This window comes from Leopardus geoffroyi, chromosome D2 (genome assembly GCF_018350155.1).
Source record: "Leopardus geoffroyi isolate Oge1 chromosome D2, O.geoffroyi_Oge1_pat1.0, whole genome shotgun sequence".
Lineage (NCBI taxonomy): Eukaryota > Metazoa > Chordata > Mammalia > Carnivora > Felidae > Leopardus > Leopardus geoffroyi.
In genome coordinates, this window is record NC_059334.1 from 1,525,485 (window position 1) to 1,597,160 (window position 71,676).

Sequence of the window (71,676 nt, forward strand, 5' to 3'; positions counted from 1 at the left end):
TCTCAAGAAGCCACTTCTTGGCTCATCCGTAGGAAGCAACTTGTCCGTTCGAGTTCAGGTTTTATCATGAGATGCAGACGTTCAGTCCCACCTTCAGCCTCCACTTCTGAGTCCAGTTCTCTTGCTGTTTCCCCACCACATCTGCAGTGACTTCCTCCCCTGAGGTCTTGACACCCTCACAGTCCTCCATGAGGGTTGGAATCAACCTCTTCCAGACTCCTGGTCATGTTGATGACCACCTCTCCCCATGAATCATGAATGTTCTTATGGACATCTGGAATTATGAGGCCATTCCAGAAGGTTTTGTGTTTTCTTTACCCAGATCCATCGGAGGAATCACTATCTATGGCAACTAGAGCCTTATGAAGTGTATTTCTTAAATGATAAGACTTGGGTTGAAAGGACTCCTGATCCATGGGCTACAGGACGGATGCTGTGTTAGCAGGCATGAAAACAGCATTAATCTCATTGTACATTCTCATCAGAGCTTGTAGGTGATCAGGTGCATTGTCAGTGAGCAGCTGTATTTGAACTGAGCATCAGGTCTCAACAGAGGGCTCTGAACACTCAGTCAACCATGTTGTGAACAGATGTGCTGTCATCCAGGCTTTGCTGCTCCGTCGATAGAGCCCAGGCAGAGGGGATTTAGCAGGATCCTTAGGGGCTCTAGGATTTCTGGACTGGTACATGAGCACTGGCTTCAACTTCACATCGCCAGCTGCATCGGCCCCTAATGAGAGCATCAGCCTGTCCCTTGAAGCCTTGAAGCCAGGCACAGACTTCTCCTCTCCAGCTATGACAGTCCTGGATGGCATCTTCTCCCAACAGGAGGCTGTTTCATCTACACTGAAAGTCTTGTTCAGTGTGGCCACCTTCACTCACTCTCTCAGCTGGATCTTCTGGATGACTTCCTACAGCTTCTACATCAGCACCCGCGGCTTTGCCTGGGGCCTTTATGTCATGGAGGCGGCTTCCCTCCTTAAAGGTCACGAACCAACCTCTGCTTGCTTCAGACTTCTCCTCTGCGGTCTCCTCACCTCTCAGCCTGCACAGAAGTGAAGAGGCAGGGCCTTGCTCCGGGTTAGGCTTTGCCTGAAGGAACGTCGGGGCCGGTTCGATATAAGTCCAGACCACACAACCTTTCTCCATATCAGCAGTAGGCTGTGTGGCTTTCTTGCCATTCGTGCACTCACTGGAGAAGCACCTGTCCTTTGCTTCAGGAGCTTGTCCTCTGGGTCCTCCACTTGGCTGATGTTTGGTGCATCCCTTGGCCTCGCTCTCAGCCTGTCTCAGCTTTGGACACACCTTCCTCTCTGAGCTGACTCCTTCCTGGTTTGTGATTCGTGACAGACCCGTGACTCTTTCTGTCACTTGAACACCGAGGGGCCGTTACTGTAGGAGCATTAACTGTCCTGATTTCAGTATTGTTGTGTCTCAGGGAATCAAGAGGCCTGAGGAGAGGGAGGCGGGGGAACGGCTGGTCAGGGGGGCAGTCAGAACCCACACACATTTGTCAAGTAAGTCGCCATCTCATATGGGCATGTTTTGTGGCGTCGGAAAACAATTACAATAGTAACTTCAAAGATCACTGATCACAGATCATATCAGCAGAATAAATAATAGGAAAAATTTGAAATATTGCAAGAATTCCCCAAACACGTCACAGAAACATGGACTGATAGACTTGCTCAACACGCGTTGGCACAAATCTTCAATTTGTGCGACACGCGTTGGCACGATCTTCAAGCACTGTCTGTGAAGCACAACAAAGTGGAATGTGATAAAACGAGGTGTGCCTGTTTACATCAAGATAGAGAACAGGCCTTGGAGTCACAACGGGGTGTGAGAATCAAGCTCACCAACTGTTAGTTTTGTACCTTGGAAACCTTTGCTTCTCAAAGCCTCAATTGTCTCAGTTGTTCTGGACTGAGCCATATTCAAATATGGGATAAGACGTCCCGTGTGGGCACTGCCCGGTCAGAACCAACAGGACCTGCAGTTCTAGAGACCCCAGGCCATGTGAGGCTCTGTGTCAGGACTTGCTCAGTGCTGCTTGGGGGCTGGGGACTGGGGTTGGGGGGTCAGGGGCATCCAGAGAATCTGGGGAGGTTCCTGCTGCGGCTGGGACACAACACACTCTTGCCACAACAGAGGAATTCTGTTTTTAACAACCAACACTGCTGTCCTGGTGCAAGTCAGATGAACATCAGAGATGGACAAGCATTCCTTCTTTTCCTTCTTTTTTTTTGGCTTTGAAGAGCCCAGTTTGTTGATTAAAGTTTCAGTGCCTCTGTGGATTTAATGTTCCAGGTTGGATGATACAGCTCTGGAAAGTGTGGGGACGGGGGAGCTTGTAGCTGCAGGGCTCCTACACACACGTGTACTCCTCCCTGCCCCCCTGCGTTCTGGGCACCTAAGGGACTGAATGGGGGGCCAGGGGGAGGGCACGGGCACTCTCTCCCCCTGCCCTGTGCCTGCTTCCTGCTCCTCTCTCCAAGATAGGTGCTCCTGCTGGGGGACATGGTTCCCTGCAGTCCTCCCCTTGGGCAGGGTCACTATGGAGCTGATTTAAGTCGCACACGTCTTCCGTGCCATCAGAAAGGGCACTGTTGCCCCCCCCCCCCACAAATGCGGAGCTCACCCACTGCCTCTGCCTGCACACCGCCCCTCAGAGGCAGCAGCCTCACACCTGCCACACGCCCACCTCGCACCTGTCAGAGGCCAGCCTGGAACCTGGCACACCAGCCTCCCACCAGTTGGGCACACCAGCCTTTTACCTGTAACACACCGGCCTGTAGGCACTGGGCCTGCAAAGGACCTGTCAGCCTCTCCAGACGGTTCTCTGGAGCCCTCTCAGAACGTCCACTCAAACCTGAACCCCGAGGCAAAGTCCACATTCTACGTTGTGTTTTTTGAGTAAGAGAAGGGAATACTGTTTTCTCCGGCTTCTTCCTCAGACTCAGGGGAAAGCTCTCCTCTCTGAACTCACCCTCCTCAAGTCTACCCCCACCTCCACCCCCCCCCATCTGATCTGTCACGACCTCCCAACTCCAAAGTCAAGTCCCTACCGCTTGGACCGCTTGGACCACCTTTGTGGAGATTGGGAGAGGGAAGCCGGTGCAAGGAAGTGGCTCCTGGTCTTGCTACAATGTCAAGAAGGTAACCAGGTCACCCTGGCTGCCGTGCTGCCATTTCCAGGGTTCATCGCCCCCCCCCCCCTCGCTCTCTGTCTTCAGCTGATGTGTAGCTCCCTCCGGTCCAGTGGTCCAGGTCTGAGCGCGTCCTCAGGCTGACCCCACCTGCCTCCTTTTCTTCTGCTTTACCCCTTCTGCGACCACCACACCCGAAACGGCCAAAAGCGACAGTGTGTTCAGCAGCAGATACCATCTTTCAACTTTTCTTCAGGCAGGTGGTTTCTTTCCCCTCTTAATTTTATTACCCATTCATATTCAAGCAACTACGTATGTTCTACTCATAATGGTAAAAATTGAGAATCTCAATGTACAATAATAAAGACCTCCGAAATATACTACAGGTGATATATGTAAAAATAACATATAACACTGATGAATAAATTACGATGGGTTACAAAATGATCTGTACAGTATGCGAAGACCTTCCATCTGATTGATAATGGAAAATGAATCTTCAATTTTAAAAACTTGGGAAAGGGGCGCCTGGGTGGCGCAGTCGGTTAAGCGTCCGACTTCAGCCAGGTCACGATCTCGCGGTCCGTGAGCTCGAGCCCCGCGTCGGGCTCTGGGCTGATGGCTCAGAGCCTGGAGCCTGTTTCCGATTCTGTGTCTCCCTCTCTCTCTGCCCCTCCCCTGTTCATGCTCTGTCTCTCTCTGTCCCAGGAATAGATGAACGTTGAAAAAAAAAATAAAAAAAAACAACAACAACAACAAAAAAAAAAAACTTGGGAAAACAGTTACACTTAACCATAAAATAGAAAGGAAAAAGGAAAAGGAAGATTCAGAAAACAAACCCCATGAATAAAAATGCTGAAAAACTCTACATCATCTTACTCTCTAACCTTTGTTTCCAATATTTATCTTTTCACAAAGCAACTGATGATCACCAAAAAAGACAAAAACAAACTTATAACACACAAACAAGTTATGTTTGCGTGCCACAGCCACGCAAGCCCAGACCCCACAAACCTCTTTTCAAGCTCAGTGTAAAGAGAAGGTAGCTAAAATTCCTATCTGTGTGAAATGTTTATTTGCACACATAGAAAGAAGGGGGAGACGGAAGACTGAAAGTTCCGAGCTCTTGACGGCCCCTCTCACTTCCAAAGGCAACGAAACGAGTACAGACGTACGGTCTTCCCTTTAGTAGGGGCACTAATGAGGCTCTGAACGTGCAAATACGAGTCCTGAGCTTAGCAACACGGAGGATATACACTGTCTGCAGAGAAGGGGAGTCCGTTTTGGAGAAGACACCAAAATCAGTGAAGTCAGAAACAAAGTAAACATGTTGGCAGATATTAAGAGGCGAGTGGGTGTCTAACCATATGATGCATACATATCCTGCGTTGCTGTAATTAGTTATTAAAATCTGTGGTTATGCAGGAATTTGTCTGTGTAAAACCAGAGCTAGGAAGGAGAGTAAAGGGTAAAAAGGACTTATGGCTGGAACACAGTTTGGTTTCGTTTTGATTATGGGGAAAAATCAAGGAAATAAATAGGCTGAATTCAACGTTTAAACCGTCTCAGCAGAAGAAAGTGAATAATCGTAACAATTGTAAGATGAAGAGCCAGGCTTCCAGAATTTATGAACACAAATAACGGTAGGAATGAAGCCCACGAAGATGCTCACAGCCCCTTGCCTATAGCCTCAGAAAGAATTATTCCCATTTTAGAGGTAAGAGCCAGAGAGGTCGAGTGATTCGGGTATGGGAACTCAGCTAAGTCACCCCTGAAATCTAGAACAGCTGGATTTGTTTTTTGGTCTTTAATTTCTATTTTGTTTTCAGCGTATGGCTTATTTGGTGTTATTTTTCCCACTCCATGGTGTATTCAGAGGTGTCAACCCCACCTGGGAGCTTTGCAGAATAGTTATGTCCTGGATGAACACTTACAACAGACGCGTTAATCACATCATTTTTGTAGTGTGCTTCCTTCTTTCTCAAAGGAATAAAGGTGGTAACTTTTCACCATATCTGAGGGGCACCGTCAGCTATTTTTTTTTTTTTTCAACGTTTATTCATTTTTGGGACAGAGAGAGACAGAGCATGAACGGGGGAGGGGCAGAGAGAGAGGGAGACACAGAATCAGAAACAGGCTCCAGGCTCCGAGCCATCAGCCCAGAGCCCGACGCAGGGCTCGAACCCACGGACCGCGAGATCGTGACCTGGCCGAAGTCGGACGCTTAACCGACTGCGCCACCCAGGCGCCCCAAGTCAGCTATTAATTAGTAATAAATTTCTCAAACGTAGAGAATCTTTCCCCTTCCCACATACAATACTGTTTGTATTTGACAAAGTTTATAGTGATAGAATTTCTAGAGATACCAAGGGAAATATCATTAAAGTAACACAATAATTGGGAAATTTTTAATGAGTGGAGAGTTTTTTAATGCACCTTTATTCATTTAAAAATTTTAATACTGGAAATAAGTACCTTTGTATACCTTAATTTAAAAAATACTGATAGCCATATATTTAGAACTGACAAAAATACCGGTAAATTGCTACTTTTAAAATGGCACGGTACACTGTGACATTGAAATAGTGAAAGCCTTTATTGCAATCACCAAGATTTTAAACATTTTCACTTCCTCGGAAACCAAAAAACTGTCCAAATCATGTTGGTTTTGGAAATCGTGTCCTTTGCGATACAAAGAGATATTGGAAACGGCCAGGAGAGACTGAGTTTCATCATTTAATGCACCTTATTTAATGCAAATGTAAAGTTACCTGAAGATTTGTGACTTTTCCCCCCATTATCATGTTTAAACAGAAAAAAAGTTTCACAGGGATCGGCAATCTCTGTGGAAATACTGCAATATTGGACAGTAGATGGCTATGAATGAAATGGGGGAAATCCCCGAATTAGGCTTCCCCAAGCCCCTAGCTTTCATGCCTGTGGGACACAGCAATCCCTCGGTGAATCTCCGTGGCTACTGAGCGGTAAAAACCAAATCAGCCCAGCACTCAGCTTAATCTGCGAAGGGAAACATAACTCTTGTTGAAATGAAAGGAAAATATTTATATGAAGAGAAATTTTCTCCCTTGAAAATTAGAGGGAAAGCAACAGGGACAATCTAAACATGATTAGAAGTGCAACAGATCCATAAACATGAGTTTGAGAACTGAAAATAATCCCTTTAGCTTTCAGGCTTTTGTCCCCGTGTTTTGGTTCATGACTGTCAGAGAACAAAGCGTAAGAGGCTGGACGGTCAGATCATGATTAGAAAAGATTCAAAAGGCTTTCGTGGGCATTTGCTCCTAGCGAGACATCCTTCCTTATGGAGGTCTCGCAGTTTGGTTGATGGTCTGTGTCCAAATGGCATGGATGCTGAGTTTTGATAGAATGACAGACTAAAACAGGGAACAGAACAGGGTGCAAGTGACAATCTATGCATCTGGAACTAGCAAAGCAAGGTAAGAATTGCCTTATGATTCTCAATTTACATGCTACACATGGCGCTTCCTCTGAAATGAGAAGTCGTGTGTTGATCTGAAAACTCCAGCAAAGCCCGGCCGTAGCTGACTCTAAACTGTTGCCAACTCTCAACACCACAGTTCATGGGCAAGTAGTAGTAATAGCTTTATGAGTTCAAGGGTAAGGCTCGGAAGGGTGTTTCTTTTTTCTGTTTTTCTAAAAAATTTTTAATGTTTATTGATTTTTGAGAGAGAGAGAGAGACAGAGACAGAGACAGAACGCGAGTGGGTCAGGGGCAGAGAGAGAGGGAGACACAGAATCAGAAGCAGGCCCCAGGCTCTGAGCCGTCAGCGCAGAGCCGGATGCGTGTCCTGAACTCACAGACCACAAGATCATGACCTGAGCTGAAGTCGGACGCTTAACGGACTGAGCCACCCGGCGCCCTGGGGAAGGTTATTTCTTAATTGCTGTTTTAGTGAAACCAAAATTCGAGTTTGAAGTTTATTGAGCAAGTCGACATTAAAAAGTGAATGATGGGGCTGGGGCGCCTGGGTGGCGCAGTCGGTTAAGCGTCCGACTTCAGCCAGGTCACGATCTCGCGGTCCGTGAGTTCGAGCCCCGCGTCGGGCTCTGGGCTGATGGCTCAGAGCCTGGAGCCTGTTTCTGATTCTGTGTCTCCCTCTCTCTCTGCCCCTCCCCCGTTCATGCTCTGTCTCTCTCTGTCCCAAAAATAAATAAACGTTGAAAAAAAAAAATTAAAAAAAAAAAAAGTGAATGATGGGAAACCACGAGAGGTAAAGACTGTAAATCGTGCTGAACATTTATGCAGCTGGGAGAGAGAGAGTTCCCTGGAACACATGTCTAATCCATGTGGTATACACTGAAGCATTTACTGAGAGCATTTACACGACAGGCTGTTCCTAAGAGTTCCTGCAGCCATTCATGTTCTGACTGTGCAAATATGGCTCTCAAAGGAGGCTTATGGAAGTGAGAGCTCATGATAATATTATCCTCTGTGCCAGACACACATCAGGATACCTTCCAAAAATCATTTAGCTTAGTTTTTCACAAGAAAGCTGCTCATCACTATCCCTATTTAATAAATGAGGAAATCAAATTCTTGATTTTACTTAAATTGTCCAAGGTCACAAATCTCCCAGATAGTTAAATTAAGATTGAATCCCAATCTCTTAGTACAAAGACCACGTTCTTTGCATTTTGCTATGAACTGTGCTATTAGAGACCTGGTTTTCAGCACCTCAGGGAACAACTAATCTCCTCTGATGAAATATCTTTAATCATCTGAAATGTATAGAAAATATAGTTGAAGGTATAAAATGATGAATAAGCTAGTTGTTGGAGCGCTGTAACTGACAGGTAATTAACATAGGCCCTCTCCACCCTCTCAGTGTCTGAAGCTATCAGTAAACAAAGTTTTTAAAGTTCTAGAAACCACAAATACAAGGCATCTGTGTTTTGGAGGGAAACCACTACTAATGCAAGTACGTAGAACGGGACAGGAACAAAGGAGCAAAGCAACTTCAAATCCACTTTAAACCTTTTACTGAGAACCAGGGAGGGCTTAAGATGCTGATGCCTGGAGGGAAGACAGTCTTCCACAAAGCCTGGTTTCATGGCCCAAACCCCTCAGGTGGGTGCAGGTAACTCCACTGAGCGCAGGTAAGGGAAAGAGCAGACTTTGGTGTTGCACGAATTTTTTCCAGATTTAGTTTTGCAACTTACTAGCTCTGTGGGCTTGGTTAAGTTACTCGGGTTATGCTTTCTTGAGCTTCTGCGTCCTTTCTATTAGTTTGGAATAATAAAAGTGCAGAGAGCTTCTGGGTGGCAGTTAAGTGAGAGCGTATTTATTACTTTGAAAATTCGAGTTTAGAGCTTTCGGATTAATAAATGTGAACTTCATCCATCCGGCACAAGGTTTCCACAGGTGCCAGGTGTGGTCCATTTTCTTTTCCAAATCTCAAAATATGCACCTTGGTTTAGAATTTGCTGTTGCTTTTTTCAAAACACTAAGATGATTGGGTCATGAAATTTTCAGACAGGGTAGGTTTTTTTTTTTTTTTTTTACATTTTTATGAAGGAGAAAAGTACCTAGTATGTCTTGACTTTGTCAATATATATTGGTGTCCTGTTACTGAAGTATTCAATCTTCATGCCTACCTTCTTTTTTTTTTTTTTTTTCCATTTTTTAAATGTTTATTTTTTTTGAGAGAGAGACAGACAGAGTGTGAGCAGAGGAGGAGCAGAGAGAGAGGGAGACACAGTATCTGAAGCAAGCTCCAGGCTCTGAGCTGTCAGGACAGAGCCTGATGCGGTGCTTGAACTCATGAACTGCGAGATCACGACCTGAGCCGAAGTCAGATGCTCAACCGACTGAGCCACCCAGGTGCCCCCATGCCTACTTTCTTTTAAACAAGTTGAGTAAGTGTGTCAAGTTCTTTGACTTGAATATAAAATTCTTTCCAGAAGTCTAACTGGTCCAACCCTGTTTGTGTTTAAGATATTTATCTGGAGAAACAAGAGTTTACTGGCCTGGAATTTGGTGTCACCAGCTCCAGGACACCTGGTAACAGTTGATCCCGTGTCTCTTGAGTAAGGGGACTAAGTCTTCTCTAAAAATTACTGGCAGCCAAGCTTTGAAATGTCACACAGTGGTACCAACAAGGTAAAAAAGCAAGCAAGCAAGCAAACAAGCAAACAAACCCCCCCCCAAAACAAACAAAAATAAAAAACAAAAACAAAAGAAAAACCAGGCAAATGGAAACCAGACCACATATCTTCCAGCCTAATTCAGTGCAATCCATAATATTCCCCACCAGGCCTTTTGGGAGAAATAGATCAGCCACCGCATATCTAGGAACGCAAAGGATCTAGAATAGCCAAGTCGTTTCTGGAAATGAAGAAAAAGCTACAAGACATATACTTCCCAATTTCTAAATGGATTAGGAAGGTGCAGTAGTCCGAACAATGTGGTGCCACTGTAAGAATAAGAAAGTTGATCAATGAAACAGAATCGACAGTTCGGGAAACACAATGTATTATGGCCAATTGATTTTTAGCAAAAGGTGCCAGGACAATTACATGCCGAAAGAATAGTTGTTTTGACAAGCGGTGGTATAATACCTGGGGCGTCCGTATTCACACAGAAGAATTTAGACTCGTACCACACACCGTTCACAAAAATTAACTCAAAATGAGTCATAAATGTAAATGCAAGGATTGAAACTAAAAGTCTTTGAGAAGAAAACAGAAAAAAAAACATTTTATAACTTCTGGTAGCCTAAGTATTCTTAACAGTTTAAAAGACACGGTTAAGAAAATGAAAGACAAGCCACAGGCTGGGAAAAAGATATTTTCAAATCATATACCTGATAGAAAAGACTTCTATGTAGGATAGAAATAACTCTTACAGCTCAACATTAACTAAACAAGTAACCATTTTTTTTAAATGAGCAGAACATTTGAAAAGATATTTTACCCAAGAAGGTATGCAAATGGATAATAAAGATATGAAAAGATGGTCATCCTCATTAGTCTTTACAGGAAAATGCACATTAAAACCACAAGATACCACTTTACACCCCCTAGATGGTTATATTCGCAACTACTGGGCACACCTCCATTACTAGGGATCTACTCAAGAGCAATATACACCTGTTTGCGTAAAAACTTTTTAGGGAATTTTCAGAGCAGCGTTATTCATAAATGTCAATAACTAGAAACAATCCGATTTCCAATTTCACTGGTGAACAGACAATCTGCATGTGGTATGTCTATACACTGGAATACATTCATCAGTAAAAAGGGACAAATTCCCGATGCATGCTACAATATGGAGCACCCTTACAACATTGTGCTAAGGCAAAGAAGCCAGATGCAAGCAAACTCTACATATACTATGATTCTGGACTCTCCAAGAAAGGCAAGTCTCTATAGAGACAAAAAAAATACATCACTGCTGGTCTGGGACTCTGGGCAGGAGCAGGGATTCAGTGCAAACAGGCAAAACAGATCTCGTAGGGGCGAAGGAAATGACAAAACTGATTGTACAATCCTGTAAATATAATAACATCATTGAATTTTACATTTTAATTAATAATTCATACTTCAATAAAGCTATTTTAAAAATTAAGTAAGCCAATTGGAAGTCCTTATTCCTAGAGCAAAAGTGAAGACACACACACACACACACACACGCACACAACACACACTTCAAATATTATTGGTTGATAATATTTATTGGTTTATTGGTTGATAAACACAAAAGATTTCCTCAAGACTTTCAGCCGCTATGAACACCTTTAGAATAACTGTATTCTGCCATATGATTAGCTTACTACGTAGATGTTCCCATCAGATATACAATTTGCCTTAATGCATTAAAACACCTGCACACCAAAGGAATATTTATCAAATTTTTAAATTAATTTTTCACTATGTATTTCATAATAGTAGCTATTGAAAAAAACCCTATAAGTTACTATTACCAAAATAACTTTAAAAAATTCAGCAAGCTAAATTATGCAAGTTCTGAGGTCCTACTTGGAGAATATTTGAGACATAGAAAAAAATCCATCAGCTTATGGTCTAAAATGATATAAACATAGAAATATTCCTATGTTTAGGCATATAGGAAAGAGGAAACACTCTTGACAGTTATATCACCCATAATGAGTAAAATTTAATACATATTTAGGGATTTTTTGAAAATATCCTGGTGCTTTATTTATCTAAATCACTATTATTGCAGCCTCTGAATTAATGCAAATCACAATGGAATTACATTTTAGTAATCTGTGTGTGATATGTGATGTGGAAAGCAAAAAAGTCAGTGATTCTGTAGAGAAAAGGGTCTAGTGTTAAAATTATAGAAGAAAATTTAAGAGATTTTAAAATATTACTTTTCAGCTAATGTTTATGGTGTAAGATACACAAACACACATATGAAGATATGTGTGAAGATAGAGATAGATCGATCAAAAGGTAGATAGATAGAGAGATAGATAGGTAATGTATATATGAATATACAGACCTATTTATATATAATGTTTTATTCATTGGATTTCCCATGACTCACTTAGAGGAACTTGCCACAGGACAAAGTCTGGAAATACAACTTCAAGTCCTAAAACAATGCTGGGAGAGCTGGACGTACCAACCAGAAGTTTCTGTGCAATGGGAAATCAGCCTCTAAAATATGATATATTGTATTTAATGTTTTATAAAGTACTAGAGGCATTTTTCTGTAGACAATTGCAAAGATCTGTCTTATGACATTACTTATATTTACTTAATGCTCTATGAATTTCAGATGAATCTGCCCCATAATCACTTCATGCATCCCAATAAAACAGTTGATGTTCCATTTGAATGCTAACATAAGTACTATTTTCAAAACCATTTCACATGCACTACGTAAAAGCTTCAACATGAGTGAGGATATTTTGTTTCCAGGAACATATGCTTTATTTTTTATCTTCCATTTGTTCAGTGACTGAATAGATGTTACCATCCTAATAATGAAAAGATAATGCCCATATCAATTACATGGGAAGGGAATTCACTTCACTTCCTTCCTAGTTGTGCTATTATTCTCTGCAACAGAGGAAGAGTGAAACAAAATTTCTGTATATAATTTATGGAGGGCATCAGAGTTTGATTAGCTGCAAACAAGCACTCTTTAAACCTATAAACACAGTTGGTGTATTTGCAACTTCTTTGCTGCAAATGTGACGTTTTCTAAACTATGGAATTATTTTAACCTGTTGGTTATGTTGAAATTAATGTAAATGTAAACTTTGTGCACTTAAAATACAGGATATTCATATCTAATGTACCTAAAAGTTTCTTTGAACCATTACTGTCCAATTGAACTTTCTACCAATGGAAAGATTATAAAATTTGTATTGTCTGGTATGGAAACCATTAGGCATACATTGCCACTGAGCGTTGAAATGTGGCTAATGTCATTTAGAAACTAAATTTTTAATTTTATTTAGTTTACCCTAACAATATTTAAATTTAGACCTAAAGTGGGGTCATTTACTATATTTGGGGAAAAAATGATTCGAAAGTCAGTATTTCCACGGAAAACTTTTTTACATGGTCATTTATTTATTTTGAGAGAGAGGGAGAGAACGATTTGGGGAAGGGGAAGAGGGAGGTGGAGAGAAAGAATCCCAAGCAGGCTCCGTGCTCATTGCTTAGCACAGAGCCTGATGTGGGGCTCGATCTCACGACTGTGAGATCATGACCTGAGCCAAAATTAAGAGTTGGATTCTCAACCGACTGAGCCACCTGGCCCCCCAGGAAGATTCCTTACTGCTAGCACAGGGAAAGCATTTCTCATTAGACTAGAAGTATGTACAAAACACAAATCACAGTGGAGCTTTATTAAAACCTCAGTGCAAAACTACCGATTTGAGAGTTGGCACGAATGCATCCCAATGCATTCCGCCAAAATTTTTCGGAGAACTTTCCGTAGTACATACCTCCATTTCTTGGCTTTAATGCTTCTACGTAATCTGCTTTGTATTCACTCTATATAATCTGGCTTCTAGGTTCTTACCGCTTTATCAAGCATTTCTCTCAATAAATACTAACAATCACCCTGCTGTTAAATCCAGCTGGTAACTTCCACCCCATCTTACTCGACCTCTCAGTATTTCTCTTTTTTGGAAACCATCTTTTCCCTTGACTAACAGCACACCACACTTGATTGCATTTTCTTTTACCACTCTAGACTTTTCTCTTTCATTAAAAACCATCTTTTGGGGCGCCTGGGTGGCGCAGTCGGTTGAGCGTCCGACTTCAGCCAGGTCACGATCTCGCGGTCCGTGAGTTCGAGCCCCGCGTCGGGCTCTGGGCGGATGGCTCAGAGCCTGGAGCCTGTTTCCAATTCTGTGTCTCCCTCTCTCTCTGCCCCTCCCCCGTTCATGCTCTCTCTCTGTCCCAAAAATAAATAAACGTTGAAAAAAAATAAATAAATAAAAACCATCTTTTCTCCATAAATCCATAAGCTACCAGGGTTGCTCAACTATACTGGTTCCAGCCATCTGTTCCTTTCCACTATATATTGTCAACCTAGAGAATGGCATCCATTTCCATGGTTTCAAGTTCCTGTATATTTACAACTATGAAACATATATTTCCTGTTCTGACCTTCTTCCACATCCTAAGCTTACTTGTCCATGTGCCTTAAAAATACCTATTTGGTGAGCCAAAATTCCTAGAAGGTCAACAGGAACAAGTCAAGGATCTTTCCCTGTCATTCCCCACGCAGGACTCTCTTCTTGTTAGAACCATTATCTAAGAAATTATAACATAATTCATCCTGTCGCAGAGTCAGAAATTTAAGCTCACACTTGATACACAGTTTAGCAATTTCAGTGCATCCAGATCCACTCAATCATAACATGTATGGATTATTCCACTTGAACACATCAAGTTATTCCCACCTCCACTGCCCCTGCACCAGACAGAGTCATCCTCCACAAATGTTCTCATCTTTTCTAAAACTAATGGAATGGTATCATCTCCCAGTCTTTTCTTTCTTTCTTCCTTTTCTTTTTCTTTTTTTTACCCAGAATTCAGGTTTAAATTTACTATACTGAAATCTGACTTGCCATCTAATAACCAAGAAACCTTCAATAGCTTTTAATTCCTCTTATGATAAAACCAGCATCCTTAAAACAGCCTACTAAGACCTGGCATAAACTACCTCTCTTATAACGTGCATGTAACAAATTATTAATTGCTTACCATTGGTTATGAGCAAACATATATCCATCTCACACCCTCAGTGAGCTTGCTGATTAGGAAAGGAGAAAGATATCAATCAAATAATTCTATAATTCAGGGTGCCTTGTTGGCTCAGTGGGTTAAGCATCCAACTTCGGCTCAGGTCATGATCTCGCAGTTGGTGCGTTTGAGCCCCACGATGGGCTCTGTGCTGACAGCTCAGAGCCAGGAGCCTGCTTCAGATTCTGTCTCCCTTTCTCTCTGCCCCTCCCCCGCTCAAGCTCTGTCTCTCTGTCTCTCAAAAATGAATAAATGTTAAAAAAATTTTCAAATAATTCTGTAATGAAATGTAACAATTAACTGTAGTCAGTATTAAAAAGTCCACAGAGTTTTGTGAACCTATGATAAAGAGGCTTCATCTAGGCTCATAGGTAAAGGATTTTGAGCAGAAATCTAAAGAAAGTTTAAGAGTTAACTTTAATTAAAAAAAATAAAAAACAGTTGCTCTGTCTTTAGAGCACATCATTTTTAAAACATAGAGGAAATTATTTAGATCCTTTACAGAAATAAAACACACTTTGCATGGTTCTACTCATTTATAAGATGCATTTTATGACCAATAGTACGGACTTGTTTGACCATGTGATGTGCACTGGGGAAGAATGGATATTCTCCTGTTGGGGGTAGTATGCTATCAAATATTGTAAATGGCTTACTGACATCCTAACTGTGACTATAGATTTATTAAACCTCAGTCATTTCTCCTTGCCAATCAGCTAGGTTTGATTCATATGTTTTGACGGTTTCTTATTAGGTGTGCATAAACTTTTATGATTATTAAATTCAAATGATGAGCTGACCACTTTATCACTATGAAATTACCTTTTTTATTTCTGGTAGTATGTTTTGTTTTGAGTATATGTATATATATACTAAAATAACCACCCTAACATTCTTTTCATTAGCATTAGCACGGTAAAGTGTTCCCACCCTTTTACTTGTATTTGTCTTTATATTTAGTGCATTTCTTAATGTAATTGTTTTGTTTTTGGATCCAATCTGATCATCTCTGCCTTTTGTGTATTTAAGGCACTTACAGTTAACGTAACTATTCATATAATTAGCCTTAAAGTCTATCGTCTTGCTATTTGTTTTCTGTTTCCCTCATCTTTTCCTCCTTTCCTTTTTCTGCCTTCTTTCAAATGTGGTATTATTGAGATTCAAATTTATCTTTTTTGGGGGGTTATTAGCTGTGACTCTTTACTTTCATATTTTAGGAGTTGCTTATATTAGTTTTCTATTGCTGTACAACAAATCACCACAATTTAGCATCTTGAAACAACACTATGTCACGTCTCAGTGTCTGTAGGTCAGGATTTCAGGCAGTTTCTCTGGGACAGGATTTTTACATTCTTCTCGGGGGACTCTAAGGTTGCAATCAAGATGTTAACCCAGCAGTGTTCTTCTCGGGAGGCTCAGTTAGGGAAGAATCGGCTTCCAAGCTTATCTAGACTGTTGGCAGAGTTCAGCCTCTTGCGGTTGTGTGACGGAGGGCCCCATCTTACCAGCTACCCACTAGGACCTCTTCTCCAGCCCTGGATCCCACATGATCCTCGCCGCTGGCCTTTGCAACCCGCCTGTTTGCTTCCCTGAGGCCTGCAGGAGAGCTCTCTCCTTTGGTTTGCTGGGGAACATTATACAATGAGAGGGCATCACACGAGTGTGTGAGTTGCTTAATGCAGCCTGATCAACAGATTGATACCCTATCACCAGTACTATATTCTGTTGTTTAGAAACAAGTCACACGTTTCACCTTCACTCAAACAGATTATACTAGGGAGTGACTCACTAGTGGCCTCCCTGGGGCGGGTCACACCGCTTCTTAAGGAGATCACGGTCCACAGCTTTATCTTTAGCCCAGACTACTTTCACCTCACACACAACTTTAAATAAACAACAAAGATGTGTAGTTTACTTGTGTTTCTTTTCTCCCCACACTTTTTTTGGGGCTACATTTTACTTGTGCATATAATTCCCCCGATTGCTATTTTTATTAATAGTTTATTTAAACTTTTAAAAAAAGATTTAGTGGTAAAAAAAAAGACATTTTTATTCATGTAGTTGCCATTTCTGGCACTGTCCGTTTCTTTGTATACATTCAGGTTTCAATCTAATGTCTTTTCGTTCTAAGTTAAAAGATGTCTCGCCCATTTCTTGTAGCATGGATCTGCTAATGACAAATTCCTTCAGCTTTTGTATGTCTGAAGTGTCTTTACTTAACCTTTGTTTTTGGAAGGTATGTTTCCCGTAACTTTCTAGCAGTGCTTTGAAGATGCTGCTAGTGTCATGTTTTTTCCATGGTTGCAATAAGAAAGTTACTGCAATCCTTATTGTTGTTCCTTTGTATATAACATATCCTCCCACACAAAGCTGCTTTCAAGGTTTTCTCCTATGGGTGATTTCAAGCTGTGCAATCATGGTATGTCTTGGGATAGTTTTTTAATGTTTTAATGTTTATTTGTTTAGAGAGAGAGAAAGTACCGGGGTGGGGGGGGGGGTGCTCTGTCAGCAGGGTGTGCCGCTCCAACCCAAGAATCCTGAGGTTGTGACCCTAGCGGAAATTATGGGTCTGATACTTACCAGATGGAGCCACCCAGGCGCCCCTTGAATAGCTTTTATTTACAATTATGTAACCTTCTCCACATTTACCTCCTAAAAGAAACCCCATGTCCTCCTGCAGTTGCTCTCGGCAGGCAACCAATGCCCATCTCCCCACCCTCCTGCTCCCCTGCCCCCACCCCAACCCTGGATGACCACTAGTGGGCTTTCTGATTCTCTACAAGTGCCTAATCTGGGTATTTCATGTAGATGGAATCATACAACATGTACTCTTTTGTGACTGGTTTCTGCCGCTTACCACAATGTTTTCCACGTTCATCCATGCTTCAGTAAGTATATCTCATTCTTTTATTTCTGAAAATACCCCGCTGAGTGGATGCAGATTTGTTTTCCAGTTCACCAGCTGATGGACATTTGGATTGTTTCTACTGTTTGACTTCTGTAAATCATGCTGCTGTGGGCACATGTGTGTAAGTTTTCGTGAACACAGTTTCATTCCTCTCAGATCTATCCCTACAAGAGGGACTGTGGTCCATATGGTCACTCATGTTTAACACTTTGAGGAACTATACTGTTTCCCCAGGCAGATGAATCATTTAAAAAAAACTTTTTTTAAACGTTTTACTTTTCAGAGACAGAGAGAGACAGAATGCAAGCAGGGGAGGAGCAGAGACAGAGGGAGACACAGAATCCAAAACAGGCTCCTGGCTCCGAATTGTCAGCACACAACCCCATGGGGGCTTAAACCCAGAAACCATGAGATCATGACCTGATCCGAAGTCCTACCCTTAACCGACTGAGCCCCCCAGGTGCCCCCTAGGTGATCATTGTAAGTTTTTTTTAAGGGTTTTGTCTTTTTTTGAAAGTGAGTGGGGGAGGGGCAGAGAGAGAGAGAGACAGAATTCAAAGCAGAGTGGGGGAGGGGGGACCCAAACACACCAACTGTGAGATCATGACCTGACCTGAAATCAAGAGTGGGACACAACAACCTGAACCACCCAGGCGCCCCCAGATGCATCATTTCATATTCCCACCAGCAACGTGAACATTCCGCTTTCCGCACGTCCTCACCTTTTATCATCTTTTTCATTATCTCTTATTTTTTGAACATAACTGTTTTTAATATTCTTGCCTGTTTGATTCTATTTGCTCTGATCAGTGATTTTTTTTTTTTTTTTTTTTTTTTTTTTTTTACTTCTCATTATGGATTTTCTTTACCTCCTTTTTTGCAAACTTGGTAGTTTTTATTTGGCTGCTGGACACTGTAAATTGTGTGATGCTGGCAGCTGGCCATTTTTGTTTCTATAAATATTACTTTGCTCTGGCCTGCCACTTACTTGGTGATGTGCTAGCAGTCCAGCGCTACCTGCTCCCTGCCGCGAAGGCACACCGGTCTGAGCTCTCAGCGCAGGGCCCGCGGCCGCTGAGACTCCCATCCTGATGGGAGGAAACCGCCCCGGCTGTTTATTCCACGTTCCCTGAGCCAGTTCCGGGAGGGCCCGGGGGGCGGACCCCGGCCGACTGGTGGGCGGACCCCCACCTCCTGGGCAGCCCCCGGCCCTCGCCCGAAGACCGCTGCGCTTCCGGGATACGTGTTCTTCCCGACTAAGGCCAAGCATCTGGGGAGGTAGACCCAGTGCTTTCCTTCACCCCAACATAGTTTAAGCCAACTGGATGCCAAGTGTCTCCCCAGAGCCCAAACTCAAACTTGGCCCTCGGTCTCCCGCTGGACGAAAACCAGCTCAACTGCGCTGCCCGGCCCACGCCACGCCCCAGGCTCCAGCACCGCCTACGGGCATCGCGCGCAGGCGCAGAGCGCCGGCGCGCCGGCCACGCCCAGCCAAGACCGCGCCGGCGCCAAACAGCCGTCACTCCAACGGCTCGTCGGCGCCTGCCAATCAGAGTGCACGCTGACCCTCGCTTCCCGCCCACTGGCCCGGTAGCCAATCGCCTGTCCCGGTGCTCACAGCGGCGAATTCAAAGCTCACTGAGGGCTGGACGCGGAAGAGCGGGAGCGCGCCGTCGGCAGGATGGAGGTGGCGGAAGACGGGGTGCGGGGCCCCGCGCTAGAGTGAGTGTGTGCCGCCGGATGGCCGTCGGGGGCGGGCTGGGAGGACCTTGCGGGACCTCGCGTACTCCCGGCGTCCCTGGACCTCGCCGCGGGACGTGCGGGCAGGCACCCCCCTCTCCCTGCACGCACCCCGGCTGGGTCCCGGGGGCCGCTTCATCCCTGCGGACCCCGAGTCCGTGGACTTGGCCGCGGGGCGTGCAGGCAGGCATCTCCCCCCTCCCTGCACGCCACCCAGCTGGGTCCTGGAGGCCGCTCCATCCCTGAGGACCCCGCGTCCCCTAGCGGGTAACACCGTCCAGGCATCAGATGTCTGGGAGGGTCTCTTAATTTTGGTCTGGCCTGTGTCAGCGCGCACTCTTCGGGAGACTGTTCTACCCGCACCCCTGCCTGCTGGTGAGGCGGCTCGCAGAGCCTAGAGCAGGCACCCAGCTCTCTGTCCGATCCCCGCCCCCAAGTGTCCCCTGCCCGAGACCCCCTGCTGCCCATCGGAGCGTTGCCCCTTTCCTTCCCTGTCCCGTATTCCCTGATGGCCTTCAGACCTCCCACCCAGTGGTTCCTCTTCCGTGAGACCTTTTCTGCCTAAGATCCTAGCCCCTTATCCTGACTCCCCCTGCTCTGCTTGTTTTTACTCTTCCTTCCATCCCCAGACAGCACTGCAGACCTTCCTGTAGATTCTGGTTAGGGCAAGACCCAGCGTTGTTGCGCACCTGCGAATGCGTCTGTGCACACAGGTCGGCCAGGACTAGCGCCCCAGGAGTGTCCAATTTTCCCCTCTTTCTTGCCCCGGCAGGGCCCTGGGCAAGCTGGCACACGTCCTGGAGCCTACAGGCCTGCAAGAGGAGGCAGAGCTGCCGGCCCAGCTCCTGGCGGAGTTTGTGATGGTATGGGCAAGCCTGGGAGCTAGGGAAGCTCCGGGGTCCCCTCGTGGGGGTCCCCTCGTGGGGGTACTCGGCAGACGTCCCTCTTCTGCCCTCTCTCTGAACAGGACTCCCGGAAGAAAGACAAGCTGCTGTGCAGCCAGCTGCAGGTGGTAGACTTCCTGCAGAACTTCCTGGCTCGGGAGGACACTGCCCAGGGACCAGAGCCCTTGGCTTCTGAGGACGCCAGCCGTGAGCGGGAAGGGGGTTGGGGTGGAGGTGTGTCAGGCCAGCAGTTTGGCTGATGGGAGGACGGAGGCCCCAGTGTGGCAGGCAGACAGGCAGGCCAGTCTCATCTTTGTTCTTGTCTTCGGTGGCTCCTTTCAGGGCAGAAGGCAATTGCTGCCAAGGAGCAGTGGAAAGAGCTGAAGGCCACCTACCAAGAGCATGTGGAGGCCATCACCAGGGCCCTGAGCCTGGCCTTGCCCAGGATGGAGGAGGCCCAGAGGAAGCGGGCGCAGCTCCAGGAAGCCCTTGAACAGCTCAAGGCCAAGGTGGGGCCAGGAGGAGGGAGAGGAGGGCAGGCACGCTGGGGTGGACCCCTGGCCGCCTCCCAAATCCAACCAGAGAAACACTCTTCCTTCTCTGTTCCCCTTCTTTGCAGAAGCAAGCGGCCATGGAGAAGCTGAGAACAGCCCAGGAGCAGTGGCGGCTGCGCCAGGTGGGTCCAGGCCCCTCGGGGAGTGTCCCTTCTGCACCCCTGCGCGGCACTGGCCACGTCCTCTGCCCTGGAAACCTCCATTCCCTTCTCTGTGAGGCCTCCCCCCACGGGCCAGGTCCTCTTCCCACATCCTCTGCCCGGAAAACCTTCACCCCCTTCTCTGTGAGGCCTCGCTGCTCGGGCACCAGCAGGGAGTTAAATCGTAGCCTCGCCACTGACAGTGTTAGGACCTTGGGTGTCCCCTGACTTCCTGTGCTCTTTCTTTGTCTACTCCATAAGTCAGGTGGATGACGTCATCAGTATAGCAAGTGCTTAAAACAGTACTTGGCACATCACAGACTAACGTTCGCTTGTGTGCCCCCTTCCTCCGAACACTTTGCACTAGAATAGCTCGTTCTGACCCCTAGACCTCTCTAGGCCCCTGTTTCCCCTAAAGTGAGTAGAGTTCCTCTTTCCCTCTGTGGGTCTGCACCCCAAGTCGTGCCTGGGCTGGGGATTAAGAGCGTGGCTGAAGGACCTCCACACCTGCTGAGGCGTTTTTGCTCTCACTCCGGTAGGAGAAGCGTCTGCAGCAGCTGGCAGAAGCTTCTGCGGAGGTGAGGCTGCGGCAGACGGGGGCCCAGCAGGAGCTCCGGCGTCTGCATCAGGAGCTTGGAGCCCTACGGCAGCAGGCGGGGCAGGAACGGGACAGGCTACAGAGGTGAGGCTGGGAGAGTGGGCTGCACACCCCCGTGTGGCCCAGTTTTCCTCCCTCACCAGCCGCCTCTTCTCTGCAGGCACCAGACCTTCCTCCAGCTGCTGCACACCCTGCAGGGTCAGCTGCCGTGTCCCGAGGCCGAGACGGAGCCCCCACGGAAGCTGGACCCTGCTGAGGATGAGCCCCAGCAGCGGAACGCCGGGGATGCCGTGGGGAGAGACGGGGCTGGGCCGTCCGAGGTGAGTGAGAGGTGGGCCGGGGGCAGGGAGGTGGACAGAGGAGCTGGGAGCCAGGCCTGACCCATCACCCGCACCGTGTGTCCCCAAGGCTGACGGCCCACCACCTGCTGTGGACGCAGGCTCGCCTTGCCTCCCTGAGGGGCAGCGCCACGGGAAAGGAAGCTAGAGCTGCACGGCGTCCCTGGACTGCAGGTATGGAGGGAGGGGCGGCCTCAGTCCACCTCCTCTCTGTGTCTGAGCTGTTGTCCCTTGGGGGCTGGAAGTGGGAAGGAGCAAGGATTCATCTGTGGCTGAAGCCTGGCACCTTGCTCTGTGCCCAGCCTGCCCTGGGCAAACCCCTGTCTGTCTTCTCACCGTCCCCCGCCCCCATCCTTGTTGCGGGATGCTCGGGGCTCTGGAGTGCAGCCTGGTTTCTGACCGGGACCTGGGTGGGGTGGGCTCCCGAGCCTGGAGCTCTGTCTGTTCCCCCTTTCGTGTCCATGGTCACATGTCGGTGGGCAGAGCCACACGTGGAGCTAGCAGTACAGCAGGTGCCGGGACCAGTGTGGACAGAGAGCGAGTGGGTGGGGAGGGGCCTGGCTCGCAGCCCTGACGCTGCTTGTCCAAATCCACGGGAATCCAGCTCGCCGAGCGTATTCACTGGAGGAGGATGCTTCGTGCGAGGCGGTTGGATGTGGCGCAGTGACGGAAGTGGTGATGGCGTCCCTGCCTCAGGCTGGCCCCTTGCTGCGAGCCGGGGTCCGGCAGCCGCGGTCTGGCTAGGCCGCGCACACCTGCCCGCACAGTGTGGTCCGCACAGAACGACCGGGATGAAGAGCAGCCCTGAGAGCCGAGAGAAGCCCTGTGTCTGCCTGAGCTCCTACTTCTGTCCGTATTTGCGTGTGTGTTTCCGTGTTCACTGTCTCCGTTGCTCTTGAGTGTGTGGCTGGTGTGGGGACACTGGGGGCACTGCTCTCTGGGGGACAGCGCGTCCCTGTCGGGAGTGTGAGGACTGCCGTGTGAGAGACACCAGCGACCACCCCAGCGGAAGACCCGTCGTCCATGTGAGGACGGGACCTTCCTGAGTGAGCGGGACCCGGGACCCCAGCGGCTCTGGGAAGAGCCTCGGGGCTGTGTTTTCAGACGCCTTCCGGCACGTGGAGATGGATGGAGGTCTTTGAGTCCTGCTCTTGGCTCTACTTCTCTGAGGGCCCGAGTTCCCTAGTGTTCTTTCAGATGTGTTGGCCCCGTTGTTTAGGTGTGAGATAGGTCTGATCTCAGAGGTGTTTGAACACCCCCTCAGGGCTGAGTGAGGGGTCAGGATTGAGGACGCTTCTCAGTCTACCATGTGTGAGGGAGCAGGCTTCTAGCTCCCAGGTGCCCAGTCCCACTCACCCCTCTTCTTGCTGGGGGGGCTCCCTCCCCCGCCTTCTGCCTTATCTCTGTGGCCTTGTGGGCCCTGGGATTTCTACACGGGAGAGCAGGCACATCGGCCCTGGGGAGGAGAGCTGCTAAGGGGCTCTGGGGTGTGGTTGGGATGCTGTGGGGTTGCCCGGTGCCTGCGCGCTGGTGGCTGATGGAGCCCGCAGGGACAGGAAGACACAGTCCCCGGAGCCCCCCAGGCCGCTCCCAGTCCAGTCAGGGAAGAGCTGGGTGGACGAGCAGTGATTACACGAGCACACCCGAACTTCTGGCAAGCAGGCTTCCCTCCCTGAGTGGGGGCGGAGCCAGTGCGCACGTGAGACCTAGGGGAGGGCGGGCTGGTGTTGCACCGGCCGGTGTGGCTGCAGGACTGACCAGCTGGGGGACCGGGGCTTTATTCGCGAGATGAGCAGGGTCTCGGCTGTAGAGGTGCTCTGTGCTCCTGGTCCCCTACGGACCATCCTGGGACCCTGGTCTCATACACGCACTTGGGCCTGTGGGCCTGCTGCCTGCTGGGGACTTGCTCTCTTTTCCACCTGCTGGAGGGACGGAGGCCAGTCCCCGAACCGCTGGTCTGGACGCCATTGCGCTGTCCTAACCGAAGTCTCCATGGTAACTAACATGGAACATCGGCTCAGTCCAGCACCAGAGAAACTCTTCTGGTTAAGAATAGTGTTTTCCTGGGGCGCCTGGGTGGTGCAGTCAGTTAAGCGTCCGACTTCAGCCAGGTCACGATCTCGCGGTCCGTGAGTTCGAGCCCCGCGTCAGGCTCTGGGCTGATGGCTCAGAGCCTGGAGCCTGTTTCCGATTCTGTGTCTCCCTCTCTCTCTGCCCCTCCCCCGTTCATGCTCTGTCTCTCTCTGTCCCAAAAATAAATAAACGCTGAAAAAAAAAAAAAAAATTAAAAAAAAAAAAAGAATAGTGTTTTCCTTTTAAACGTGATATTCTTCTGTGGCGAAACACTGCTTTGCCTTTTCTTTGCTAGCTTTGATTTCCCGCTTCCCAGCTACTGTTACGTGTTTCTAGGAATTTCTCATTTCTCAAGCATATTGGTGTACCGTCATAGTATATTTTTTATTCTTTCAGTGTGTGCACACTGTTGCAGGGTGGCCTCGTGTGTATTCCTGATATTCTTGTGCCGTATCTGATGTTCCCTTTGATCTGTCTTCAGCTGTACATTCATTTTCACATATTTAAAGATTCAGAATTGCCTTTTGTGACCAGCTCTTGTTTGTGTCTGCTCTGGTTCATTGGCCCGTAGGCCTGGCTTGGCCATTTCCTACCTTCTGTTTCTAGGTGGAGAAGATGTACTTGTTTTGTGAACTTTTAATTTTTATCAGATAATAAACTTGTGTCTCTGGTTCTTTGTTTTCTCAAATAAAAGGTAAGGCTACACATTTCTTGTGGCCTTCTCTAAATATGTTCACATTCAGTTCATAGAATTTTCTGTTTCCCATTATTTGATTCGTGAGTTTCTTAGAAAAGTACTTTTGCAGTTTTCTCTGCATGGGAGGATAATCTTTCTAAGTCTCCTCTAATTTGGTCAGAGAATGTCATCTATATAAGAAATCTTTGGAAGGTGGTGAGGGATGCGGGTAGAGCCAGGAACGTGGTCTCTTGTCTTTTTTTGGGCTTCGCAGGGGTTTGAAAGGACATCTGTTTTGGAATTGTCCCCTGTGGTGGTTTCTATGTGTCTGTCACATTTTGCTTGTTATTTTTTCAGTTTCTGTCTCCCGGATACCAAATTTTTTGTTTCCTGAATGTCACCTCCTGAGAGGTGTGTTCAGGTCTGCGAGTATGATCTCCTTATGATTCTGGTAGATTCTGCTTCCCCTCCCCTGCGCCTACTGTGTTAGGGCACAAGTTTACACGTGGGTCTTCCTCTGAGCCGGGCTGTACCACTGTTGACGGGCGAGTGTCTCTTAGCCTTGCGATCTGCCTGCGTGGGTACCAAGAAAACTGCAGCTCCCTGTGTACCTTTGCCTCGTCTGCCTCTCTGACAGCCTTGTGAGTTTCAACTTCTCTTCATCCTTGTGTCGTGTTGTGTTTTTAGAGAGCGAGCGAACGAGAGCAGGGGAGAGGCAGACAGAGAGAATCCCAAGCAGTCTCCGAGCTGTGAGCACAGAGCCTGATTTGGGCTCGATCCCATAAACTAGGAGATCATGACCTGAGGCCGAAATCAGGAGTCAGACGCTCAAACATCTGAGCCACCCAGGTGCCCCCACTTTTTATTTTTATTGCTTTTATACCACATTAAAGAATGATTTTTTAAAAGCCAGTTTCATAATTTTTCTATCTTTGGTTTTGTTTATTTTTTTATCATTTTGTTTTTATTCCTTTTATCTTTTTTCTTCTGAAGGTTGTCAGTGGTTGTTACCCCAGTTTAGCTTTTGAGTTAATAACGTCTAAAGTTAAGTGTAAGAGTCTCGATCTTGAACAAGAAAGGAAGCTTGGCACCACTGATGGGTCAGCACACTTGACTAGTAAGATGTTTCCGTCTGGTTCATTACTTCCAGCCTGTTCTCTCCTCACAAAGTGGACTGACTCTTCTCTACATTTTCTGGTCATGTTTACTCATTCACTTTGGTTTTCTGCCTGCCTGATTTTATATGTCAGAGCTTTCACATGGGGTGATTTCCCATCTGAAATACATGTGTCGGACTTTCTTTTAGTTATAGGGTCGGTAGGCTGTGCAACACTTCACTGTTTCTTACTGTGAAATGCTTTTATTCTGTTCTCATTCTGGAAAGAGGTTTTCATTGCGTAGAGAATGCTTAGGGCACAAGGGCTTTCGTTTAGAACATGACTCTAGCTTTCACTGTTGCTGATGGGAAGTCAGCTGGCCGCTGAAAGTTCTTCCTGTACATCTGGTTCGTTCATTCGTTTGTTCATTCGTTCATTCACAATGCTTGTGGTTTGTTGGGCTTTCTAAATCTGAAATCGCCAGTCTTTTCAACAGTTTAGGAGTATTTTCAGTATCTTCTGTATAAGCTTCTTCCACACGAGTTAGACATCAATTAGATTTTCTAACTTTGTTCTTCATGTTATATAAACGTTCTTCCATATTTATAGTTACTTTTTTCTCTCTAGGATGCATTTTCTTTGTTTAAATCTCTTTTGTTAACTATGTTACTTACCTATTGGATAATCGTTAATTTCATTTTTTGTCATTAATTTTTAAGCAGCTCTGTTAGACCCCAGTCTACGTTATTTGGAGTTTTTGTGTTATTCTGGCCTACAGTTTGAGCCGATCCTTTCTGACCCTCATACAACATGTTCCGGTCTTTCCCCGGCGTTGGAAGAGTGCGTAGTTTGCATCTTTGCGGGCCTGCCTAGGTCCTCACCTTCCTCGTGTGCTCCTTGTTTCTTTGTGTGGTTTATGTAGTTTTACTCCCAAGTGTCCATTTTTATTGAACGTCGCTGTTGGGAATACTTTGTGGCTGCTCACAGGGGGAGAGGGTGGGTGTGTTTTCTTTGAGTAGCTCGTGGACGCGCTGATGTTCCTTGGTGTCTCTCCTACTTCTCATTCTTGCTGGTTGAAGACTCTCTTTTTCATTCATATTTCTCAAAGACTTTTTTCTATTTTCTCTTTCAAAAGCACAAGCTTTTGGCTGTATTTTAGTATTGCTTTAATGTTCTTTCATTATCCTCCTTTCCAAGGTGCCACCCTACAATTCTTTATTGAATTCTATTTTTATGTGACTGTTTCCACCAGGAAGATAATTCTTGTCAACACTTGGATGGTTTCAGCAAAGTTAATCCCTTGCATTCTATCTTTACAATTTTAAAATTTGTAAAGCCGAGATTTCACTTTGGATATTCTACCCTACTGTGAAAAGAAAGCTATTCTAAAATAGAATAATATAAAATATGATATGTGTTAAATAATAACAAATTACATAATAATTAAAGAAAGCTATTCTGGCCATTCTGGTTAATACACGCCATTCCTCTCTTACAGAATTTATGCAACTTTTTGTATTGTAATTTTTATGGGTCTTCTTTGAGGCAATTATGCGTAAGTTTTAAAATACAGAGGATGAGGGGGCGCCTGGGTGGCTTAGTTAAGCATGCGACTTCGGCCCAGGTCATGATCTTGTGGTCCGAGCCCCATGCTGGCCTCTGTGCTGATGGCTTGGAGCCTGGAGCCTGCTTTGGATTCTGTGTCCTCCCCTATCTGTACCCTTCCCCCACTCGTGCTCTGTCTTCCTCTGTCTCTCAAAAAATAAATGTTAAAAGAAATAAATACAGAGGGTGAGGGGCCCCTGGGTGGCTCAGTCGGTTAAGCATCCGACTTCAGGTCATTGTCTTACAGTTTGTGAGATCGAGCCCCGTGTGGGGCTCTGTGCTGACAGCTTAGAGCCTGGAGCCTACTTCAAGTTCTGTGTCTCTCCCTCTCACTCTGCCCTTCCCCTGCTCACACTCTGTCTCTGTCTCTCTCTCAAATAAACATTAAAAAAAAATTTTTTTTTAATACAGAGATGAAATAAATTAATTTCATCATTATTCCTAACCCAGTCTTTAAATGCCCCTTTTGCTACTTTGAGCACTGGGCTCTGAGGAATTTAGTGTTTGGGCCTTGATAAACTTGGCTTTTGAAATTTGGGATAACCTAGGCATTAGATCTCAGTCTCAGGAATCCATATCTTTTAGTTTGTTTTCAGGACTTATCAAACAGTTTTTTGAGGGCATGTACATTCTTTTATTTATGTTGTTAAATTGAATTTACATAACTGTTGACATAGTTAGGAAAATCTTCACAGAGCTCTCAGTATACCAGATTAGGTGTCGGATGCCTGTTCCCATGTACCTATAACTTCTAAACTGTCGGATGGACTCCAGCAGACCCACCTGTGTGGACATGCGTGATTTAGTTCATCGTGCATTTCTTCGTTGTCACGCCCTAGTGAGGAGTTGATAATTACTTAAATGGATTGATTACTATACACCTAAAATAGCATTTCGAAATAGGAAAAAGAAGGAGTAAATCCAGAACTATAGGAGATTGTCGCGTATAAACATTATAAAAGAACTAAACCATAAAAAATCTATATGTGTATACGTAATCTGGTACGGAAGTGTTCTATTTACACATACTATAAAAAATCACAGGAGAAGCTAATGTGAGTTGGAGTAATCAAAGTGAGGTTTGTCTTAGGAAAGAATGAGTTTAAAATAGCCTCATGATTCTCAGTGTTATGAAATTACGTTGCAAAAACTTCAGGTCTGATCTTACAAACCAATCATAAACAGTGAGCATGTTTCATTAATGAAAATACTAGCTTAAAAAGGAGGTATATAAATTCTCAAGTTTTCCATATAACTTAGCAGTGGACAAGAAGTCACGTTTTGCATGTCTTCGAGGGAAAACACTCCGGGCACAGAGGCCAGTCCACCATCTCCGTGTTTGTAAGGTCTGGATTACCTGGGCCAGATGTTTTAGAGTTAAAAGAGGGATTAAGGTAATCCATTTAGTGAAGTTTAACGTTATCTCCGGTTGTTTCACTTGGTCACCATGAAGTCAGGACTGTGTGGGAAAGACACGCAGATTTCGTGCTTAGACTGCTCTTGATGGCGACCCGGATGCTGATCCTTGTTCCGGTGTGCCTTTTTCAACACGCGAAGGAGGGGTGTGTTCAGAGTACGTAATACTTGTCACATAAACACGTGGACACGTACACATCCACGCCTAAAACAGGTGGAGAACACGCAGATCAGATGGGGGAAGTGGTTTCAGGCTCCTTTTCTCAGACACAGGTCCTGTCATTCACACTGGCTCTGATTCCTCTGTTCAGGAGTATGCGTAACTTTTGTCCACAAATGAACTCGCACCAGTGCCCTCGTGATTTAAAAGGACTTAAGAAATGCTCATTGCATTATATTCAGGGAAGATTTCTCAAAGAGCTGCCTGTTGAACTCAATTTCAAACAAATGCAATTATCCAGAGGCAGATTTCATCACTTATTGAATGTCAGCTGTGTGCTCAACATAACTTTTGAGAATTAAAAGAAAAAAAAAGGAAGATGATAAAGACAATCTGAGTTTACATTTGGAGACAGGAAGGAAAAACTAACAAGCAGTACTGACTGTTCTCGTGGAGTGAGGGCTGGCGTGTTCAGCAGCACCGGCATGGCCACGTCCTCAGTAAAGCACAGAAAGTGACACCAGTGACCTCAGGAGCACAAGAGGCCGGGCAGAGCCCGGATCACACTGTCAGGGAGGCCGTTACCCCGATGGCTGGGGGGAGGCCAAGCCTTTACCCAGGAGCCAAGGGAACCTGCTGAACAAGGTGTTTTCCTCCTTTGGCAAAAAATCTCCAAGCCCCTTTTAACCCATTGAAAGAGAAAGTCTCAGGGAAGACCCGCCCCCGGGGAGGGCTTTGCGAGTCCTGGCACGTGCCCTTGTAGCAAGCGGTACCGCTGCCTTCACTGTGCGGAGGTGAACAGTCTCCCTGAGCACCCACCGCCTGCTCCTGCACGTGCCACAGTGGCAGCAAGCAGAGGGCTGAAATCCATTCAGGCTCCAGAGTGGACCTCTGTTCTAGAATGCTGGTGCTTCACACTAAGTGCAGTAGTGATCACGATTACGAGCTCTCGTGTTCTACCCGGGAAGACCGTCACTAGAGCAGCTCAATGACGTAGTGCTCTCGGCTGGTGACAGTTACCGTCAGGACAAGTGCAGAACAACTAGACTGATGGGTGGCCTCTCCCACAGCTCACTGTTGTTTGGTGTGCTACTGGAGGCTCACGACTCCGTGAGAATTTTGGAAAGTATCACAACGCAACATCACTCACTGTGCCTCGGTTGTAGGCTACTTATCAAGGTTTTAGGGACTTACAGTTGAAAACGGGAAGAATCCTCAGCCATAGTTTAAAATGTTTGTGGTAAAGAATGGTGAACTATTTCCCATCAATTAGCAAAACGACTGTGGTTTTTAAACACTACCCTGTGACTACCATAATAACTTTGGTGTTAATGATCGCATCGAACAATATTCCGAGACTTCCGGAATGTAAAGATGAGAGGAGCTTTATGTTGGGAGTCTTGTCACTGTTGGTGCCGGCGACAGGCTGTTCTTACTCTTTGGAGAAAGAATAAGACAAATATTGTTTGATTAAAACGGAAGTGTGGTTGCTACCATAAGAAGAGATTTTCCATTTTCCCCCTTTCATCTATCTCTGTCCCATCTCAGGGGTTTTTAGTTTTCAGGATCCCATGAACTAATTAACTCTGTTAGGGTGGTGGTGGCAGTGGTCTACAGAAGTAGGCAGTGAAAAACAATGTTACGTTTATAACAACAGAAAGAAAGGGCTAGGAGATAGTCAGGTAATTCTAATGGTCATTATTGCATGTGGTGTATCTTTTACGTAGGTGAAACACTGAAACTGTGGAGTTCCATGTGTCTCAAGGAAAACAATTTGTTTTATAGCTAAGTAATGGAATTGGGTTTGCTTGTTTTCGACATTATGCAACAGTGTTACTGGCGTGAGTCATAGTGCCTGCGGTTTAGCCTTGCCATTGTCCAGCTCGAACAGGGGATGGTCTGGCCAGCGGTGGTGAGATTTTCTTTACAAGGTCTACAATTTCTGGCAAATTTCTTGCCTTGTTTGTTCTTTTTCTGAAATTGTGTGTGTGTGTGTGTGCGTGTGCACGCGCACGCACACACATACGCAGTCATATTCATTCATTCCTTTATGTTTTGAGACTAAGTTGTTAAGTTACATGCAGATTCAGAATTGTACCAACTCCCTGGTAGTTGTGTTCTCTTAGTATTTATTGATCACGCACTTAACGAACATTTCAGAGTAGCTATGTGTCAGTTACTCTTCCGTTTTTTAATAAAAATATATTTGACATAACGTTGTATACATTTAAGGTGTACAACATGTTAATTTGATGTGTTTATATACTGTAGTATGATTGCCATTGTTGTGTGAAGCTACCCTAATTAGTACCTCTGTCACATTAATAATCATTCCTTTCAGTAGTTAGAATACTTAAGTTCTAGGCTCTTAGCAAGCTGGGTGATTATATAACAGTATTGTCTGGGTTCCTTTGTTCTGTGCATTAGATTTCTAGGGCTTATTTACTACCCGTTACAAGTCTGTCCCTTCAAACAGTGTCCATCCTGTTTTCCTCGCCCCTGTCCTTTGTAGTCATCATTCTGATCTGTTTTCACGAGTTCGGCGTTTTTAGATTCCACATGAGTGATCCCATACATTACCTGCCTTTGCCTGACATACGTCACTTAGCTTACCTGCTCAAGGTCCATCCACGTCTCAGATGGCGGATGTTCTTTAACATGACTGGGTAACAGGTATGATACGTGTATGCACCTGGATGTGTACGATATATATGGAGACTATTTTATATAACGTGTAACGTATCTGCTTCTTTATCCATTCATCCAACAATGAACATTCAGGTTATGTCCACATCTTGGCTATTGTGATGAATGCTGCAGTGAACAGGAGAGTGCAGATCTCTCTTTGACACCCCGTTTTCATTTCCTTTGGGTGTACACGCAGAAATGGAGCTGAACCAATGTACATTCCCACCATCAGCGGAAAGGTTCCCTTTTCTCCACATCCTCACCACACTTGTTACCTCTTCTTGTGGAAGTTTAATTCTGAGCTCTGTATTCTGTTCTCTAGGTCTACGTGTCTATTTTTTATGCCAGTGGCATATTGTATTATTACCGTGGTTTGTAGTACAGTCAGGATGTGTGCGGTGCCTCCAGCTTTGTTCTTTCTCCAGTATCGCTTTAGCTATTCAGGGCCTTTTGTGGTTCCATACGAATTTTAGGATTTTTTTCTTTTTTCTTTTTAGTTTACTTGAAGCCATTGGAATTCTGATGGGGATTGTGTTGAACCTATAGATGGCTTTGGGTAGTATGGGCATTTCAACTATTCTTTCAATCCACGTACAAGATGTCTTTCCATTTGTTTGTGTATTCTTCAACTTCTTCCAGCAAGGTCTTGTATTTTTGAATGTACAGATTTTCACTTCCTTGATCAAATTTATTCCTAGGTATTTTATTGTTTTTGAAGCTATTGTGACTAGGATAGTTTTCTTTATTTCTTTTTTGGATGTTATATCATTAGTATATAGAGTTGCAACTGATTGTTGTATGTTGATTTTATATCCTGCAACTTTACTGAAGTTCCAACAGTTTTTTGGTAGAGTCTTTGGGATTTTGTATATACAAAATGAAATCATTCACAAATAATGACAGTTTTACTTTTTCTTTCCCAATTTGGATGCCTTTTATTTGTCTTGACTAAATGCTCTAGCTAGGACTTCATTACTGTATTTATGGAGTAAGAAGGGTGAGAGTGGGCATCTTTGTCTTTTTCTTGATCTCAGAGGAAAAACTTTCGATTTTTCTCGATTGAGTGTAATGTTAGCTATGGGTTTTGTTATACATGGCCTTTTATATGTCATGTTTCTTTGGTACCCAATCTGTAAGAGTTTTATCATGAAAGGATGGTGCATTTTGTCAAATGCCCTTTCATCATCTATTGTGGTTATTATGTGATTATTTAAATCTTTCATTCTGTTAATGTGCTGTATTACATTTATTGATTTGTATGTGTTTGAACCATCCTTGCATCCAGAGATAAATCCCACTTGGTCATGGTATATAATCATTTTTATGTTATTTAATGTGTTCTTGAATTTAGTTTGTCAGTATTTTGTTGACAATGTTTGCATCTATATTCATCATGGATGTTAGTCTTTAATTTTCCTTTCTTGTAGTGTTTTCTTCTGACTTTGGTTACGTGGTAATTTTGGCTTCATAGAATCAATTTGGAGGTGTTCCCTGCTGTTTAGTTTTTTTGGAACAGTGTGAGAAGACTTGGTGTTAATTCTTCTTTAATTGTTTGGTAGAATTCACCAGTGAAATCATCTGGTTCTGGAGTTTTCTGTGTTAGGTTTTTGATTACTGATTCAATTACTTTACTACTAGTTATTGGTCTGTTCAGATTTTCTGTTTCTTCCTTATTCAGTCTTTGCATACGCTGTGTTACCAGAAATTCATCCATTTCTTGTAGGTTATATTTGTTGGCATATAATTGTTTATAGTAGTCTCTTAAGATCCTGTGTATTTCTGTAGTGTCAGTTGATTTCTAACTTTATTGGAGTCTTCTCCCTTTTTTAATTAGTCTAGCAAAAGGTTTGTCAATTTTATTTACCTTTTTGAAAAACCAGCTTTTAATTTCATTGAACCTTTCCATTGTTTTTCCGGTCTCTATTTCACTGATTTCTACTGTGATCATTATTATCTCCTTTCTGCTAACTTTGGACGTAATTTGTTCTTTTTCTAGTTCCTTGAGGTGTAAAATTAGGTTTTTATTTGAGATCTAATTAATAGATGCACATAACACTAAACTTTCCTCTCAGAACTGGTTTTGTAGCATCCCATAAGATTTGATATATTTCCATTTTCCTTTGTTTCAAGATAATTTTTTATTTCCCTTTTGATGTTTCCTTTGACCCACTGGTTGTTTAGAAGTGTGTCGTTCAGTTTCCACATATTTGTAAAATTTCTACCTTTTCTCTTGTTGATTCCTACTTCATACCATTGTGGTGAGAGAAAAAAAAAAAAACCCTTGGTATGGTTTCAGTCTCCTTAAATTTGCTAAGATTTGTTTTGTGTCCTGTCACAATCTGTGGTCGACGTGCATTTGAGAAGAATGTGTATTCTGATGCTATTGGATGGAATGTTGTATCTGTGTCGGTTAAGTCATTTGGTATAAAGTGTGGTTCATTTCCAGTGTTTATTTTGTTGATTTTCTGTCTGGATCATCTATCCATAACTGACAGCAGAGTATTGACGTTCACTACTATTTTTGTATTATTGTCTATTTCTCCCTTCATATCTGTTAGTATTTGCTTACTGTACTTAGGTGTCCCAATGGTGGGTACCTATATGTTTATGATCATTTTATCTTCTTGATGTATTGACCCCCTTATCATCATAGAGCAGCCTTCTTTGTCTCTTGTCACTGTTTTTGGCTTGAAGTCTGTCTTGTCTGATGTAAGTATGGCTGCCCTCGCAGTATTTTTGACTTCCACTTGCACGGAGTATCTTCTTCCGTCTTTTCACTTTGAGCCTATTTGTGTGGAGAGCTGAAACGAGTCTCTTTTGGCGGCTTAGAGTTGGGTCTTATTATTTTTATCCGTTGAGTCACTCTGTGTCTTTTGACTGGATAATTCAGCCTCCTTACATTGGAGCGATTATTGATGTGTAAGGACTTGGAAATGCCATCTTACTGTTTTCCTTCTGGTTGTTTTCCATGGTAATGTGTTCAGTGCCCTCTTTTTCTAATGGTTTGTGAATCTAGATTGTTGCCTTGTGGTTACCATGAGGTTTATGTAAAACATCTCAGATAAAAGTTCTTTGATGCTGAAAGCAGCTTATCATCATTCCTCTGGAAAGGCTCCACCCTATTACTCCTCCTCTTTTATGTTTTTAATGTCACAGTTTACCTATTTTATGCTGTGAATTTATTATACATTATAGAGTGTTTTTACTGTAGTTAAGTGGCCACCGTGCTTTTCCAATACAGAGTTAGTTTTCTAATTCTGGCTGTTTACTTCTCACCTACCCAGGTGCAGTGCACTGCCCTGCTTTCGTGTCACCGATTAGCACCTTTGCATTTCAGCTTGAAGAACTCCTGTTAGCATTTCTTGCAAGTCAACTCTTGTGGTTGTCAGCCTTCCTCAGCTTTTATTTATCTGGGGATGCCTTTATTTCTCCTTCGTATCTGAAGGGTGGTTTTGCCACGTAAAGTATATTTGGCTGGCCAGTTTTCTCTGTCAGCACTTTGAATGTGCCATTCCACTCTCTCCTGGCCCGCAGGGCTTCTGCTGAGAGCCTAACAGGGTTCTTTTTAAGGGTTACGTTCCCTGGCTGCCGTTAAGGTTCTTTATCATTGAGGGGTGCCTGGATAGCTCAGTTTGTTAAGCATCTAACTTCGGCTCAGGTCATGATCGCAGGGTTTGTGGGTTTCAGCCCCTGCGTCAGGCTCTGTGCTGACAGTTCGGAGCCTGGAGCCTGTTTTGGATTCTGTGTCTCCCTCTTTCTCTGTCCCTCCCTGCCTTGTGCGCGCTCTCTCTCTCTCTCTCTCTCTCTCTCTCTCAAATATAAATAAACATTAAAAAAATTTTAAAGAAAGATTCTTTATCATTGATTTTCGACAGTTTCATTGTAATGTGTCTTGGAGGTCTTTTCACATTGAGATGATAGGGTGTTCTAGTAGTTTTGTGAACCTGTGCCAATTTCTTCCCAGGTTTGGGAAGTTCCCAGCTATTATTTAAGTAGACTGTCCCCCTCTCCTCTTGTCCTTCTGGTATACCAGTCACTCTTCTATTTGCCCTTTTGACCTTTGTGATGGAAACCGATGGCTCTTGTAGGGTTTCTGCCCTACTTTACAATCTTCGTTCGCCTCCTCATTGAGCTGCACTCGATCTGTGTCCTCGAGGTTACTTGTTCTTTCTTCTGTCTGGAGCGATGCTTCCTTCCTCCCCTCCTTTATTGAATTCTTCAGTTCCAGAATTTGCTTGGTTCTGCCTTATAATGTTACTCTCTTTCGTAAAGAGGTGCTCTGTTCATTAATTTTGTTCCTGAGTTCACTGAAATACTGTTCTGAGTTTTCTTGGAGCTTGTTGAATTTCTTCATGACTGCTGTTCTGAATTTGCTATCGGATTGCAGTTTTCCATACCACTGAGTTGTGTTGCTGGAGGATTACTGTCTTTCTGTGACACCACGTGTCTGGGATTGTTCATAGTGTTGGGAGACATGCACTTGTGCTTCAGCCTCTGAAGTATCAGTCACCTTCCTTAAGTAGGGTTTTCTGTTGACTGTGGATCTTACAGTTCAATGGTTTGGCCATTAGGAACCTTGTTTCTTTTGGAAGGTGGCTCCGTAGCTGGAGCGTGGTTTCTCCTTTGACTCCTGGCAGACGCGTGCGCACAGGGAGCTGGTGGCAGAGCCCGGGCAGTTGTGGGCTAGGCGCCTGGGGCTCTGGGGGTCCCTCTGGGCCTGGTGTGGTATCCTCCAGGGCCCCAGGGCCATCCTGCTGCCGACATCCTGAAGCAGATGGCATGAGGCCCGTTTCTTGACGGTGCTTTGCCACTGTCATCCTGAAGCAGATGGCATGAGGCCCGTTTCTTGACGGTGCTTTGCCACTGTCGTCTTCCTCTTTCCCTGTCCTGTCCCTCCCCCGGTCATGGGTGGTCCTCAGATGTGCAGGTGCTGCTGGAGACAGGGCCCCTCCTCGGCAGCCTGTATAGCTGCTGCAGGGGTCACTCTGCCCAGGGGGGAGAAGGTGTGGCCTTAGCCTTGTAGTTCACCTGTCTCTAGACCTTGGTTCCCAGTCAACGAGAGCGCGATTTAAGGGAGATGTCTTTGTTAAGTGACTCATCCATAAAATCAGTTTTTGTGGTCAGACAGGTTATAATATTTAATTTTAGTTTGGAAACTTAAGTTATAAAGCTGTTTAGTGTTGTGTTTTGTTTTTCCTGGCGAAGTATCTTGAGTGTCACATTTTTTAAGTGTACGTGCATTTACATAAATTCTAAACTGAAGGCAGGCATTGTTCTTTCTTTATAGCTTAATTTTATCTTGTGTTATTTCTTAAGGAGTCATTTATTTCAATCATGAAGGCACCCGGAAGCTACGGGAAACCTTCCTCACTTCCTCGTAGGACTGATTGCTATCCACGGTCTGCTATTTTTCATCTGTGAATCTAGTTTACCTCTAAGGAAGCTGAATGGACAGCCTGGCTCATTTTAAATTTTGTATTAAGAACAGAGTGCACTCATTTTGTTCAATGTCAGGTGAAGCCTATCTAATATTTCCTAGATGGCTGAGTATATGAAATTATATATAATAAAAAATTATAGAAAAATTAAAAACCTGTCTTCCTCCAGGCATCTCTGTCCCCACAGAAGTATACATGCTTGGCAGGAATGTGGATGAACACTCTCCATCCTTGGGGCACCTGAGTGTCCCCGGGGGTTGGGCATCTGATGCTTGATCTCTGCTTGAGTCATGATTCCCGGGTCACAGGCCCCACGCTCTGCATGGAGATTCGCTCTCTGCCCCTCCCCCTCTCTGTTTCTATCTCTCTCTCAAAAATAAACATTAAAAAAGATTTTTAAAAGAGGAGTTGGAAGGTAAGAGACAAAAGCGAATAGATGTTTAAACTATTATCCGTTTATTTTCGTACTGATTTGGTCATCTTTTAGATTATCTTAGTGAAAAGAGCAGAGTCTTGTCAGCATAAATTCTAATTTTTTTTATGTTTTATTTATTTTTGAGAGAAAGCACGGGGGGGACAGAGAGAGAAAGGGAGACACAGAAGCTGAAGACAGGCTCCAGGCTCTGAGCTAGCTGTCAGCACAGAGCCCCACGTGGGGCTCAAACCCACAAACCCCGAGATCATGACCTGAGCAAAAGTCGGAGGCTTAACGACCGAGCCACCCAGGTGCCCCTGTCGTGTACAGTTTTAAATCAGGGTTCTTAGTCAGTTCATAGGTAATAGACATTTAATGGTTTTAGGCATTAACTAGTTACATCGCGTTGTTACCGATTATAGTATAAATAACTGAGGATCTGTGGTTTCACCTACAGAAACAAACCGACTGTAGCAGCAGCTGGGATATTCGGGGCCATCGAGCTCGGTTTCTTTCCACGGGTCACTGGCACATACAGTGACTCCCTGCAGTGACCCAGATGTGTTATCTGGGGAGACAGATAGCTAACCTTAAAGTGTGATGTGCAGTAGACTCATGTCGAGGTTTTTGTGGTTGTTGTTTGTTTTGTTTTGTTTTGTTTTAACGTTTATTCATTTTTGAGAGACAGAGACAGAACAGGAACGGGCAAGGGGCGGAGAGAGAGGGAGACACAGAATCCGAAGCAGGCTCCAGGCTCCGAGCTGTGGGCACAGAGCCCGTGGAGGGGCTCGAACTCATGAGCTGTGAAATACGACCTGAGCGGAAGTCAGACGCCCAAGCGACTGAACCACCCAAGTGGCCCAGACGTGTTTTTTAAAATGTTGATTTTAGCTGTCTCTGAAGATTCTGGTTCCCAATCCCCTGTTCAGATTTTGCAAATTTGCCAACCCCCTCCCGTGATTATGACACAGTGGAGTTAGGGGCTGTTTCGTGAGAAACGCTTCATGATTCTCATGACGATCTTGGCACACTCGGCGGTACCGGCTTGCTGGGCTGGAGACCCGGAAGCCATGGACAGACCCATTTTGAGCAGGACTGGGGAGCCGGGAGGGAAGGGAGGGCCTGGTCTCCCGGGACGGCTGGGGCCTGGTGGGATGACAGGACGCGGTGGTGGCAGGAGACGCAGCCTGAGGCCGAGGGGGTGGTCCTGAGGCAGTGGAACTTGTGTTGGAGGAGGTGTGACGGTGGGCTTGTGCGAGCGCAGTGTGTAACACACGCACCTGCGGAGTTGTGCAGGACGGGCACACCTCCTGATCGGGGAGTGCACGTTTCCGTCTCCGAAGAGCTGACTTGCCGGGGTTTGTCGTAAGCAGAAGTAGAAGGTGATGAGATGTCCCCGGACCCGAAGCTCGTCTGTGCTGAGTGAGGCCCCACGGGTGCAGCCCGGCTGAGACGGGAGTCCAGGCCTGCCGGTGGCCCTGCCCAGGCCCCCACCGTGCTCCTGCGCCGAGCGAGGACAGAGCTGTGACAGGTGGCAGGCACGTGATCCTGCTGGCCCCGCCATCTGCATCCGCTCCTGGTGCCCGGGCAGGTGCCTGCGGTGACAGGATCGTGTGCCCGGAAACGGCCACTTGTCCCTTGTCACTCCACGCATCTTCCTCTTGGGAGACAAGCCTGTGGGTGGCACTGGAACGCTGGGCTCGGACGCCGCTGTGGCTCCTCACCTGGGGAGGCAGGTGCGCCCCACCCCCCCCCCCCCCCCCCGGACCTTCAGCCCTGTCCCTTCGGGAGCAGCCGGGAGCGCGTGGGTCCTCCGACGTCCCCGCGTCCCAGGGAAACAAGCGGAGGGACGGCTGCACCCCACCCCTCCCGGCAGGGCCCTGCCCTGCAACCAGGTGTGTAATGTGCTCACCTGTCACCTGGGGACCCGGCGACACGTCCGAGTGACACACCAGTGACAGGCGCCTCGGTCCCGGGCTTGCTCCGTCGCTGCGTCTCCCCCTCGGTGACACAGGTACAGCCTCCCCGGGCGCTTGTGACCCTCTGCCCTGCGAGTTCCCTCTGACGGTCCCCAGGCCCACGTGCTGGGCCTGGACTCGGGGGCTCCTGGGAAGACTTCTGAAAGCTAAGAGCTCCTTCCTCCTTGCTCTGATTTCCGGAAGTCACGTGTCTCACGTGCGGTCCTGGTCCTGTTCTGTTTGATATTTCCTTTGTGATGAAGTCCCCGCCCCCTCTGAGCTCCCCAGGCCTCAGCCAGCCCACACCGACTCCCCCTGCAGCCCGCATGGGTGGGGGGCTGAGAGCTGTTGGGGGGTGGTGGTGGTGAGGGTTCGGGGGCGGCCGTTTGTCACAGACTCTTCCTGACCTCAGTGGTCTCCAAGACTTTCCCTATGAGCAACAGTATCTTTTAAAAAAATTAATGAATCTCAAATAATTGCCATCTTTTTGTTAAAAGTATAATTAGTAAAAGTGAAAATGTTGACTTTGAACAGTATGGTGTTTGAATCTAATCTCGGAGGATCTCCAGATGACTGAGTTGCCATGGCAACCTGTTAGCGGTGGACATGCAAGAAAACTTTAAATATGAAATGTTTTGATCGTGTCTGTTCCTAATTGGTACTCTCTCCTCTCCGGTGTTTCCACTGATGTTTTCATAACACTTCAGTGGAGTACACATTTATCAGCGGTTAGAAGTTGTTTTATAGACAGTGAAACTATCACAACTTTATGATTGTTATCTTAAAAATATGTAATATATTTGCGACGCTTTGACAAACCTTTTGAAAAGCTGTTCTTACCTCAGCAATCTTTGGCGCATCTCAGAGCAGAGCCCCAAGATTGCTCCTGTGACCTTCCGCACCCCGAGCCCGGTTCCACCTGGCACTCCCCATGTTTTAGGGAAATTATCGCTGACACTCTCTCTTCCTTATTTGTGTATTCTTACTACAGAATACACTGCCCTTTGCATTACAGGTACCCGAGAGTTCTTTCCTTATTCTTCTTATAACTTGTGAGCCTTATTTCTCAGGGGCTCGGACTCCGTTCAAGCCAGGCACGGGTCAAGATATATTTAAAACTGCACATGAATTGGGGCAGATGCAGCCTTGCAGGAAATCTCCAAATGAAGGAGGGAGGCTTATTCGTACTACACAGTAACATTTTGAAATATATAGATCTTGCAATTTTTAAAAAAATGTTTATTTTGAGAGAGAGACAGTCAGGGAGGGGCAGAGAGAGAATCCCAAGCACGCTTCATGTTGTCAGTGCAGAGCCTGACACGGGGCTTGAACTCGTGAACAGTGACTTCATGTCCTGAGCTGAGATCAAGAGTTGGATGCTTAACCGACTGAGCCACCTAGGCGTCTCAGTAGTTGGAATTTTTTTATGGTGGAAAAGCATACATGACAAAATTTGCCATTCTAACTACAAGTGTACAATTAAGTGGCATTTCGTGCAGTCACACTGTTGTACAACTGTCACCACTGTCTGCCTCCAGAACTTTTTCACGTTCCCAGACCGAAACTCCTTACCCAGTAACAGTAAGCCAGCCCCTAACAACCACCATCTACTTTGTGTCTATGAATTTATGAGACTTATTATGAGACTTAATATATTTAGAGTTATTATGAGACGGAATATAAGTAGAATCCTGCAACACTCGTTCCTCTGTGGCTGGCTTACTTTTAGCACGGTATTTTCAACGTCAAATTTTTCTTCATTGAGTCTGAATAACATTCTCCTCCTGTATGTATATATGACATTTTGTGTGTTTGTTCATTCATCAGTGGGCACTTAGGTTGCTCCACGTTGAGGCTCTTTTGAGCAGCGTTGCTATGAATGTGTACGTACAGATATCCGTAGGAGTCCCTGTGTTCACTTCTTCTGGAATTCCGGAAGTGGAGTTGGCTGGATAATAAGGTAATCCTAGGCTCAATTTTTGGAGAAACTACCATACTGTTTTCCACAGTCTAACTAACTAACTAAACTAAAATGTCTAACTAGTGAAATGTCTGTTCAGTCCTGTGACTGTTTTTTAATCAGGTCATTTGATTTTTTGCTGCTGAATTGTAGGAGCTCTGTATTTTCTATATTAATCTCTTATTGGATGTATGACATGCAGATATGTTCTCCCATTCCATGAGTCACCTTTTTGCTCTGTTACAGCCATTGATGCACAAATATATTTTTTCTTTAACGTATATTTATTTTAACAGAGAGAGCAGGGTAGGAGCAGAGAGAAAGGGAGCGAGAGAGGGAATCTGTGCTGACAGCACAGAGCCTGATGAGGGGCTCGATCTCATGAACCATGAGATCATGATCTGCGCTGAAATCAAAAGTCAGATGCTTCACTGACTGAGCCACCCAGGTGCCCTGATGCACCTTTTTAAAAAATATTTTAATATTAAGTGTTTTTAATTTTGATAAAATCCAACTTACCTAATTTTTTGTTGTTGCCTTGATTTTGGTGTCCTATCCAAGAAAACAGTACCAAATCAAATGTAGTGAAGCTTTCCCTCTGTGTTTTCTTCTAAAAGTTTCAGAGTTTAATTAGTTCTTAGATTTGAGCCTTTGATCCACTTGGAGTCAGTTTGTATATGGTATAAGTAAGAGTCTAACTTCATTCTTCTGCACACAAGTATCCGGTTTTCCAACACCATTTGTTGAAAGGGCCCTTTTCCCGTTGAATGGTCACGGTACCATTGTCTAATATTTTACCATACATGTGAGGATTTATTATTTTTTTGGTAACATTACTAAATTTGTTTATTCTTTTTTTTTTTTTTTTTTTTTGGTGTGGAATATTTAGGGTTTTCTGCCTGTAAGATCATGTCATCTGTGAACAAAAATAATTTTATTTCTTCCTCTTTTATTTGGATGCCTCTTACTTCTTTTTCTTGTCTAGTTGCTCTGGCTAGGACTTCCATTACTATGTTGAATAAAAGCAGAAAGAGGGGATCCTTGCCTTGTTCCTGATCTTAGAGGAAAAACTTTCAGATTTTTACTTTTGAATTTGGTGGTTACCATGCATTTTTCATATATGGCCTTTATTTTGTTAGAGGGTTTTCTTCTGGTTTGTTGAGTGCTTTTATCATGAAGGAGTGTTTTATTTTGTCGAGCTTTTTTTTTTTTTAATCAATTGAGATAATCATTTTTTTTATTCCATTCTGTTAATGTGGTTTATGTCATTGTTTGATTTTCATATGTTAAACCATTTTTGCATTCCAGGAGTAAATCCTACTTGGTTTTGTGAATAGTTCTCTTAATATATAATTTGAATTTTGGTTTGATGGTATTTTGTTGAAGATTCTTGCATCGATGTTCATGAGAAATAATTGTCTGTAGGTTTGTTGTTACTGTTTTTCTTTGTCTCACTTTGATATCAGAGTAATGCTAGCTGCATAGAGTGAGTTAGGAAGTTGTCTTAGTTCAGGCTGCTGTAACAAAAATACCATAAACTGGTGGCTTATAAGCAACAGAAATTTATTTTTCACAGTTGTTGAGACTGAAGAATCCAAGATCAAGGTGCTGGAAGATTCAGTGTCTGGCAAGGACCCTCTTTCTCGTTCATACCCCTGACCTCATTAGGTCCTTACATGATAGAAGGATGAGGGAGCTCTGTGGGTTCTCTTGTATAAGGGCGAGAATCCCATTCCTGAGGTCTCCATCATCATGACCTAATCGCCTTTCAAAGACCCCAGCTTTTAATATCATCACTTTGGATGTCAAGATTTCAACATATGAATTCTAGGAGGACACAAACAATCTCTAGCAGAAGTGTTTCCTCCTCTTCAATGTTTTGGAAGAATTTGAAAAGGATTGGCTTAATTCCTTTTTAAATGTTTGGCAGAATTCATTGGAGACCCTGGGCTGGGCTTTTCTTTGTTGGGAGGTTTTGATTACTGATTCAGTCAACCTGTTAATTAGAGATTTATTCAGATTTATCTCTTAACGATTCAGTCTTGGTAGAGTGTGTGTGTGTGTGTGTGTGTGTATTTTAATGTTTAAGGGAGGGAAGTAGGGCCTGGAACATCTCAGTCCCCCATCTGGCTTATACCTCTGTCTGTTGCACTCTGTTTACATTGTGTTCTGTCCTGGAAATCATCGGCAGCAACACTTACTGTTCATGCGGTAAGAGCTTCCTTCTTTTCCAGCCAGCTGTTCCCTCTCACTTTTGCATGTGGCGTACATATGGTTACACCACTGAAATTGATGACTAGGACGTATCAGTTTCCTTGCTGTGGTTGAAGACTGTATTTCGCCCTGAAGGCACATGTCTTAGTGCAGGGGGTGGTGACTCTGCTTTCGAGAAACATGTATTCATGTTCCAAACCTGGTGAATAACAACACTAGTGTTTTGGAGACTCAGTCATCTTATCTGTAAAATGAGAATGTTAAAGTAAATGTTTTTTAAAGGCTCTGTTTTATCTAACTCTATGGTTTTATAGTGTAGATAGTAATTTAAAATTTGATACGGTGTAAGTGAGCGTGAGAAGAGTTTTCTGTGTACCTACTCAGGACACAGCTACCTGGAGCACTTTGGATGAGGTCAACAGGCAGCCCTTATGAAAATAGTGAAGAGGCCACTGGCATAAGTTACTGGGACCTAAGGAAACAGAATCTGATTCTTAAATCAATATGCACCTGCCCCAGCCTTTCACAGAGTGTTACAGGTTGTCTGTGAACTTTTCCCTGAGGGTAAAATAGACCCATCTCTGGACATTTTCCTGGAGGAAAGGCTCATTGTTGGCAGGAAGCATCTTTGGAGAATAATACTATATGATATACCTCAACTATCCTTTGATTCTGGCCTAGGAGAATATGGCTCAAATTCTTTGAAAAATAAGGTTATAAGAATATGACAGAAAAAGCCGTAATATAAGAAAATATGGAAGGAATGTAATCTAAGAAAATACGGAAGAAAAAAAGAACAGTGAACAACTGTTGCAGACTTTGAGGCTGGAGTAATCTCTTGTCCAGCAAGAGATCGGGTGCAGAATTAACTGTGAGGGAGGCTAATGTCCAGGAGGAAACCAGAGCCGGGAGGAAGCGTCCTTGCTCTGTCTTCATTAGGATCAGAAGGCTTACAAGCATGATGGCCATGCACAAAGAGACAGTGAAACCATGAACATTAACTCTTGTGTGAGGGAAAGGGGGTTACGAAGATATGCGGCGTTAGGGGTTTGGGTCAGTACAAAACAAAATCCTGGAACGGGGCACATGGCCGTTTACAGCAGGCACCAGGCGCGTGTCTGTTCATCGTAACTGGTCTAGGGGCTAAGACAGATGGCGCGTGCTACTGCAGGGTCAACAAGGCTCCTTTCTTTCGCTAATTAGCTCCTGGAAGTTTCACCGTGCTGTGGTGCTATGCCCTGTTTTATCTGTTTACCTATTGTGGAGGCTTTAGTCCTGTGGAAGCAGCTTTCTGCTTTTATGCTATGCTGAGGCACCTTTGCCCTGTTTATCTATTCTCGGGCGCTTTTGTCCTGGGCCTTGTTAACTGATTGGTGCAAGCTCAGGGAATTCCTTAACTTACTCACCACAAACAACTTCAGGGTCACTAGAAAAATAAACTAGCCTCATAAAGGTGGAAGGAACTCAATGGTATTCAAATGCAAGAACCATCCAGAAAACTCACAAACTGGCCCTTCAATTCCCAGAGAAAATAACTTTGCTTTAATATTGCTTACTGCCGAAAAAAAATTATTATTGGTTATTTTAGGACTTGAGGCCTGTGTGTTTAACACTGCCATGAAGAAAATTCGTGTACACAAAGGAGATTCTTCTTTATTTTCGGAAATCATAGCATGGAAAATAGAACACAGAATACACTTGAAGAGGCTTCTAAAAGGAAACAAAATTCTATAAATAGTTTACTTTCCATGTTAAAATGTAATGTTCATGAATAGTAGCCACAAATATTTCTTTTGATGAATATGCTGTTCTGTTTGCTTATAATTTATACATAATTGAAGGTTGTTACACTTTATAAATGTATAATAGGTGTTGCCATTTATTTCCTTATCCTATTAAAACGTGAAATGCCACTATCTTCTGTTATTTTCAGATAGTTCTTTAGCTCATGTTTTCACGCATGTGGCACCGTTGGTTATGTCACTTCTGCTCATTAATGTCAGCAACGATAGAGAAAAGAGAACTGAAGTATAAATGCTGAGGTATAAATGCTGAATCCATCACAGTGTGGATAAAACAGTTCAAAACTAGGTGAAAGTTAATGAACTTTGCAAAGGTGTTTCGTGAAAGTGAAAGTTTCATGAAAGTGAAGTTCACTGATGTGAATTAAAAACTATTGTATTTGGTCAAGATACTCGGTTCTATTATTTGCATAAGTTGGATTCAGGCAAAATACCAGAGACCCAAGTGTGAGAAAGTGGTCATGTCCTTCTGCTGGTATCCTTCCGGCCCCGGTGGGGTGTCCTTCCGCCTCCATCCTGCCGCCCACCAGGGGTTTCCTTCCGCCTCTGACCTTCCGGCCCCTGTGGGGTATCCTTCCGGTGCCTTCCTGCCACCCCTGTGGGGTGTCCTTCTGCCTCTGTCCTTTCGGCCCCAGTGGGGTGTCCTTTTGGCCCCATCCTTCTGAGCCCCCATGGGGTGTCCTTCTGGCTTCATCCTGGCTCCCCCGTGAGACGTAGCTGATGCAGACACTTGAGGGAGAGGACCCTGGGAAGCAGGCAGAGTAGGAGGCACCAGGAATCAGTCTGCCCACCAGGGCAACACATTGCCCTGATGGAACCTGCCTCCTGCACCTATTTTGGAACTTTGGAGACTTGAAACCTTACAACTTGCAGGGGATGGCTTAGATGATGCCTTGCGATTCATTTCAGTCAATTTCATCTCTAAGCTCAGCAACTTTTGCTTTTGCTGAAGCCCAAGCCCCGGGGCAAACAGCCGTGCGTGTGCACCCGAGTAGCTTGCCCCCAGCTGGCAGGAAGTCAGGGTGAACAGTCAGGACCTGCCCTCCAAATATCCACAGTCTTGTTCTGATCCCTGAATGCTGCCTTCGACTATCTCCTGGATGTCTGAATAAGACCTACTCGTCCCCCTGGGACTCACAAGTGACTGGGCAGCATGGTTGAAGCCAGTGCATGGGTTGGCCTCATCTTGCTGCTGGAAGTTCTGTTGATAATAGCTATGATTATACTCTGTGCAGGACAAATTAAATATCTTTAGCCCGAGTCTCTGTTGGTCAGATTGATCAGGATGACAGATGGAGCTGTATACTCACGTGAAGAAATATTCAAGTTCCGCCAGGAATGTGCAGGGTCAGATATTGGGGCAGGCAAACAGCCCTTGCCTGAGCATCACTGCTGGGCATGGCAAGAATGCACAGTCCGACCACCCTGCCTGGGCAATTTCTCAGGGTTGTATGTGCAGCCAGCCACCTTGAGGAAGGGAGTGACCTCTCTAGGAGAAAGTGGGTTTGTTCGCTGTCTTCTGTAAAAGATGACCCCCATGGCCTCCCATGGCCTGTGCTCCTCCGATGTGACAAACCCACTGTATGTGTAGCTCACACTAGGGCCCTCCACGTTGGCCCCGTGGGACTGGGCCCCGAGGAGCGGGATGCTTTTGCTACTCAGTGTGCTGTGAGTAATAAAGTTCTTTGTCTCTGGGAAAAAACATCCAATCCAATAGAAGCCTGAAAAGAAAAATAAATACGTAGTAAAGGAATGTATAAAATAAGATAGAAATTAGTCCAGATAATGGCTAATAAAAAATTTACATAGACTAAATATACTTGATAAGATGCAGCAGTTTGAGAAGGAATTTTAAAATGATCTATGACGTGTACCAGAGACACTGCTATTAGAGGCCAGGACAAGTGATGAAGATCCTGGAGCGCTCAGGCATCAAACAATTAGGCTTCAGCTGTAAAATTTTAATATACACCAAGTGTCTTGCTGTATTAATATTTGTAAGCTCTCATCAAACTCGAAACAGTTGATCTTGTTAGGATGCCGCCAGACGGGATCCATACTGATCTTATTTAAGGTTTACAACAAACTCGAAGACCAGGTGTTTTTAAAAAGCAGAGAATGGAGCTGTGAACATTCGAGTAATTTCTCAAGAGCTTGTCTAGAACATGTGGCCCAACTAGGACTCAGTCTGCGTGTTTGGTTCCTTCTTTCCTTCCCTCCTCCACCCCTCCTCTCCTCCCTCCTTCCGTCCTTTCTTCCTATCCTATTCCTAACTCCAGAGCTGTTATGCTTTCGGATCTGTCTTTGAGTCTCTTATTCATGCGCTAGTTACGAGTAACTTAATAAATATGAGATCATTTGGCAGCTGCCTAGGATGTTATGATAAATACAAAAGGCCGCATTACATGTTAGCTTTGGAGACCTGACCAAATTATTCCAACCTATTCTCTGTGGTGTTCTACCCTCACCGTTTCTTAAATAATGAGATTATCTAATGTCAGAAGCGCTGCATCCTTTGCAGTGGTCTTGGAAGGGATGTGTAGGGGGGAGGAGGAGGCTAGAAGGCCTAAAGAATGTGCTACTGTACTTGTGAAGAGGGAGTCCTTTGTTCTCTGGGTCCTGTAGCTCTGGTGACAGTTTTCCCTTTCGCACCCTAACGCCAGTGACTACAGAGAAGAGTGTGCTTTCTACTATGTGATCCCCATTGCGGGTGGTGGGTGGGAAATAAGGGATAAAGGGGCCTGTTGCACGTGCAAGACGGTGGGCACATCGCACCCGCTCAGGAAGTCATGGGGCATGAACAGAAGAGCCGCCAGTTGCAGAAACGTGGCAGAAGCACAGCGGCACCTTGTTCCTTGTTCGTTTTTCTGCTGTTACAGCTTCAAGGCGACTCCCTCTGGGGCCCGGCTCTGCGCTTTGGAGGCTTAAGTTTGGTGGCCCTTTTTACCAGTTTGCACCCCTTTCTCCTCAGGCGACCGCTCACACTGTGAACCCCGGTGCCCGTATCACGGCACCTATTAGTGTCTGTGACCAGAGAGCACACAGACTGATACGCCCTCGGACTCTATGTAAACTGTAGAACACGCAAATTAGATAACTCGCTCGTGCAAGATGACTTTTTAACTCTTAAAAGACTAATGTACACAAAATGTAAAAAAGGACAGTTAAGCAAATGCCAATTAAAGCATCCTCTGAAGACCAGCAGCATCCGCAGGGAACTTCTTAGAATATTCTGAGTTCCCGCCCCCGATTACTGAGTGAAGGCTGTTAGTCTGTGGGATTTTTCTAAATGTTGATTTTATTTATTGAGAGAGAGAGTGAGGATGAGCAGGGGACGGGCAGAGAGAGAGGGAGAGAGAGAAAAATTCCCATGCAGGCCTCGCACTGCCAGCACAGAGCCCGACGCAGAGCTCGAACTCATGATCCATGAGATCATGACCTGAGCCAAAATCAAAGAGTCGTTCGCTTCACCGACTGAGCCCCCCCCAGGCGCCCCACGTGAATCTCTGTTTAATAAATACTCCAGATAATGTTAATGCAAAATAAAATGTGTGAACCAGTGGCATTCATTTATTTATTTATTTATTTATTTATTTATTTATTTATTTATTTATTTTCTGTAGTGACATGACAGGTAAGACTTCTTTGGACTCTTCATTTTATTTTATTTTATTTTTTTTTTTTAAGATTATTTATTTTTTTAACGTTTATTTATTTTTGAGACAGAGAGAGACAGAGCATGAACGGGGGAGGGTCAGAGAGAGGGAGACACAGAATCTGAAACAGGCTCCAGGCTCTGAGCTGTCAGCACAGAGCCTGATGCAGGGCTCGAACTCACGGACCGCGAGATCATGACCTGTGCCGAAGTCAGCCACTTAACCGACTGAGCCACCCAGGCACCCCTGGACTCTTAATTTTAATTTTTTTTTTTTTTTCAACGTTTATTCATTTTTGGGACAGAGAGAGACAGAGCATGAACGGGGGAGGGTCAGAGAGAGGGAGACACAGAATCTGAAACAGGCTCCAGGCTCTGAGCTGTCAGCACAGAGCCCGATGCAGGGCTCGAACTCACGGACTGCGAGATCATGACCTGAGCCGAAGTCGGCCGCTTAACCGACTGAGCCACTCAGGCACCCCTAGACTCTTAATTTTAAAAGAGTGAAGAAATAATTTCCAAGTAGTTCAGTGTTGGGTTACTGGTATAGAGGAGGAATTAATTTTGTAATAGAGCAGACCGACGAAAGTCGTGAGGATTCGGTAACATACGTGTGCCACTCGGACATGACATTCTATAAATGTCAATCATCACGGAATTCTAACATGCCCGCTTTTACATTTTAATATCTTCACAATCATGTGAGTCTTAACAACCAATGCAATTAGAAGTGTTACGCTGATGAATTAACAGCTGTCCTGTCTTGGTTAAGAGTGAAAAATTGACTGCATGTTTGCATATGCATGCCATGTCAGCGTTTTCACATTCTGTCTGTCTCGTCCCTGGAACACAGTCAAACTCTGATTTGTTCAGGTCTTAGCTCTGTCATGAACTTATTGTCCTCCTTAGTGATTCCCTGAGGTTATGTGAGCGACCGTCTTCATCTGTGAACTAGGCCGTCAGAACCGCGCTGTCCTCATCTATATGCCGGGGGAACCAAAGGTCTCTCCAACTTTAACGTTCTGTGGTTTCAATGAAATACTATTAGAAATAAGATCAATTCACAGTGGTGGATGTAGGCAGTTAAGGTTGCAGAACTGAACGGGATAAGAATGTCAGGAAGCAATGATTTTGCACAATAAAGAACTTTCTGGCCTGGACAGAAAGGATGCAAGAGGAGGAAATAAGATGATCCTAACAAAAATAATCCCGACTGGAGGGGCGCCTAGGTGGTGCAGTCGCTTGGGCATCCGACTTCGGCTCAGGTCATGATCTCACACTTTGTGGGTTCGAGCCCCGCGTCGGGCTCTGTGCTGGCAGCTCAGAGCCTGGAGCCCGTTTCAGATTGTGTCTGCCCCTCCCCTGCTCACACGCTGTCTCTGTCTCCCAAAAATAAATAAACATTAAAAAAAATAAAATCCCGATCTATTCCCTTTGTCACACATGGAGAGACTTGGGATCATGTTTCCAGAACAGAATGTGCCCCAGGGGAGGTAATTCCCGTGCACCTGTGGGTCCTCAGAAGAGCCAAGAGAGATCACCTTCTTGATCATGGAAGAATTAGGGGATGAGCATGAAGGCTGGGGACACACCAGACAGCTTGGGCCACTTCCAGCCTTCAGAGCGGCCAACAGTGTCAGCAAAACTGGGGGACTTAATAAGGGGGCGAGCATACTTACAAGTCCTGCACACCTACTTGGAAACAGGAATAAAGCGATAGTGCTGTGCTCTTAATTTTGTTTCCCAACATGCCGTGTGGTCAAACATGTTTGTCTCCTATTCCAGGTATTCCTTAAAGTGCTGGAGGCAAAAGTAAGTCCCCTCAGATACAGTCATAGCATAAATTGTCTTTGGCTCAAGCAGACCACCTGCCATAAGGGTCTGAGCACACGTAATTCGGGAGGCGGTTCTCGGGAGCTTTGGCCTTGAGTGTGGAAAGCACGGGAGAGGGAAAGGAGGGAGGCCCTTCCTGCACTGCCGCTCGCATCTCTGGGCCAGCGTGTAAAACGTGTACGGTGTGCCAGGAGGCAGGAAAGCCAGGCTGGATATGCATTTGCCGGTCATCCTGCATTCAGGTTGCTCAGAGGATGACCCTCCTGGTCCTTTTTCCACTTGCACAGCTAGTTCGGCTGCCAGAGTTCCGTACAAGACAAGGCAGCGCTAGAGCAGAGCGAGCAGGGCACCCGTGGCTTCTGTGGCCCCCTCTCGGCACCCCATGCCCGCCTTGGTCTCACGTTCCGCTCCTCAGGGCTCATCCTTGTTTAGCAAGGTCATGGCCACTCAGGATTGTACTGCACACCTACAAAAACTCTTTGTTTTTAGATAATAATTATAAAATCACATGCACTGTTAAGAAATAACACAGAGTTCTCGTATTGCACTCAGGTTTTCCCTTTTGTACCACAGATTCCAGATTTACCGCATCCAGCATCAACACACGTGACGATCTAGGTTGCCCGCTCTGCAAAGTGATCAAGATATTTGTGTGTACGGACATCTGGGTTCTGTGCTCCCAGACCGTGATTCCTACAGTTGCCCACTGAAGGTCTTCGCAGAGGCTGGATGGCCCAGGAGGGACGCCAGTGAATCTCCTGAGCTCCGGATACACCCACCTTTGTCCTTGCTTGTCACAATCCCACCTCCCGAACGAAGGGTTAGTGGCTTCCGGTAGTAGAGTATTTTATCTCTTGGTCACCTGCCGGTCTACTGGCAGGAGAAACTCAAATAACCATTGGTTGTCATAGCTTTCTATTTGTCGAAATTCAAGTCTCTGCTATGAAGAATGTCCCCCACCCAGCCTTCCTCCAAGACAGAACCTGTTTACATAGACTGATTTAATAGGGGTGAGAAGTATAGATTATGCGCTGGATCCTGAGAATGATAATGAGATAGGTCATTATCTCATAGGTCATTCAGATACAGATGTTCACGGATTGGGATAAATGGAAGAATAAATATCGTAAGATATCCATGCTGCCCAACCAGTCTACAAATTGCATTCAATCTTTATCACAATCCCAAAAGCGTTTTTCACAGAAAAGAGAAAAAATGATCCTAGCGTTCTTATGAAACCACAAAAGATCGTGAATACCAAAGCAATCTTAAGAAGAACATGAGGTATCATGAGAAATCTAAAAAAGTCAAACTTGTAGAAACAGAGGCTAGGTTTGAGGTTGCCTGGCTGGGGAGGAGAGACATAGGGAGAAGTTGGCAAAAGGGCTCAGGCTGTCAGTTACAAGACGAGGAAGGTCTCATGATCGAATGTGCACTGATAACTGAAGTTCACATGACAGTGTGGTGTGATTGAAATCTGCTAATAGACTAGAACGTAAGTGTTCTCCCCTTTGCGCCCTCCCCCCCATAAAAAGGTCAATATGTAGGATGATGGATGTGTTCATCAACTTGGTGGGAATCCTTCCACAACGTACACGTGTATCAAATCATCACACGGTACACTTCAAATATATTACAATTTTATTTGTCAATTATTTCTCAAAGCTGAACAAAAAGCAAACACAAAAAGAAGGAACAATGTTCAAAACTCTATTCTCCTAGAAAACCGTATGTAACGTCTCCAGAAAATTCATAGTAAACTTTATAAATCCTATTTTTTTTTTTTTGTGGAGAATTGGAATATAAAGTGAATGCATACACATTAGGTAGGAAATTTTTATCAGCCCAGTTTTGGCCAGTCAGCTGTGAGAAAGGGGAGAAATGATGACTTTAGTATAATTTGCCCGAAGTCTCCATGAGAATACTACCCGCTCTGGGATTCCTTTCTGCCCATGCAGAGTTCCTAGAAGGTACTTTTTCCAAGCGCGTTGTGTGGAAAAACGTGACTTAGTTTCTTCGTGTCCTGATGATCCATGTACACTCTGGTTTGTCAGAGCCAGTTGTGGGCCTTTGTGATATAATGTGTCACAGACGACTCACATGGGGCTTCTGATCATGAGTGATTCTCCAACTCACGTTGGCAACTACAGGTGCCCGTGCCTTGTCTCGCTTTTGTGTGCCTACACGTGACTTGCATTTGAAATTGTTGTGTCAGGTAAACTGACTGCAGAAATCACGTTGTTATAAAAGACGTGAGCAGCCAGCCTTTGGAACAGAGACCTGGGGGTGGTGTAGACCGGGAGAAGAGCTGCCCGCGTGGGGGAGCGTGGAAGTGACTGTCGCCCAGGACGCACGTCCCGGGTGGCCTGGGCTCCTTGCTGTCTTGCTTCTTCATGCTGATGCTGTAATTAGTGACCCGTCAGTAGTGTGTGAGGCCAGCCATTGGCCACATTGGTTGTGATCAGGAACATTTGAAACCGCAAAGGAATGTCCTGCCTTACATTTGTTAATCCAGGCTGCTATCTGGGAACCAAACGCCTTGCTAAATACACTGCTTTCATTTTATCTGTCAAGAGTTCAGATTTTAAGACACTTTGCCCTATTTTACAGATAGTTAGGGGGCATCTGGGTGGCTCAGTCAGTTAAGTGTCCGACTTTGGCTCAGGTCATGATCTCACCGTCCGTGAGTTCGAGCCCCGTGTCAGGCTCAGAGCCTGGAGCCTACTTTGGATTCTGTGTCTCCCTCTCTCCCCGCTTGCACTGTCTCTCTCTGTCTCTCAGAAATGAATAAACATTAAAAAAAAAATTTAAAGATAGGGAAACTGAGGCTCAGCGAGATTGAAAATGACTGGTTAGTTGATAAAGGAGAGCTTACAGCTCGAGGTCCCGACGCCCTGTGCAGTGGGCGCCAGGAGGTCTGGACGGAAAAGAAGCTGGCCTCTGAGAAGCTGGATATTCAGTAATTGTCGGAGCTGCTGACAGTAAAACTCGTTTTCTAATCCTCTCCTGGAAACGTATTTTTGCGAGGAAAAGGAGAGTTTTTTTCTGGTTCTTATATTAAACTCAGTTCTCATCTCGGATCTTAGGACAAACGGGAGCAGCCACTCTCAAATGACCTCATTTGGATTTTCCTCCCAAAGATACTGCCATTCAGTTTCTCTTGCAGATTTCTTTTTTTTTTTTTTTTTTTAATTTTTTTTTTTTCCAACGTTTATTTGTTTTTGGGACAGAGAGAGACAGAGCATGAACGGGGGAGGTGCAGAGAGAGAGGGAGACACAGAATCGGAAACAGGCTCCAGGCTCGGAGCCATCAGCCCAGAGCCTGACGCGGGGCTCGAACTCACGGACCGCGAGATCGTGACCTGGCTGAAGTCGGACGCTTAACCGACTGCGCCACCCAGGCGCCCCTTCTCTTGCAGATTTCTAACGTACGCGTGAGACCTTTCCCTCATGAAGGCTGCCTCCACTTGAGGAGGTAGACGTTTGGTAGTTTCCCTCAAAAACCTCAGAACCTATGAAGTGTGATATTTAAGGGCAAGAGATGTTATTTCCTCTCCAGCCCATGTGACTCACATTAAGATTTTTTTTTAATTTTTTTTTAATGTTGGTTTATTTTTGAGAGACAGAGACAGAGCGTGAATGGGGGAGGGGCGGAGAGAGGGACACACAGAGTCCGAAACAGGCTTCAGGCTCCAAGGTGCCAAAACAGAGCCTGATGAGGGGCTCGAACCCACAAACTGTGAGATCGTGACCTGAGCTAAGTTGGACACTTGACTGAGCCACCCAGGCGCCCCAAGATTTTATCATCAAGGTTAAAAGTTTTCTCAAAACCTTTTTTTCCTTCATCATAGCCTTTTTATCTCGATATCTTTGTTATTGTCTGAACATTTGACTATTTGCATGCATTACTCATATATTTTAAAAGTTTATTTTGATTTGTATAAAGAGTCATGCAAAGTTCGATGGGTTGAGTGTTAGACCATAGCAAAATTTTCCCAAGTCAACTGTTTGTATTTAAATATCACATACTACACGAAAGTATATACTGTATACCAAATACAGTATAAATGAGAGAATTTAGCTGTGTGTTTCTAGAACTGCTGAGACAGTGATGTTATTTTCACTGTTTAAGTTTTCACCCTTCAGTATTTATGGGTTACCAGCACTGTTCCCCATTTTTAAGAATTGTCTTTGGTATGTATGTATGTATGTATGTATGTATGTATGTATGTATGTATTTATTTAAAGTTTATTTATTTTTGACAGAGACAGAGTGTGAGTGAGAGCTAGGGAGGGGCCGAGGGACCAAGAGAGAGGGAGACACAGAATCCGAACCAGGCTTCAGCCCCGACGTGAGGCTCAGACTCACGAACTGTGAGATCATGACCTGAGCCGAAGTTGGACACTCAACCGACTAAGCCACCCAGGTGCCCCTAAGAATTGTCTTTGGTATTTAAAATATAATTCGTGGGCTGAAGGAACATAATCCCAAGGTGTTTATATGGTTAAACATCAAATAATGCACCTTGTTTGGTAAAAAGCATGACTCTATGCATATGGTGGGTGGAGGTTAAACTGGGAAGGTTATATGTTACTAACTTTAGAAATTATGTCCTGATGGATTGATGGTTGATTTAAACATAAATTCGTGCCAAGTACCTGTTTTTAGGAGTGGATTATTATGGCTGCAGTTTCCCTGAAGTCTTAGTTCTGTTTGCCTTTGTGTGGCTTTAAGAAAACGAAGAATGGGAATGTGCAAATTGAGTTCTTTTTTTCCCTTTTGTATTTATTTGTTTTTATGCTTTTCTATCAGACAAGTGCCCTCCTCAGTCCCCATCCCCTGTTTCACCCAAACCCCACCGACCTCCCCTCTGGTGACCATCAGTGCTCTGTGGTTAAGAGTCTGTTTCTTGGTTTGCCCCCTCTCTTTTCCGGCCTTTGCTCGTTTGTTTCTTAAATTCCAAACATGAGTGAAATCATATGGTATTTCTCTTTCTCTGATGGACTTATTTCACTTAACATCGTGCACTCTAGTTGCATCCACGTAGTTGCAAATGGCAAGGTTTCATTCTTCTTTTTGTGTGAATAATATTTCATTGTGTATACATTACGCTTCTTCATTCATCAGCCGATGGGCACTTGGGCTGTTTACATAATTTGGCTGTTGTAAATAATTCTGCTATAAACACTGGGTTACATGTATCTCTGACTTAGTGTTTTTATATTTTGGGGGTAAATACCCAGTAGTGCAATTGCTGGGTCATAGGATCGTTCTATTTTTAACTTTTTGAGGCACCTCCACACTGTTTCCCAGAGCGGCTGCCCCAGTTTGCATTCCCACCAGCGGTGGAAGAGGGTTGCCCTTTCTCTACTTCCCCACCAACACCTGTTGTTGATTTTAGCCATTCTGATAGGTGTGAGGTGGTATCTCATCGTGATTTTGATTTGTACTTCCCTGATGATGAGTGATGTTGGGCATCATTTCCTCAAAACGTTTAGGAAGAAAAGCACTGACTTCAGCCAGGTTTTCCCCTTTGTGTCTCATAAACACGGACGGTCTAGGAGCTGGATGCCAAGTAGTGATGCAGCCCACTGAGGCACGTGGAGGCACTCACAGATAAATGTGCCCACCGTACAATCCCTCCCTCGTTGCTGCACAAGCAGCCATCCTGAGAACCTGGTGCATCACCAGAAGCCAACGGCAGGTGTGGACGGGACGCCAGGCCTCCCTGCCAAGCACCGCGCTGGCCCGGGCTCGTCCAGCGTGGCCGTCGGCGCATCTGGTACGCATCATCTCCAGTTTACATTCGACTCTGCTCTTTCGTGCAGCATCTCAGGACACGCTTACTTGCCAGTCACACACAATAGCACACACTTCTCCCAGTAGCGATTTATAAAAATAATTCAGATGACAGACTACTTGCAGAATTGTTAAAGAAGTCAGATACAGAGAATGTCAGCGTTTCTTTTCCCCAAACTCACATTCTTTATACGATGCCAGAAAGCTTTTTCCAAAATGTCTTGGGCCTAAATAAACACTGCAAAATGGAGGTAGCTGCGTAAAATAAACTGTAAGCATTAGCATAATGTGGTATTGGGTTTTAGACTCCATTTGCTTTCCTGGTATTTTCTATATGACGCATAACTATACGAAGTGAACTCCAATCAACAAGTATTGAGGCAAAATACCATTGCAGATATGTGATTTTTGTTTGTTTTGTTTTTCCCGTTTTTCAGCTTTATTTCCTTGCTCCTATCACTTCCTAATCCGAGGAGCCCATTGCGCTAAATTCCCTACGTCCCTACGTGGTAGTTGTGTGCTCAGGACTTCTTTTTTCCTCTACCCTATTCTGCTGCTTACACTTCAGTGCAGGTGTTGAACAGACTGACAAATAAAACATAGCAGCAAAAAGTACTGAGAATAAAAATACAGCACTGGGGAGAGGATAACTAGCTGAGGAGGGGGATCATCATGGGTTGGGTGCTGGTTAAAGGGATCATCATGGGATGGGGTCCTGGTTAAAGGGATCATCATGGGGTGGATCCAGGTTAAAGGGATCATCATGGGGTGGGTTCTGGTTAAAAGGGATCATCATGGGGTAAGTCCTGGTTAAAGGGGATCATGGGGTTGGTCCCGGTTAAAGGTATCATCATGGGGTGGGGTGCTGGTTAAAGGGGTTCATCGTGGGGTGTGGTGCTGGTTAAAGGGGGTCATCATCAGGTGGGGTGCTGGTTAAAAGGGATCATCATGGTGTGGGGTGGTGGTTACAGGGGGTCATCATGGTGTGGGGTGCAGGTTAATGGGGGACATCATGGGGTGGGGTCCTGGTTAAAAGGGGTCATCATGGGGTGGGGTGCTTATTAAAGGGGGTCATCATGGGGTGGGTGCTCATTAAAGGGGATCATCATGGGTTGGGATGCTGATTAAAGAGGGTCATCATGGGGTGGGGTGCAGGTTAATGGAGATCATCATGGGGTGGGTGTTGGTTAAATGGGATCATGGGTTCTGGTGCTGGTTAAAGGGGATCATCATGGGTTCGGGTGGTGGCTAAAGGGGATCATCATGGGTTCGGGTGGTGGCTAAAGGGGATCAACATGGGTTCGGGTGGTGGTTACAGGGGATCATCATGGGGTGGGGTGCTGGTTAAAGGGGGTCATCATAGGATGGGTGCTGGTTAAAGGGATCATCATGGGTTTGGGTGCTGGTTAAAGGGGGTCATCATAGGATGGGTGCTGGTTAAAGGGGATCATCATGGGTTTGGGTGCTGGTTAAAGGGGGTCATCATAGGATGGGTGCTGGTTAAAGGGATCATCATGGGTTTGGGTGCTGGTTAAAGGGATCATCATGGGTTTGGGTCCTGGTTAAAGGGATCATCATGGGGTGGATCCTGGTTAAAGGGATCATCATGGGGTGGGTGCTGGTTAAAGGGGGTCATCCTGGGGTGGGGTGGTGAGTAAAGGGGATCATCATGGGATGGGTGCTGGTTAAAGGGAATCATCATGGGGTGGGGTGCTGTTTAAAGGCGATTATCATGAGGTGGGTGCTGGTTAAAGGTGATCATCATGGGGTGTGATGCTGGTTAAAGGGGGTCATCATGGGTGGGGTGCTAGTTAGAGTCATTAAACAGGGGCTCTGACAGTTGTGTTGAGGAGCTGGAGACATGAAGCCATCTCATACTGAGATATGGCAGGTGGTGTGATTCAACAAATCCTTCCATTGGGGATTGGCGTGACCATGTGGTTGGCTGTGGCCAAAGGAAGAGCTGGGAGTGGTTTTCTGCCCTCTGGGCTAAAGCATTTAAAAACCTGAGGGTCATGTTGGCGAAAGGACCTGGTATGGGCTGAGGTGGCCTTGGATGTTGACCGAGTGCAGGGGGAGAGCCCCCCTGAGGACTTAGATTGATGGAAAGTTTTTATGAGAATGGGAATTAAACTTTTGTTGTTTCCAGCTGCTGTGCGTTTGGTGATGTTGTCACGTGTCATCTGGTGTGTCCTGCCTGAGAAACAGGCATGTTTGCGGGAGCAGGTGCCTGAGGTCAGGGGAAGGACGAGGGCAGAAATGCTGAGACCTAGAAGCATGAAGCGTGTGAAGATTTAAGTCACCGGGAGTCGTGAGGGTGTAAGTGTCGGAGTGCAGAGATGACGTTAGGACGGAGTGGGGAAGGAGGAGAGCATGGGGTTTACTGTGGTGTGTGACCTGCGACCACGGAGGAGGGGGGACCAAGGAAGGTTCTGGAAGTAGCTATAAAAAGCAGAAGGAGGTAATCATAAAACAAAATTAACCTCAAAGGATGTGGCTTTTCAAAGGGAATATATCTGAAGCACATAACCTTTTATCAGAATTTCAAGGTCCGTAGCAAATGGCAACTTTAAAAATGGGTTGTGTTCTTGGATTTCAGACCTCAGAAACAGCATCGAAATATACTCCCAAAGTAAGCACTTTGCCGTGTGGGAGTCTCCAAACAATAAAAGACTATTTGGACTGAAATTATAATGTGTTCACACAAATTACAAACCTTGACCTCCACTAATGTTGCCTCAAGGTTGGTTTTTCTTCTAATTAATTCACAGTTATGATATATGTTTTTTTAAAAGTATGTCAGTTTCTTACATTATTTGGAAAGAAAAAGACAACATCTGTCCCTTCCGCTCAATTTTATCGTGAAGTCAAAACTGCGAAAAAATACAGTCCGCTTACTTCCATTTACACGAATTTATATTCATTACACTTTTCTGTCAAAAACCTGGAGTCATATACTTGACAACGTGAACTTTTGTCTCTATTACCTAGTGATCAATAGTGTTTGCTTTTTCATTATTATTATTCGGCAAAGTTCGTTGTATTGCTTGGCCTTGTTTAGTGCTTTGTAGAATTTAGGAACATGAAGGGGTAAAGCAGCGCACACCGCACCGGACCTCCAGGCGGTTTGGGTAAATAGTACACGGCCAACTATGTTACAAAGGGGGGAAGGACCCCTTGTCTTCGCTGTTATTTCAATGGCGCTTTTACGATCCTACTACCTGCTTTAAGTTTCCAAAGTCCTTTATAGTAATTCGCTTGGAAAATTCCATAATTATATCTATGTGTATTACACCTGTTTCCTAAAATCACCATGACAATCCCGTTAAAATACTTTTGGCGGGAAAACGAGTATTGTTTTCCCTCTGGATTTGGTTAAAAATATATATGTATTATCTAAACTGAGATCATGTAAAAGTGACATACAAAGGGGATATTGTGGCTTTAAACTTTACAAAATGAACCCTTTTCGCTGTTTGCATTTTGTTTCTTAATCAGCAAGACTATTTGTAGGACCCTTTTGCCCATATTTTTTACAACCTTATGAGCAAATGAGCAATTGACGACACGTATTGAGAATGTACTATCCGGTTGCTTTTCACATCCACGTACACAGGTGAAACTATGATGGTCACGATGACGAATGTACCACATGGAATACTGTCCTGCTCCTTCGCAGCCCACCTCGCCAGCCACCGACCATGTCCCCAGGCGCAACTGATGTGCTGTCTGTCACCCTGAGTTTGCCTGCGTTTTCTAGGATTTTATAGAATCGGAATCGTGTAATACCCGCTCTTTCTTTCTTTGGCTTCCACTCAGCGGAGTCGGTTTGAGGTACCGCGTCGTGTGGATCCTTTGCTTGTTGCATTTTGGCTTATTTTATTTTATTTTTAATGTCTTATATAGACCTGTCACAATTCTCTTCTTCCATCACTTGTTAATGGGCTTGTGGTTTGGGCTGTCCCTGGTTCTGGCCACCACGAGTAAAGTTGCTGTGACGTTTCGTGTCCGGTCGTTGTGTGACCATGTGCTCGTATTTATCAAGGGTAAATCCCCATTCCTGTAGGGGCTGAATTACGTGGAAGTGTCAGGAACTTTTGAAGAAGCTGACAGCTTCTCAAAGTGTTTCTGCCCCTTTACAATCCCCCAGTCGTGTACGAGAATTCCGGTTGTGCCCTGTCCTCAACACTTGGTGCAGCTTTGTTATTTTTAGACATTTTTATGGGGATTTAACAGGTGTGTCCTTGAGTTTGACTCTTTAATTGGTTTGCGGCTACTAATGTCGAGCATCTTTTCAAGTGCATTTTTACCATCATGTATCCTGTTTGCTGACGGGCCAGCTCAAACCATTTGCCTCTTTGTGAGAAATTAGTTGTCTTATTTATTGTGAGTCTTTATATATTGTGGATATAGGTTCTTTATTGAATGTACAATCTGAAAATAATTTGTGGTTTGTTTTATTTTTCATTCCCTTGACTTTTGAAGAGCAGAGATCCTTGACGTTGATGCATTATGATTGATCAGTTGTTTCTTTTTACGGCCCATGCATGTGGTGCTGTGAGTAAGAAACCTTTGCCCCACCCAAATATTGTCTCTGGCCCGGCCGTTCTTAGCCCTGTGTGGCTCTGTGGTTACGCCCTGTGCTCTGTTCCTGTGGTTTTTTCTCTGGAGGCCAGTGGCCTCTTCACACACATGTTCAGAACACATCGACACAAGGAGGACTCTCACGTCCCCAAGCTGGTGTCTCTCTGTTCACTTCTTTCCTGTCCGGTATTCTTCCCCTTGTGCCCCGGCTTCCTCAGCCTCCTGGCCTTCCGGCTCCATCCCCTCAATTCAGGGGGACTTCCGGGCCGGGGCCACAGCCTGGGAGCTGTCTTGAGGCAGCAGGTGAGGCAATCGTGGGGATACCGTCATTATTTCCCCTTCCTCAGCGATCTGTGTTGTATACAGTCTCACCACCGTTGTTTCGTGTCTCTGTGTAGTTGTTCATTCGTTCTGGGTGATTCCCATCCCTGTTAGTGTGCCTCAGCCAGAAGTGGAAGACCCAGTGGTGTCGACCTGACATCCACTTATTTCGCTCCCCTTTCCTGCTCTCGTGTCTGTTACATAGTCGTTTTGCTGTCCTGCTCTTACTGCTGTGACATGGGCTTCTTCATTAGCCTCATTACTGTTGACTCCAGAGTTGTCAATGGAATTGAGCGAATACATTACTAGATCTCCATAAATCAACTAAGTCATTTATTTCTAAGGGTCAGTCAGGATGAATTAATTGCGTGCTTTTTGGGGAGACAGCTCTATGGGTTCTCGTGTTTCTGCGTGTCATGTAAGCAGAGGAAGTAACTTCTTCTTGATTATCTTTTCAAAGATGTTTGCATGGAGACTCGTTGGAAGACAGAACTGACATTGTCCTGTAAAGCGAAGGGCGTGTTTGCTTACAGTCTTGGAAGATAGAGATAACCTGTGCCTCCAGAGCAAAGGGCAGGCATGTTTAGTGCCCTTTATAAAACACTCGGGTTATCTGACTTCAGGTTTCCTCTCTTGTACTCTCTACCCACCTGTAATCTGGCCCTTTCCTTGTAGCCCTTTGGGAATTAGCACCTAGGGAACCAGCACAAGAAACTGTTAGTATTCTGCCTGCTGCTGTTTCTGAGAGTCATAAAATCCTGTGTCTCTGACCAAGGAGTCCTATGCCTTCTGCCAATGCTCATGATACTGTGGCGGAGTAAACTCTCATTTAAAATAAGGGCAAAATCTCAGACTTTTTACAGTTTTGATGCGCTTTTGCAAATAATTTGCAAACACAGGTTGAATAGAATTACTAGTGGGGATAAGTTTCTTCTACTGGTTTTAAATCATTATTAATGTGTGACAGCTATGTAAAAAGGGTGTTTTAGACCACACTGGTGTGCTATGACACATCATGCTAACATCTCTTGAAAGTGAGTAAATGGAACGAAGGAAACATTTTGGCACACTTCCTGAGTTGGTAGTCAAATTTAACATCAATGCATCAAAAGAAATTCACTGAAACTAAGTGAGTCTTGAGGAATTTTTTTACTGCTTGCCTTACCATTCTGTCTGGGACATATCAAAACTTAAGGAGTGGCAGGAAGTAGTTGCCTCTTGGATAAAGAGGACTGACTTTTCCTTTTCTTCGGGTCTTTCCATTGGTCTCTTTTTCTGAGCAAGTGGAGAATGACAACTATAACAAGATGAGGTCACTTCCCATGTTTACATGTTCATGCTTGAGAGGTTGTAACCACTTGGATGAAGCAACCTGACTCCCAAGTAATTCACATTTATCTTGAGTGGTTGGTAATCTATCAAGCAAAGTGAAGTCCATAGGAAACATACACCACCATCAATATGAAAGACAAACACAGGTAACTTATCCAAGAAAGTTTTGTGTTTCTTTGAGCATATTGTTTGACCTTTGTGTGACTCTGCCTCCTCGTCTGGAAAAGGCAAAATAATGGAATTTACTTCAAAGGATTGTTGTAGGTGTTAAATGAGTTTGTATATGCAAAACATTTAGAACATAACCTTGCACTTAGAAAGGGAATTCGTAAGTCTCAATTGGCTCTAATTGTAAAGGAATAGCCTCATTACCAAAGTGCTACACAATAAAATTAATAAGTGAAGGAAGAAAGATGTATGATTCCTGTGACAGCAGTAACAAACTATCACAAATTGGGTGGCTCACAACAACAGAAACTTACTGCCTCACGATTTGGGAGGCCAGAGGTATGAAATCAAGGTGTTGATAGGGCTTTACTCCATCCAGACCCCACGGGCTTGTGTCTTCCAGCTTCTGGCAGCCCCAGACGTTCATTGGTTTGTGGCGACAGAGCCCCAATCCCTGCATCCGCCTTCATATGGTTTCCTCCCTGTGTCTCTTCATCGTCTTCCCTCTGTATGTATCCATATCTGCATCCAAATTGTTCCTTTTCATAGGGGCACGATCATATTGGATTAGGGCCCACCCTAATGACCTTATTTTAAAATTTGATTACCTCCATAAAGACCCTATTTCCAAATAAAGTCACATTCTGAGGTAGTGGAGGTTAGGACTTCATCACATCTCTTTGCAAGGAAGAATTTAGTCCATAGCAGGAGGAATTATGCTACCTGTGTAATTAAGTAATATGGATACTTTATTGAAAAAAAATGTATCTAAAAATATAAGCATATGCTCCATAAACTTACCGTTACTTAACATTAAAATATTTTAGGGTAATCTTGACAACGTACAGAGAATGCTTTATTAGTTACAGTGATATCACCCAAGTGGCAATGGTGTAAATGCGATTTACAGTTCAGTTCACGTGGCCACGTTCCCTTGAAAGCATATGACTGGTGATCATGGGATGGGAGCAAAGATTAAAAGACATAGCAGCTTTTGTATTAGGTCGATTTTTCTTAATAAATAATAAAATAATTTGAATGGCCTAAAACACAACTGCGTCGAGCAGCTGGGTCGCGGGGTGGATTTGTATGGAGCTTGCCTGCTTGTAGGCAGTGCCTGTTGAATCCAAAGACTCTGAAGTCTATGTGTCTGGACATTAAATCCCAGTAAGTAGTGGGGCTTATTATACTTAACATGGTCCTAATTAACTGGTGACAGTTAAGAATCATTGCTTAGGTCTTCAAATCACATTCATTTGGTACAATATGACTTAGTTCATTCAGCTATGGCAACCAGACCTAAAGATATACATTAAACAATTATCTCCATCACTTTACATTTTAGATTCGAATTTCATCATTTTATTTCCTACTTGCAGTGACAGACATTAGGTAAGCTAATTAGAGCTAAAACATTTAGTCATAAAAAATATGCCCTCAGAAAGGATTAGAACTCAGGCATTGCATTCTGGACTCTTCATTGTCAGTGTAGCATGAATTGGGGGAAAGAGTGGACAGCAGATCATCAGGGCTCTAGATCAAGCATTCTGACAAAGGGAGACATAGAAGGGATCGAAGACTCTACCCCACTGCCTCCACATCTAGGACTTTGTGGGACAAATGCTAAAATAATCCAGACGTTTTATCATACACCCAATCAACGAACCATATGTGTGGGTGGTATCACTTCTTCCCTGTGTTTTCTCAGAGCAGCGCGTCTTCAGAATTCCAGGGGCTGAGTTCAGTCAGCTACAAAAGAATCAGAGATTTTGAGAATATATGAAGGTGAAATATAAGAATTTCATGAATAGACTATTCTGAGCCTTTCCTATAATTTAATGTTAAAAGAGGGTTGTATGTTAGCCAATCTGACAATAAATTATATTTTAAATAAATAAATAAATAAATAAATAAATAAATAAATAAAAAATAGAAGAGGGTTGATTTACATTGGAAGATCTAAGGTATCCCTTAGAGTTAAATTATTTTTAACAAATTCAGATGGCCTATGGTGGGGCAAAGTCCCACTGTACTGGGCACCATATTCTAAGTCTCTTTTCTACCATGAGAATTATAGAGCAATCCCAAATGTACAGGATACATTGCTTTATTTAAATTAGCTACAGTCCGACGTTGCACAAATATGAATGAATAACAAGAAAAAGAAGCAAAACCAAGTGGAGTCAGGGCCCACGGAAAATTACTGAAATGTGGAATTTCCCTCTATTACGGCAGTTAATCATCTAAGGCTTGAGAAAAAAGGGACATGAGGGGCCTGAACTTGGTTTAGGAATGTTAGAATATCCATTCATGTAGAATACTAAAGACAGTTATAACTCTAGCTATTGTATTCTGAATACTCTCTATGTGTCAGACATTGTGATAAATGTTTGGTGATAGACGTTTAGTTAAAACAACCCATTGAGTTGATAATATTGTTCCTGTGTAGAGATGAGGAAAATAAGACTCTTGTATATCAAACAACATGCCATATCCATGAAGCTTCAGGTTAACATCATGGTAGACATTGTTCAGGTGACCAACAGCCATCAGTCTTCCATGGTCCTTGGTGAGAAGTCCACATATAGCATGAAGCCACAGTCCAGCTTCCCACAGAATCAGTTGGAGAAGAGTTTATGGAGAAGGAAGGATTCCAAGTAACTGCGGTGAGGCTACAAGCAGGAGTTATTTCACTGGGAGTTAGAATGTCAGACAGAAAAACTGAGTCTATTTAGTAGTAAAAGAATGCCAGACGTGGATTGTGGATGTACCACACTTTGCATTCACCCTGCCTCATCTTGACAAATTACCTGTTCTAAGTCACAACATAGTGAGGGTCTCAACCAGGATTCAGACCCAGCTCTACCTAAGTGCCAAAACTATGTAATTTCCATTATATGTTAATAGTTTGCCTGGAGGGACTGAAATAACAGGCATAAAGCAGGCATGGCCCCTAAATGTTCAGTTGCTTAGGAACTGGTTGAAAGTGACTTTAGGTGGCAAAATGACTTACCTTAGCTACTCTATATTTCAGAGGGTGAGAAAAAGTCTATTGAAGTAAGAAATTTAAATAAAAAAGTGACCTGTCAGCCGGCAAATAAGCACATTAATTAATTAATTCTGATATTATCAGTTGATGTCTTCTTTTTTGATTTTTGATTTTTTATGTTTTTTTCTTTTTTTCTTTAAGTGTAATTAACATACAGTGTTAGACTAGTTTCAAGGGTATGATGTGGTGATTCAACACTTCTGTACATTGCTCAGTACTTATCACAACAAGTGCCCTCTTTAATCCATCACCTATTTAATCCATCACCCCCCTCCCCACCCCCGCCACACTTTCTGGTAACCATCGGTTCGCTCTCTATATTTAAGAGTCTTTTCATTTGTCTTTTTTCCCCTTTTTTTGTTCCTTGTGTTTTTTTCCTCAAATTCCACATATGAGTGAAATTATACGGTATTTGTCTTCCTCTGACTGATTTTCTTCGCTTAAAATTACACTCTCCAGCTCCCTCCGTGTTGTTGCAAATGACAAGATTTCATTCTTTTTATGGCTGAGTAATATTCCAGTGTGTGTGTGTGTGTGTGTGTGTGTGTGTATACCACATCTCCTTTATCCATTCCTCCATGGATAGATACTTGGGTTGCTTCCATAATTTGGCTGCTGTAAATAAAGCTGCAATAAACATAAAGGTGCATATATCTTTTCAAATTACTGTTTTCATTTTCTTTGAGTACATTCCCAATAGTGGAAATAGTGGGTCATAGGGTAGTTCTATTTTTAACTTTTTGGACAAACCTCCATACTGTTCTCCACACTGGCTGCACAGTTTGCATTCCCACCAACAGTACAAGAGGGTTTCCCTTTCTCCACATCCTCGCCAACGCCTATTGTTTCTTATGTTGTTGATTTTCATCATTCTGACAGGTGTGAGGTGGTATCTCATTGTGGTTTTAATTTACATTCCCCTGATGATAAGTGATGTTGAGCATCTTTTCATGTGTCTAGTGGCCATCTGTAGGTCTTCTTTGGAAAGATGTCTATTCTGCCCATTTTTAATTGGATTATTTGAGCTTTTTGGTGTTGAGTTGTACAAATTCTTTATATATTTTGAATATTAACTTCTTATCAGATACATCATTTATAAATACCTTCTCCCACTCAGTATGTTGCTTTTTTGTTTTGTTGATGGTTTCTTTGCTGTGCAAAGTTTTTAATTTTGTTCTGGTCCCAGTAGTTTAATTTTGCTTCTGTTTCCCTTGCCTAAAGAGACATACCTAGAAAAATGTTTCTACCGCTGATGTCAGAGAGATTACTACCTATGTTTTCTTCTAGGAGTTTTATGGTTTCAGGTCTCACATTTAGGTCTTTAATTTATTTTGAGGGTTTTTTTTGTTTGTTTATTTTTGTTTTTTGTGTTTTTTTTTTTTTTATATGTGGTGTTGGAAAGTGGTGCAGTTTCATTATTTTGCATGTAGCTTCCCAGTTTTCCCAGCACTGTTTATTGAAGAGACTGCTTTTTCATCATTGTATATTCTTGCCTCCTTTGTTATAGTTGAATTGATCCTCTAAGTGTGGGTATTTCTAGGCTCTGTGTTCTGTTCTGTTGATCTGTGTGTCTGTTTTTCGGCCAGTACCACACTGTTTTGATTACTACAGCCTTGTAATATAACTTGAAATCTGGGATCGTGATACTTTCCAGTTGTGTTCTCCTTTCTCAAGATTGCTTTGGCTACTCAGGGTCTTTTGTGGTTCCAGACAAATTTTAGGATTATTTGTCCTAGTTCTGTGAAAAATATTGTTGGTATGTTGACAGGGATTGCATTAAATCTGTAGATTGCTTTAGGTGGTATGGAAATTTTAACAATATGCGTTCTTCTAATCCATGAGCATGGAATGTCTTTCATTTGTATCAGATACTCTTCAAATATGCATTGTTAAATACAGAGTTCATAAAGATATATGGAGGGGTGCCAGGGTGGCCCAGTTGGTTAAGCATCTGACTCCCGATTTCAGCTCAGGTCGTGATCTCATGGTTCATGCATTCAAGCCCTGTGTCATACTATCAATGCTGACAGCTCAGAGCCTGGAGCCTGCTTTGGATTCGGTGTTCTCCTCTCTCTCTGCCTCTCCCCCACTTGTGTCCACACGCTCTCTCTCTCTCTCTCAAAAATAAATAAACATTTTAAAAAGATATATGGATATATGAGTTTTATTTCCCAGTAGTTTTTGTCTGTCATAGAAATACTGAAACTCTTCTTCCAGCCAGTGTTACAAGGGTAGATTTTAGAATTTTTAGATTTGACCAGTTCCATTGGGCAAAACTCAGCCTCTCTGAGACATAGGTCCTTAAGCAGTCCAATGGGAATAGCTATCAATACCTGCATCATAAATTTGGTGAGGGGCATCTGGGTGGCTCAGTCAGTTAAGTGTCTGAATTTGGCTCAGGTCATGATCTCGTGGTTTGTGAGTTTGAGCCCCACATTGGCCTTGCTGCTGTCAGCGCAGAGCCTGCTTCGGATCCTCTCTCTCTCTCTCTCTCTCTCTCTCTCTCTCTCTCTGCCCTTCCCCTGCTCATGCTCTCCCTCTCTTTCTCAAAAAAAAAAAAAAAAAAATATTTTAAATAAATAAATAAATAAATTTGTTGAAATAATGCAATATAGATTCTAATATCATTTCCATCATCTTTATCAGCATCCTCCTTTTCTCTCTACTTCACACATCTGTGTCTTTTTATGTGGAATAAATTGCTGTCTTTTCTAGAATGTCACAATCTATACTAAACGTGTTCAGTCCACTTCAAATTCTGACAGCTTTTCAGGACACCCCTTATGCCCCAGTGCCAAATAGTCAGACACTCATTCAGGTACCTGTCTATGAATCAAAAAAGGATTCAGTATTTTACATAATCCTTTACTGATGATAAATCTTGTCTTTTCCATTTTATGAGTTTAATGAAAGCAAAACTCTAGCTACTTTCACTTAAAAATGATTATTTTTAACTTATCACCACAGCAATACCTTGCATGTTAAGTAGATAGTAATACCAGCTTGGATGGGCTTGGCTGGGTGTTAAGACCTTGCCTCACATCCCCATCTTCTTTCAGTGTTTTGTGGTCACTGATGATCCGGCAGCAGCATCTAGAGTGAAGCCAAGAAAGGGATCAGAGGATGACCCTAGAGGTTCTTGTGATTTTTGTTTTTTATTTAGGAGAATTTTTATGGATTCTGCACACTTATAAGGATACTACTAAAAATAATACCTGGTCTCCTAGTTCTTCATCATTAATATACGTTATTGTATTTTACTTTCGCTTGTTGGCAGATGAGGATGGATGGAAAAATTGTTGATAAAATTTTACATGACAGGGATGTTTGAGATTAATTCTTACTTTGTGACATGGATTGCCTTCATTAGCTGTCGTGATTAATAACAGACAGATGGGATTCAAGAATTCTCTCCAGAAGAGATAGTAAGACCACAAAAGACTCCAAATCGCCAAAGTTATCTTGAGAAAGGAGAACATGCTGGAGGTATCATGCTCCTTGATTTCAAACTACGTTAGAAAGGTATAGTAATAAAAGACAGCATGGTGCTGGCATAAAAATGGACACATGGACCAATGGAACAGAATAGAGAGTCTAGAAATAAACCCATGCCTATATGGTCAATTAATTTATGTCTTACGGCATAATCAAAAATCAGATCAGAATGGATTAAAGACTTGAGTGTACCCCTGAAACTATAAAATTCTTGGATTAAAACATAGGGAAAAAGTTCTGTGATATCCATCTTGGTGATGATTTTTTTTTTTTTTTTAATTTGACACGGAAACAAAAATAAACAAGTGGGACTACATCAAAGTAAAAAGCTTCTGCACAGCAAAGGAAACCATCAACAAAATGAAAAGGCGACTTTGGAATGGGAGAAAATATTTGCAAATTATAGATATCTTAAAGGATTAGTATTTAAAATACATAAAGAACTCATATAACTCAATAGCCAAAAAAAAAAAAAAAGTAAAAGAAAACATAAAAATGGTCAACAGGTATATGAAAAGGTGCTCAACATCACTAATCATCAGGGAAATGCAAACTAAAACCACCATGAGATATCACCTCATACCTGGTAGAATGGTTATTATCAAAAAGACGAAATGACAAATGCTGGTGAGGATGTGGAGAAAAGGGAACCTTTGACAATGTTGGTGGGAATGCAAACTGGTGCAGCCTCTCTGGAAGACAGTAGGGAGGTTCCTCAAAAATTAAAACTAGAATTAACACATGGCCCAGCAATTGCATTTCTGTGTATTTACCTGAAGGAAAAGAAGACAATGAATTCTAAAAAATAATGTGCATCCCCATGTTCAACGCAGCATTATTTACAATAACCAAGATGTGGAAACAACTGAATGTGTGTGTGTGTGTGTGTGTGTGTGTGTGTGTGTGTGTGTGTGTAAATGAGACACAATGAAATACTATATAGCTATGAAAAGGAAAGAAATCTTGCCATTTGTGACCACGTGGATGGACCTTGAGCTCATTATGCAAAGTGAAATAAGTCAGACAGAGAAAGACAAATACTGTATGATCTCATTATATGTGCAGTTTTAAAAACAAAGGAAAAACAAGTTCGTAGATACAAAGAACAGACTGGGTGATTGCCAGGGGCAGGTCATGGGGTTGGGCAAAATGAGTGAAAGGGGTGAGAAGGCTCACACTTCTAGTTATAAAATGAATAAGTCATGGGGATGTAATGTAATATACGTGTAATGTACGCATGGTGACTATAGTTAATAGTGCTTTATTGCATGTTTGAAAGTTGCTAAGAGAATCGATATTTAAATATATTTAAAAAGATATTTAAAAAAATTTGTAGCTATGTTGGTGAAGGATGTTAACTAGACTTATTGTGGCAATCATTTAGCAATATATATAAAAATTGAATTATCGTGGGTTTTTTTGAATTATTATGTTTTATACCTGAAAGTAATATTATTTTATATGTCAATTATACAAAAAATATTAAACAAATTAAATAATTTACAATTAAAAAAATAAGGGATTATAGGAAAATCTTATAGTCCTGTTCCTTTTCTTTTGTTGAATTCTCTCTTAATATATCTTTGGTCTGAGAACTAAGGGTCTTACACACACACACACACACACACACACACATATATATTTTGCATATATGTATATTTAATTTTTTAAGTTTAATTTTGAGAGATACAGAGCATGAATGGGTGAGGGGCAGAGAGAGAGAGAGAGAGGGAGACAGAATCCAAAGCAGGCTCCAGGCTCTGAACTGTCAGCACAGAGCCTGATGCAGGGCTCAAACTCATGAACTGTGAGATCATGACCTGAGCCAAAGATGGAGGCTTAACTTACTGAGCCACCCAGGTGCCCCATAGGTCTTACCAATTATTCACATGTATTTTCTAAGCATATAGTAGGTTATATTTTGTATATTATTATTATTATTAAAAAAAATTTTTTTACTATTTATTTTTGAGACAGAGACAGAGCATGAACGGGGCAGAGACAGAGAGAGGGGGGGAGACTCAGAATCCGAAGCAGGCTCCAGGCTCTGAGCTGTCAGCACAGAGCCCGACGCGGGGCTCGAACCCACGGACCGTGAGATCATGACCTGAGCTGAAGTCAGACGCTTAAATGACTGAGCCACCCAGGCACCCTGGTATTTTGTATATTATTTTACTTCCTTGGTCAGACATCAAGATTAACAAAGTTAGATCCCTTCTCTACTACTACTTAATAATTTCCTCTAAAACTACCATAATCTGGTATACACAGATGATTTTGTAAGCAGATATTGGAGTGCTGAGGTTGTTGATAATGCATGAAGCTCTCTCTAACACTTCCCAATCTCCC

At 44.0% G+C, this 71,676-nt stretch overlaps 1 protein-coding gene and 1 long non-coding RNA gene across 6 annotated transcripts; one reads left to right on the plus strand and one right to left on the minus strand.

The window, feature by feature from the left end:
- The first annotated feature begins 18,944 nt into the window (after nt 1-18,944).
- On the plus strand, nt 18,945-52,398 carry ZWINT (ZW10 interacting kinetochore protein). Of its 5 annotated transcripts, none has more exons than XM_045437147.1 (9): nt 18,945-19,056; nt 19,847-19,937; nt 20,042-20,165; nt 20,301-20,467; nt 20,578-20,634; nt 21,192-21,334; nt 21,411-21,570; nt 21,659-21,762; nt 51,152-52,398. In XM_045437147.1, exons 1-8 carry the CDS (start codon nt 19,016-19,018, stop codon nt 21,734-21,736), a joined length of 861 nt encoding a protein of 286 aa, XP_045293103.1. In that variant the 5' UTR covers nt 18,945-19,015; the 3' UTR covers nt 21,737-21,762; nt 51,152-52,398. The 5 variants fall into 5 exon arrangements, with proteins under 5 accessions (XP_045293103.1, XP_045293107.1, XP_045293106.1 ...); XM_045437151.1 differs by lacking the exon at nt 51,152-52,398 and adding an exon at nt 48,821-48,839; XM_045437150.1 differs by lacking the exon at nt 51,152-52,398 and adding an exon at nt 36,620-37,311.
- LOC123576375 lies at nt 29,970-38,534 on the minus strand. Its single transcript, XR_006701342.1, has 2 exons — nt 38,437-38,534; nt 29,970-30,050 (listed from the first exon to the last, which is right to left on the minus strand). It is a non-coding gene; the product is annotated as an uncharacterized LOC123576375 (long non-coding RNA).
- Nucleotides 52,399-71,676: the final 19,278 nt, after the last annotated feature.

What these genes read in the sequence shown, in the direction of transcription:
- ZWINT (XM_045437147.1), top strand. Translation starts at nt 19,016, where the DNA reads ATGGAGGTGGCGGAAGACGGGGTGCGGGGCCCCGCGCTAGA. An exon ending in GTGCGGGGCCCCGCGCTAGA is followed by an intron (nt 19,057 to 19,846) that starts GTGAGTGTGTGC and finishes TTGCCCCGGCAG; the next exon opens with GGCCCTGGGCAAGCTGGCAC. An exon ending in GAACGGGACAGGCTACAGAG is followed by an intron (nt 21,335 to 21,410) that starts GTGAGGCTGGGA and finishes TCTTCTCTGCAG; the next exon opens with GCACCAGACCTTCCTCCAGC.